At 44.1% G+C, this 72,089-nt stretch overlaps 2 non-coding genes and 1 pseudogene across 2 annotated transcripts; all 3 read right to left on the bottom strand.

Moving 5' to 3' along the window:
• Positions 1-37,906: 37,906 nt before the first annotated feature.
• LOC149191681 (25S ribosomal RNA) lies at positions 37,907-41,316 on the bottom strand. Its single transcript, XR_016255226.1, has one exon. It is a non-coding gene; the product is annotated as a 25S ribosomal RNA (ribosomal RNA).
• A 247-nt stretch (positions 41,317-41,563) lies between these two features.
• LOC149191680 (5.8S ribosomal RNA) lies at positions 41,564-41,717 on the bottom strand. The gene has a single exon (XR_016255333.1). It is a non-coding gene; the product is annotated as a 5.8S ribosomal RNA (ribosomal RNA).
• Positions 41,718-44,400: 2,683 nt separating this feature from the next.
• Positions 44,401-45,798, bottom strand: LOC149191679 (18S ribosomal RNA; annotated as a pseudogene).
• Positions 45,799-72,089: the final 26,291 nt, after the last annotated feature.

Raw genomic sequence — 72,089 nt, 5'->3', positions numbered from 1 at the left:
GAGACTAGGGGAAGAAAAATGGAAAGAGAAAAGAGCCCAGGATATTGTAGTAAGTCATGAAAAGGAAGATCCAAGTCTAGATCATGGATAGTGTGCTGGAAATGCAGGAAGAAATGACACCTGAAGAAAGATTGTAAGTCTCTGAAGGGAAAAGAAGGAGATGCGCAGCAAGAAACTAATCATGAAGCAAATGTAAAAGGTGATGTGTTGCAAGATGCTTTGATTCTTTCATTAGAAAATATTATTGATGCCTAGGTGGTAGATTCAGGGGTCTCATTCCATGCCACACCTGATAAGAAACATTTTCATGATTATGTTCAAGGAGATTTTGGACAAGTTCGATTGGGTGATGATAAACCCTGTAAAATCATTGGAATGGGTACAATTTTCATAAAACAGCAAAATGGAAATCAGTGGCTATTGAAGGAGGTAAGGCATGTTCTAGATCTGAAGAAAAATCCAATTTCAATAGGGTAGTTGGGAGGTGAAGGTGCGTAACTACTTTTACAGATAAAACCCAGAAGGTCACTAAAGGATCCCTGGTAATAGCGAAAGGATAAAAGGTTGGTACATTTTATTTATGTAATGATATTTCTAACTCTGTTAATGTTTTAACCTCTATAGGAGAACATACGGCATTGTGGCATCATAGGCTTGGGAACATGAGTGAGAAGGGGATGTAGATTCTTGAATCAAGAAATTTTTTGCCAGGTTTGAAGCAGGTTGATTTAAAATTCTGTGAGAATTGTGTTTATGGAAAACAGAAGAGATTCAGATTCCTTAGAGTTGGGAAAAAAAAGAAGAGCGAAAAATTAGAGCTTGTGCATACAGATGTATGGGGACCTGCTCAGGTATCATCTCTTGGTGGCTCTCATTATTATGTTACTTTTATTGATGATGCAACCAAAAAAACATGGATTTATTGTATTCAAAATAAATCTGATGTATTTGATACTTTCAAGAAATGGAAAGCTTTGGTTGAAAATGAGATAGGGAAAAGGTTGAAGTGTCTCAGATCAGATAATGGAGGTGAATATTGCAGCAAAGAGTTTGATAGGTATTGTTAAAAGAATGGAATTCGCAGAGAGAAGATAGTTCTAGGAACACCACAAGAAAATGGTGTGTCAGAAAGGATGAACATGACAATCATGGAGCGTGCAAGATGCATGAAATTGCATGAAGGATTACCTTTACAATTTTGGGCAGATGCTATAGATACTGCTATTTATCTAATAAATAGAGGGTCTTCAAGTTCCTTGGATGGTGGTATTCCAGAGGAGGCATGGATAGGTAAAAAGGTAAACTACTCTTTTTTAAAGAATTTTGGTTGTGAAGCCTTTTTCCACATTAACAAAGAAAATAAAACAAAGATTGATGCAAAATCAAAGAAATATACCTTTATTGGATATGGTGTTAATGATTTTGGTTATCGCTTATATGATTATGAAAATCACAAAATCATTAGGAGCAGAGACGTAATATTCAATGAAAAGGTCTTGTATAAGAATCAGTTGTAGGAAAAGAAATAAGAAAAAGAAAATAGATAATACACAATGCTTGACGATATTACAAGAAAAGTGATGGTGCCTAAAAATCATAATGATCAACAGCCAAAACAACAACCACAACAACAACAAGCACTTCAAACACCTGAAAGTGGTGTTAGAAGATCTACCAAGATAAATAGACCCCCTGAACGATACTCTCCTTCATTATATTATGTATTGTTTACTGATTCTGGTGAACTGGAATGTTATGAAGAAGCAGTGCAGGTAGAAACTAGGAAGAAGTGGGAGCAAGCCATGAAAGAAGAGATGGAATCCTTATTACATAACCAGACTTGGGACATAGTTAGGTTGCCTACAGATAAAACAACATTGTAGGATAAATGGGTTTATAGGCTGAAGGAAGAATATGGAGGAAAAAAGAGGTACAAAGCTAGACTTGTGGTGAAGGGGTTTGCACAGAAGAAAGGTATTGATTTTGATGAAATATTTTCTACTGTTCTTAAAATGACTTCAATTAGCACTATTTTAAGTCTAATAGCAGCTAAATATTTGCATCTTGAGTAGTTAGATGTAAAGACAACCTTTCTCCATGGGGATTTGGAGGAAGAGATATATATGTAGCAACCACAAGGATATGAGGTAAAAAGGAAGGAGAAACTAGTGTGTAGGTGGAAGAAAAGCTTGTATGGCTTAAAATAAGCTCCAAGGCAGTGGTATCAAAAATTTGACAGGTTTAGGTCTGAACAAAGTTATAGTAGATGTCACTCTGATCATTGTGTTTATCTCAAAAGGAAAAATGATGGTAGCTATATTATATTGTTATTGTATGTAGATGACATGCTTGTTGCAGGTTCTAACATGCAAGAAATAAATATGCTTAAAAGAAAATTGGCAAACTCATTTGCAATGAAGGATTTGGGTGCTGCAAAATAAATCCTTGGTATGAGAATAACTAGAGACATGAAGAATTGCAAATTAACATTGTCTCCAAGTGAGTATATAGAAAAGGTGTTGAAAATGTTTAATATGCAGAATGCAAAACCAGTTAGTACACCTTTGGCTAGCCATTTCAAATTAAGTAAGGAGGCCTGTCCAAAGACTCAGGAAGAAATGGCTCATATGTCTAAAGTTCCATATGCATCAGTAGTTGGAAGCTTAATGTATGCAATGGTCTGCACAAGGCCTGATATTGCACATGTAGTGGGAGTTGTGAGCAGGTACATGAAAAATCTAGGAAAAGAACAATGGATGGCAATGAAGTGGATTCTCAGGTATTTGAGAGGTACCACAAATCAAGAATTGTGCTTTGGTGGTTCAAACATTGCTCTACAAGGATATGTTGATGCAGATATGGCAGGTGATAGAGATAACAAGAGGAGCACAACAAGGTATGTGTTTACTGTAGGTGGAACAACTGTTAGTTGGGTTTCAAAAATCCAAAGTGTTGTTGCACTTTCAACAACAGAAGTAGAGTATGTTGCTGCTACAAAGGCTAGTAAAGAAATAAAGAAATGATTTGGTTACAAAGGTTTTTGGATGAATTGGGGAAGAAGCAGGAGTTGGTCAGGTTATACAGTGATAGCTAGAGTGCCATACATCTTGCAAAGAACTCTACATTTCATTCCAAGATTAAACATATACAGCTCAAGTACCATTTCATATGGTCAGCATTGGAAGATGGACAGTTGAAGTTGGAAAAGATATACACTAGCCAGAATCTTGTAGATATGTTAAAAAAGTTGTAACCAGGGAGAAACTGAGAATCTTCTCAGTTTCAATTGGTCTTCAAGTATGATGAAGAAGATGAGAAACAGCCAGGTCCAAAGTGGAGTTAGTGTCTAGCAAATGAAGTAGCGGTGGAGTTACTATAATCAGTCTCTAAGTGGGAGATTGTTGGGTGTGGAGATGATTATCTTCTGTATTCAAAGGTTTCAGACGAATGTATACCCCAGGAAGACTGTACACCCCTCCACGCAGGGGGTGCGGGGGGCACTCGTTTGCCCCGCGGGGGTCCGGAGGGGTAAATGCCCCCCGGCTGGGGGGTCTGGGGTCTAGCAGTCCCTCGACGGGGGTTTAGGGGCAGCACCCCAAAAGCCAAAAATAGATTTAAAATTGCCTTGTAAAAGTCTAGTAATTTCTAGTCAATCTGTGCCGTTCATTAAGAAAATGATTTGACGGTAGAAGTTATGTTTAATTTAGGGTTTTTTGCTCTAGAAGGCAACCCCTCACTATATATGAGGGAATTGTATTGCGTCTATGTATATCTGTATTCTGAGTGAGGAAGAGAGAGGAAATTGAGAGCAAAGAGGGTGTTATAGCGGATCTGTTGTACATTGCATCTCTTCAGTTTGCTGGATAATATAAAAGGAAGGACTGGTTGTTTCTCTGTCGATGTAGCCCAAACTGAGTGAACCACTTATATATGTGTCTCTCTTGCTTTATGCATTTTTTGTGTTTATATTTCTGCAATATTTTATGTGTTCGATTGCTCTGTAATATATAATTTTCTAACACCTGGGACGAGCATGGCCAACATTTCCACTCATGTGCTACTGAGTGGGGATGGAGAGAAGATGAAAATCGTCCACCCTACAAATGACCCAACGCCATTGTTCAGGCAAGCCCAAACCCACCTTTCACATGGAAAGCAAACTTCTCACTTGTATCATTTGGATGGGCATGAGGGACCAGGACGAGCTCGGGAGCCACACCACAACAACCCATACAACTCTAAGAACTTGGAGAGTAGAAGGGGAATTACTCACATATGCCTCCCGAGATGAGCATGGCTAACATTACCACTCATGTGATACCGAGTGGGGATGGAGAGAATATGAAAATAGGCCACCCTACAAATGACCCAAGGCCATTCTTCAGGCAAACTTGAAAAAAAAACTCAATTACCAACCCACCTTTCACACGAAAAGCCGACAGAGGGACCAAGATGAGCATGGCCAACATTACCACTCATGTGCTACCAAGTGGGGATTGAGATTAGATGAGAATCAACCACCCTACAAATGATCCAAGGCCATCCTTCAAGAAAAAATGAACAAACATCTCAATTGCTAGCCTGCTTTTCACACGAAAAGTAAGACCTCGCCCGAATGAGTTTACATGGGTTCCATCACACAACCTGACCCGACCAAACCAAATGATTTTTCATGGGTGCCCTCACATGACACGACATGACCCAACCCGACCGAGTTTACATGGGTGCCCACACACGACCGAAATGAAGGCAAACGGGAGAGCTGGGCAAATGAGCTACATGAATGTGCACAAAGCCCACCCTGGGTCACAACATAGCAATTTTGATATGGGCTCGTGTGCCTGGGCACGCCCTCACACTGAACTACCTGACCAAACGAGTTTACATGGGTGCCTTCAAATGACCTGCATGAATGAGTTTACACGAACGTCGTCAAACAACCCGCCTAAACGAGTTTACACAGGCGTGCTCAAACAACCCGCTCGAATGTGTTAATAGGGGAACCGTTAAACGACCCGCCTGAATGAGTTTACACAACCACCAACAAACGACCCACCCGAATGTGTTTACAAAAACACCCTCAAACGACCCACCTGAATGAGTTTACACGGGCACCCTCAAACAACGGCCCAAACGAGTTTACATGGATGCCCACCAATGTTGCACGAAGTGGAAGCGTTTTTTGGAAGCGGGGACGCCAAAGCGTCATTTTCCAAAAATCTAGGAAGCGAAGCGTCCGCAGAAGCATCTGCTATATATATATGTATATTTTTTATATTTTTTTGCATTTATACTCAAAACAAACATCCCAAATACCAAATTAATTGTAGAAGACATGAAAACATGCATATTTTTGCATAAATCAAGATAGATATGGCATCCATTGTACATTAATGATTAATTATTCGAGCATCAACCATTTAGAATCTAGATTCTTCTCCTCTTGTCTAGCCTTTTCCTCTACCTCGATTGTCTAGGGATATTAGTCAACATTGCCCAATTTTGATCAAACTACCTAACTCAAGACTTAAAATATGGTAGAAAAAGCTTAAGATGCTTGATCGATGATTTTGACTTGATTGAAAGGTAATTTTTTGCTAAGGGCATGCCACGTGACAAAGGAGTTCAACAATTAACACCACCAACACTAGGTACATATAGGGCTTGGTGCTCTTGATTAAATGCTAATCGCATACCTTCATACTTGATATAATCTAATGAAATGCCACAATCCCATTGATCCCGAATTCCTGAAAACTATTAAGTCTGCTGAATTTTGAATAGGATATGAAATTCTATTTTCTCCATATGAAGTCCAATGAGGTTGGAACCACTCTCAAACATCTTGAGTCATTTCATGGTAATGTTAAAAATTTAAGTAAAAGGATGAAAATGAAAAATAAAGGAGAATGTCACTTTTACTTTAAGAATTTAACATTACCATGAGGGAGCATCTGCTATATTTATATTTTTTTTGCCTTCATTCGTCACCCTAACCCAAGGTGGACCCACCCCAGCAAGAAAACTCACCAAAAATAAAAATAAAAATTGAAAAAAAAAACGATTTTCTAAACGCTTTTCCGGAAGCTTTTCCAGAAGCGTACGGAAGCGTACGCTTCCCCCTCCGAAGCGCCACGCTTTCGACGCCCGAAGCACTGTACGAAGCGCGCTTCGGCGCTTCGGAAGCACCACACTTCCGAAAAGTCCAGGAAGCGGCAAAAAATGCCGAAGCAGCGCTTCCGAATTCGGAAGCGCCGCTTCTGACCAAGCTTCCTAGGTGCTTCCGTACGGGACGCGCTTCGGGGCTTGGAACTGTGGGGGGGGGCGCTTCGTGCAACATTGATGCCCACACACAACCAAAACAAAGGCACAAGGTAGAGTTGAGCAAACGAGCTGCAAGAACATGCAAAAAGCTCACCTCGGGTCACAACTTAGCATTTCTAATACAGGCTCGTGTGCTCAGGTGTGCCCTCACACTGAACAACCCACCCAAACGAGTTTACACGGATGCCCTCACCTAACCCACCTGAACAAGTTTACATGGATGCCCTCAAACAACCCACCAGAATGAGTTTACACAAATGCACTAAAACGACTTGCCCGAATGAGTTGACACGGATGCCCTCAAACAACCTGCCAGAACGAGTTTACACGGATGCACTAAAACGACCCCCCTGAATGAGTTGACATGGATGCCCTCAAATGACCCTACTGAACGAGTTTAGATGGATGCCCACATGACTGAAATGAAGGCACAAGGGGAGACGTGCAAACAAGTTGCACGAGCATGCATAAAGCCCACCCCGAGTCACAACTTAGCATTTTTGATATGGGCTCATGGATCTGGGTGCACCCATACACTGAACGACCCGACCGAATGAGTTTACATGGACACCCTTGGCCGACCCACCTGAATGAGTTCACATAGATTCCCTCACCTAACCCACCTGAATGAATTTACATGAACACCCTCAAACGACCCGCTCAAATGAGTTGACACAGACAACCTCAAACGACCAACCCGAATGAGTTTACATGGGCACCCACACGACCAAAATGAAGGCACAAGGGGGAGCTAGGAAAAGGGGCTGCACAAACATGCATAAATCTAACCCCAGGTCACAACTTAGCATTTTTTTATAGGCTCGTGTTCTCGAGCACACACTCACACTGAACGAACCGATCGAACGAGTTTACATGGACACCCTTGCCCGACCTGCCCGAATTAGTTTACAAAGATGCCCTCACCTGACCTGCCTGAACGAATTTACACGAACATCCTCAAATGACCCGCCCAAATGACCCACATGAATGATTTTACATGGAATTCCTTAAATGACTTTCCCGAACGAGTTGACATGGACGACCTCAAATGACCTACCTGAATGAGTTTACATGGGCGCCCACACGACCAAAACGAAGGCACAAGGGAGAGCTAGGAAAAGGAGCTGCATGAACGTGCACAAAGCCCATCCCAGGTCACAACTTCGCATTTTTGATATAGGCTTGTGTGCTTGGGTGCACACTCACACTGAACGACTCGAGCGAACGAGTTTACACGGACACCCTTGCCTGACCCACTCGAATGAGTTTACACGGACGCCCTCACCTGAACCGCCTGAACGAGTTTACACGGACGCCCTCAAATGACCTGCCTGAATGAGTTAACATGGATGCCATAAAATGACCCGCCCGAACGAGTTTACATGGGCTTGCCCACACGACCGAAAGGAAGGGACAAGGGAGAACCGGGAAAACGAGCTACACAAATGTGCATAAAGCCCTCCCCGTGTCAAAAATTAGCATTTTGATACGGTCTCATGTGTCTGGGCACTCCCTCACACTAAATAACTTGACCAAATGAGTTTACATGGATGCCCTTGCCTGACCCACCTGAACGAGTTTACACGGACGCCCTCACCCAACCCGCTTGAACAAGTTTACATAGATGCCCTCACCCAACCTGCCTGAATGAGTTCACATGGACGCCCTCAAACGACCCGCCCAAACAAGTTTACATGGACGCCCTCAAACGACCCGCCCGAACGAGTTTACACTGATGCCCTCAAATGACCCACAAATGTGCCCAGTATGGTCGCCATTTTGTCACATGGAATAAGTCGATCTTGCGGACAAGATAGACCTTCCTAGAATCTAAAGAAGACCTAATGACAAGAAAACCAATCACACACTATCTTTCTCTAAATATGATTTTATAAACAAAGGCAAACAAGTGCTTTAGGCCTACCTTAGGTCCAACGCAAGTTTGTGGAAGCCTTCACTCCTTCGATCAAAATGAGCTCCTTTGTCGCGAATCTGCAAACACAAACAAGCAAACAAATTAAATAGCACCTGAAAAGCCAATATCATAAAACTTATTTAACATGAAAGTCAAGGAGTTCATGAAACAAATGACATGAGACAATTTGTTGAGAAAAATGAGTTTGATTGTATTAATTCAAATCAAGAAGAACTTTACAACCTGTGCCTTGACGCTGTACAAGCTCCTCCCAGGGTCCAGCAAGAAGTCTCCTTTACTTTGACAAGTTTCACTCTCTTCCCAATGAAGCCAAAAAGGTATGTGATCTCTCCTCTTAAGCTCAACTAGGAAGTCTAAATTTCACCAGTATTTACCCTAAAAAATGTTCAGCTTCTAACCTCCCTAGAAACCAGCCCAATGCCTGAATTTATAGTGCAATGGAGGGAAGTTACTATGTCCTCCTTCAAAGGGATAAAGCCCTCCTTCAAAGGGATAGCTCCTCTCATCAAGGGATTAGCTCCTTCTCTTTTGGGATGCATGAACCACCTAAGAGCGGCCAATCCACGTCAAAATTCCTTCTAGAATCATCTAGAATTTACCCAAAGTGATTTTTTTAGAATAAACTTGCACCTTTTTGACTTTCACAGGGGTCCGCACCCACACCTTTAGGGACAAAGTGGGCAGGTCCGCAGTTTTTGTAAACAGAAGGTGCAGGACTGCAGGTAATAGTGAGATAAAGTGCAGAACCAGAGTTTTATTGATTTTCAATGTCTTTCTCTCAATTTCAAAGCTTGACTTGAAGAGCTGAGGTCTGAGACTTGCTTAGGAGGACAGTACAAGTGATGATAGACCCATACTGACTACAAATAATCATGGCGATGATATTTTTGTGTAACACGCCCACACAATCGAAACGAAGGGACAAGGGAGAGCCGAGAAAATGAGCTGCATGAACATGCACAAAGCCCACCCCAGGTCACAACTTAGCATTTTTGATACAAGCTCATGTGCTTAGGCATGCCATCACACTAAACGACCCGACTGAACGAGTTTACATGGATGCCCTCGCCCAACCCACCTGAATGAGTTTACATGGACGCCCTCACCCGACCCGCCCAAACGAGTTTACACGGATGCCCTCAAATGACCGCCTAAACAATTTTACATGGATGCCCTCAAATGACCTGCCCGAATGAGTTGAAATGGACGCCCTCAAACGACCCACCCGAATGAGTTTACATGGGCGCCCACACGACCGAAATGAAGGGACAAGGGAGAGTCTGGCAAATGAGTTGCACAGATGTGCACAAAGCCCACCTCAGGTCATAGCTTAGCATTTTTGATACGGGCTTGTGTGCCTGGGTGCAGACTCACAGTGAATGACCCAACCAAACGAGTTTAGATGGACGCCTCACTCGACCTGCCCGAACGAGTTTACATGGATGCCCTTGCCCGACCCGCCCGAATGAGTTTATACAGACACCCTCAAACAACCCACCCGAACAAGTTTACACTGACACCCTCAAATGACCGGCCTGATCGACCCGCCCGAACGAGTTTACACGAATGGCCTCAAACGACCTGCCCAAATGAGTTTACACGAATGCCCTCAAACGACCCGTCCGAACGAGTTTACATGGATGCCCTCAAATGACCCGCCTGAATGAGTTGACACGGACGCCCTCAAACGACCCACCCGAATAAGTTTACATGGGCGCCCACATGAAAGAAATGAAGGGACATGGGAGAGCGAGGCAAACGAGATGCACGAACATGCACAATGCCCACCCTGGGTCACAACTTAGCATTTTTTTATACGAGCTCATGTGCCTAGGTGTGCCCTCACACTGAACAACCCAATTGAATGAGTTTACACGGACACTTTCGCCCGACCCACCCAAACGAGTTTACATGGACGCCCTCACCTGACTCGCTCAAACGAGTTTACACAGATGCCTCAAACGACCCACCTGAATGACTCGCCTTAACGAATTTACATGGACACCCTCAAACAACCCACTCAAATGACCCGCCCGAATGAGTTGACGCGAAAGCCCTCAAACAACCCACTCAAATGAGTTTACATGGGCTTCCACACAACCTAAATGAAGGGACAAGGGAGAGTCGGGAAAATGAGCTGCACGAACATGCAAAAAGCCCACCCTGGGTCACAACTTCACATTTCTGATACAGGCTCATGTGCTCGGGCATGCCCTCACACTGAACAACCTGACTGAACAAGTTTACATGGACGCCCTCACCCGACTCGCCCAAACGAGTTTACCCAACCCACCCAAACGAGTTTACACGGACGCCCTCAAACAAACCACTTGAATGACCCGCCCGAACGAGTTTATGTGGAAGCCCTCAAACGACCCACCCAAATGACCTGCCTGAATGAGTTGACACGGACGCCCTCAAATGACCTACCCAAATGAGTTTACATGGGCACCCACGCAATCGAAACGAAGGCACAAGGGAGAGCCAGGAAAACGAGTTGCACCAACGTGCACAAAGCCCACCCCGGGTCACAACTTAACGACCTAGGCCAAATAAGTTTACATGAATGCCCTCGCCTAACCAGCCCAAATGAGTTTACATGGATGCCCTTGCCCAACCCGCCCAAACGACCCACCCGAACAAGTTTACACGGATGCCCTCAAATGACCCGCTGGAACAAGTTTACACAAATGCCCTCAAACAACCTCCCCGAATGACCTGCCCGAATGAGTTTACACGGACGCCCTCAAATGACCCGCCCGAACGAGTTTACATCAGCGCCCACACGACTGAAATGAAGGCACAAGGGAGAGCCATGCAAATGAGCTACACGAACATGCACAAAGCCCACCACAGGTCACAACTTAGCATTTTCTATATGGGCTCATGTGCCTGGGCACACCCTCACATTGAACGACCCAACCGAACGAGTTTACATGAATGCACTCAAATGACCCACCTAAACGAGTTTACACGAGCGCCCTCGAATGACCCACCTGAAGAATTTTACATGAACGCCCTAAAACAACCCACTCGAACAAGTTTACATGGACACCCTCAAACGATCCACTCAAACGACCCACCCGAATGAGTTTACACAGATGCCCTCAAACGACCTGCCCGAACGAGTTTACACGGATGCCCTCGAATGACCCACCCGAATGAGTTTACACGAACACCCTCAAATGACCCACCCGAATGAGTTTACATGGATGCCCTCAAACAACCCACCTAAACGAGTATACATGGGTGCCCACTTTACCGAAACAAAGGCACAAGGGAGAACCAGGCAAACGAGCTACAAAAATGTGCACAAAGCCCACCCTGGCTCACAAATTAGTATTTTTGATATGGGCTCATGTGCCAGGGTGCACCCTCACACTGAACGACACGACTGAACAATTTTACGTAGGCACCATCAAATGACTCTCCCAAATGATTTTACATGGAAAACAACCTTCCTGAACAATTTTACATGGCAAACGACTCGCTCGAACAAGTTTACATGGGCACCCTCAAATGACCCGCCTGAACGAGTTTACACGGTCGCCCTCAAACGACCCACCCAAACGAATTTACATGGATGCCCTCAAACGACCCGCCCAAATGAGTTTACACATTCGCCCTCAAATGATCCACCTAAACGAGTTTACGTGGAAAACAACCTTCCCGAACGCGTTTACACAAGCGCCCTCAAACGACCTGCCCAAATGAGATTACATGGTAAACGACCCGCCGGAATGAGTTTACATGGCAAACGACCCTCAAACGACCCACCCGAATGATTTTACATGGAAAACGACCCTTCCGAATGAGTTTAGATGGGTTCCCTCAAACAACCCGCCCGAACGATTTTACATGGCAAAAGACTCGCCCGAATGAGTTTACATGGGCACCCTCAAACAACCCACCTGAACGAGTTTACACGACAAACGACCCACTCGAATGAGTTTACACGGGCAAATGGCCTGCTTGAATGATTTTACACAGGCAAACGACATGCTCGAATGAGTTTACATGGCAAACGACCCACCCGAATGAGTTTACATGGGCTTCGACACACGACTGAAATGAAGGCACAAGGGAGAGTCAGGAAAACAGGCTGCACGAACATGCACAAAGCCCACCCCCAGTCACAACTTAGCATTTTTGATACGGCCATGTGTGCCTTGGGTGCCCTCACATGACACGACATGACACAACCCAACCCGACCTGACCCCCCCCAACACATTTGTACGGGAACCCACACATGACATGTCCCAACCCACCCGAACTAAATTTATGGTTTCCATGGGTGCACGACCCGAACCAAATTTGGGGTTTCCATGGGTGCACGACCTGAATGAAGGAACGAGGGAGCATCGGGAAAACGGGCCCACACGAACATGCAGAAGACACATGGGCAGTCACAACTTAACATTTTTGGCACAACCACATGTGCCCAGGCACACACACATGGCACAACATGACTCGACCAGCCCTAGGCGAGTTGACCTGACCCGCCTGAATGTGTTTGTACAGGCACCCACACATGACACGAGCTGACCCAACTCAAACAAAATTCGGGGTTTCCATGGGTGCACGACCTGAACGAAAGCATAAGGGAGTGTCGGTCAAGTAGGCCACACGAATGCATAGAAGGCACATGGGGGGTCAGGACTTAGCATTTTTGGCATTGCTATATGTGTCTGAGTACCCATGCACGGCACAACCTGACCCGCTTGAATGAAATTTGGGGTTTCCCTGGGTGCATGACCCGAATGAAGGCATGAGGGAGCATCGGGCAAATGGGTCGCATGAACATGTAGAAGGCACACAGGTGGTCACGTCTTAGCATATTTTGGATGACCACATGTTCTCGAGCACCCACACATGGCACAGTACGACCCGACCCGACTTGCTTGAACGTGTTTGCACGGGCAACCACATAGGACACGACTCAACCCGCCTGAACGAAATTTGTGGTTTCCATGTGTGTACGACCCAAACGAAATTTGAGGTTTCCGTTGGTGCATGACCCGAACGAAGGCATGAGGGAGCGTCGAGCAAACGGGCCGCACAAATGTGTAGAAGACATAAGGGCAGTGACGACTTAGAATTTTTGGCACAGCCACATGTGCCCGGGCACCCACACACGGCACGGCACGACCCAACCCACCCGAATGAAATTTTGGGTTTCCATGGGTGCACGACCCGAAAAAAGGCACGACGGAGTGTCGGGAAAACGGGCTGCACGAACGTGCAGAAGACACATGGGCGGTTATGACTTAGCATTTTTGGCACGACCACATGTGCCCGGGCACCCACACACGACACAGCATGGCATGACCCGACCCGTCCAAACGAAATTTGGGGTTTAAGTGGGTGCACGACCCGAATGAAGGCACGAGGGTAGGAATATCTTTGACTCTAATACATAAATATACCTGGTGTAACATTCCCTTAAGGTCTTCAACATTTTCTTTTGACTCTTTGACTCACCTATAACACTTTAACATGTGATAGGCCCATTTAAATGAGCAAGAAGCTCAATGATATATATATATATATATCTTTTCTTGAATAAATACAAATATCAAAAATACATTTATGAAGACCAAACTAGTTACACTTTCTTCAACACCCCCTCTTAACTATGGAGGTATTCATAAATCATTACAAGATGTTTGGCTATTTTTCAATATTGAATAATTCACATAAGAGAAACCGAATTGGCAACCCATCTGTTATAGCATCATATTAGCCAAAATTGTTCATAGTCAGGCCTTGACTAACAACTTTATCTCTCATAAGATCAGAGCACAATAGTGGCAAGGCCAATGGCTTATAAATACCTTGTTCATTATCTCTCAAGTTACATACCCACCCAGGTGTTCCCTGAGTATGACCTTCTAGGACAATTCTTGTCTTGGGTTCCCAGCCCTTAAAGAATATCGTTCCTCTTACCTATTCTTGTCTTGAATGCCCTACACATCCTCAAATAACATCAGATTCCAGATGATTACCCAATCCTCCCATTCTTTCTTACCAAGTGAAGACAAGAATGTTGTGTCTATCTCTTCCCCTTGATTGAGAAATACATGGCCAAGTTTCCTCTAACAATGAACTTACCCAATCTCCTCTGTAGTTAGGAACTTGTTAGAACTCCCTCTTAGCTAGGGACTTTTCCATTCATCAACAATGTCTTCTTCATGGGTCCTTCAGCTGCTTGATCTCCTTCTTTCCTTTGATGTCATGAAGTCTTTGTTTGAACTTCTTCTTGGCAGGGTACCAACCATGTTACACAGTAATTTTTCACCGCCTTCATCCTAGTCCCTCTACTGTGTCATGTGTAAAATAAACATGCCCATATTAAGCAAATGCTATCTAATGTTGCCAATTGACCCTCATTTCATATGTTTTCTACCTCGTCACAAGAATACACTTAATATACGTGATGGATCTCTGTCATAAACAGTCCCATCGCGACCCTATCGCGGGAGTACACCTGTTTCCCACAACGGTTAAATTTCAAGCCCCAGCATGAGGGTATTAACTATCTTTAGCAACGATCAGTCTGCATACATTTCTTCCTAGCAATGTCGGTGCTAAAGCTTAGTTCATGACTAGCGACGATCCAGATCAGGTGAATTTGTTCCAACATTCAGCCTTCTGGATGTCTCTAGACCTGGTTGTTGGGTCATTTTGGGTCACCCTTCCCCCCTAGGATGGTATTTTCGTCTTTTGTGTTTCCTTCCTTGAGGATAAGTGTTGAGATTGCAACAAGATGATGGAGCTTAGTGAAAAGAGTCGCCTTCACTAAGTGGGCCCGCAGGCAAATTATGGTGCAAGTTCTATTTTTGATCCCAGCAGGGATGATCACAGTATGGGTGACCACAGTGTGGGTGACCACAGTGTGGGTGACCACAATGTGGGTGACCACAGTGTGGGTGATCACAGTATGAGTGATCAAAGTCTATTTTTAGACTGGCTGTCAAAAATAGAAAAGTCAAATATTATTGTCTCATAATAATATTTGGACTATAAACTTGATCTTATTCTCTTGGAGCACTTCAGTTTGAGCTACAGATGTGGCCCATGCAGCTGTCAGAAGGAAGTACGCTTTTCTTATGAGTCAGTTGAGTTGTTGCATGCATGACTTCAGTTAGAACTCAATCAGTTGAGTTTGGTGGAGTTGATTGTGGAGTTGATGGAGTTGTGTTCAGTTTAGCTTTGTTAAACTGGTTGTATTTAGTCTAACTGTCAAATAGACTAGAGATGAGTTGGGTGAATTAGTTATTAATTATTTCACAAGTTATTAACTCATAATGCAACTATAGAATACATCAGTTAACTCAGTTGCATGTCAGTGCATTTTTAGTTCAGCAGGGACAGGTGTTAGAGAATCAGATTGCTCTTAGTTGTGACTATAGTTGTGCATCAGATCTTGCACAATCAAGGGATTGAGTATGCCAATGAGTTTGCTCATGTATTTTCCCAGTATTATAGCCTCTGCTCATGTCTTACACAGTGTGAGTGATTCTTTGGAGGTGAAATACGAGTTTGGTAAACCATTCTCATTCATTCTTGAGCAGGTATTGAGCAGTGGAGGCAGGCAAGCAGTGGAATAGATTTGGAGATCAGATCTTAGTTGTATTGTGTGTAATAGGTGGAGCTGGTACTGGATTGCTTGTGATAAGCATTTTACTTTGTAATCTTACATGGTCTCAATCATTAATATACATATAGTTGGGGTTTTTAGCGAGATGCTTTCCCCGTGTTACATACTGTGTTAATGTGTGAATGCTCTTGATGTTTTATTGTTATTGATGTTGCTATATTGATGATCAACGTAGAGGAGATTATGTATTGTGTATGTATTCCGCAATAGTAAATGATCAGGATAATCTCTGTTGAATATGTGTTAAATTATTCAAAATTTCTACATGGTATCGGAGTTGTTGATCATCAGATCTACTATTCAGAAAGTGTTTACATTCTATTTCTTCAGGCAGAGTCTGTAATCGGACTAGGTAGCCTCTAGATTCATCCTTCCTTTGGAAGGTGAGATATTCGGTGGATGCCCATACAGTCAATCTCTGTACGAGAAATATTGTGTTCTCACGAATCTTAGATCCGAGGCGGTTGAGTTGGTTGCTGGTGGAATTCGAATTTGCAGTAGTGTTTTCTTGGTGACAACGCAACAATGTCTTTCAACGAATTGCGATTGGAGTATGCTCTTGAGGGCAGCTCAAACTATATTGCATGGAAGGACAGGATGGAGGCAGTATTGGATGATAATGGGCTAAAGGAGTTCATAGATACGGATATCCCAAAGCCTACTGATGCTGCTGAGGCGGAAGTTTGGCAAAAGAAGATCGCAAAATGTCGAAGGATTCTGTTGGAGGGCGTGAAGGATCACATTATGTCTAGCCTCCATGGAAAGGCTACTCCATATTTGATGTGGAAATCATTAACATAATTATTCCAAAGCAAGAGTGATCAGAGGAAGCTAGCGCTCAAAGATAAACTCAGAAACATCAAATGCGAGAAGGGTGACAATATTCCCAAGTATCTCACGAAGTTCACTCAGTGTCGAGATGAGCTGGGAAGTGTGGGGGTTACTGTCGATGATGAGGACTTGGTGAGCTTGGCTCTCCTTGGTCTTCCGAAGAGTTGGCATTCCTATCAGGACTCTGTCAATGGTCGGGAGAAATTCCAGGATGAGAAAGACTATGGTCAGATCTTGTGCAAGAGGAGATCAGGCGGAGTACCAGGGACGGATATTCCTCAAAGGGAGCTGATGAAGAGAATTGTGCTTTGACTACCAAAGAAAAGAAAGGGAAGAGCAAGAAAGCTTCTCAGTCTGGTGCGAAAGGCAAGAAGCAGGATATGTCCAAGGTGAAGTGTTTTCACTGTCACAAGCATGGAAACTATGCCACTAATTTTCCACAGAAGAAGAAGAACAAGTAGGCTGCTGGATCATTAGCAGGAGAGGCTCTAGCCTCACAGTTTGAGCTTGATTTTTCATTGATCGCATGCTTGGTTTCAAGTGTGATGGGATCAGTGTGGTTCTGGGACAGTGGTGCATCTTTTCACATGACGGGAGATAGAGATTTGTTCTCTGATCTGGAGGACAAAGGTCTTGGAGTGCACATCGAGATGGGTGATGATGGTAGATACAGTGCGACCGGTATCGGTACCATTTCCTTTGAGAGGGAGTCTGGTAAACCCTTTGTATTGGAGGAAGTCATGCATGTTCTAGGATTGACAAAGAATCTCATCTCAGTGGCGATGTTAGAAGACAAGGGGTATGATGTTGTTTTCAGCGAGGCAAAGGATTTCCTGCGCAGCAAGACAACTGGTGAGACCCGGAAGGTAGGGGTTTGAGTGAGGAACATTTATCAGTTTCATGTAGATGGATGTGCATCAATGGCGGGCAAGGTAGAAGGATTGGTGAGCCGGGATGATGGCGAGTTGAGGCACAGGAGATTGGGTCACCTTCACCATGGAGCCTTGAAGATACTGCAACAGATCACTACAGGGCTTCCTAAAGGCACACTTGCGCAGTCAGATCAGTGCAAGGGGTGTACATTGGGGAAGTTTGTGAAAGCCACCTTTCACGAGAAGGATAGTCACACCAGGGCGATCCTTGAGAGAATTCACACAGACGTGTGTGGACCTTTCTCAGTTGCTTCGACAGCAAAACATAGGTATTATGTGATTTTTGTTGATGATTTCTCTCGTAAGTGTTGGATATTCTTCATGCAGAAGAAGAGTGAGACATATTCAAAGTTCTGTGAATTCAAAGCACTGGTCAAGAAGGAGTCGGGGAAGAAGGTGAAGGTTCTTAGGAGCGATAATGGTGGTGAATACATCTTGGACGAGTTCAAGGATTTCTGCAAGGCAGAAGGGATTTGTAGAGAGCTCATAGCTCCCCATAACCCACAACAGAACGGGGTAGCTGAGCGGAAGAACAGAACGATTGTGGGTGCTGCACGGGCAATGTTGCATGATCAGTGCCTACCCCTTCACTTGGGGGCGGAAGCATGCAATACATCAGTTTATGTGCAGAACAATTGTCCTCATAGGATACTTGGCATGAGTACACCCGAGGAGACTTATTCTGGTAAGAAGACTGATCTTTCTCATCTGAGGATTTTTGGTGCTAATGTTTACATGCATGTGACGAAGGATGCCAGGAAGAAGTTGGAACCGACCGCAGAGGTTGGGATATTTGTGGGGTACACTGATACGCCCCACAACTATCGTGTGTATTTTCCAGACAGTGGTAAACTATTGTGCGATGGGATATAAAATTTCAGGAGGAGAAAGCCATGAAGTGTTCACTTGAGAGGGAACTACACTTTCATGTAGATGAGGAGCTATTAGTTCCTAAGGATGAGCTTCAGGACATGGATCAGCCACAGGACGAGGTTCATGGAGTGGAAGAGACCACTCATGCAGTGCCAACCATCAGAGGGCGAAAGCGCTTGACAGAAGTTGAGCGACTGGCTCAAGATGCAGAGAAAGTTGTAGGACCACCTATAACCCAATGCAGGCAGAGACAGTCACCTGATCGGTACACTGGATACATGGCTCTTATGAGCAAGTGTGTTGTGACTGAGCCATCCTCTTTCGAGGAAGCTGTGGAGGATCCCGCATGGGTAGACGCCATGGTGGAAGAGTATGATTCTATTGTCAGAAACAGTGCATGGGAGATTGTTCCTAGACTGGAAGGGAAATCAGTGGTGGGTTCGAGATGGATCTACAAGGTCAAGCAGGCAACTAATGAGAGTGTGGAGAAGTACAAGGCAAGATTTGTTTCCCGAGGCTTTTCACAGATAGAGGGGATCGATTATGAGGAGACCTTTGCACCTATCGCAAGGTATTCTTCCATATGGACAATTCTTGCTCTCTCAGCATAGATGGGATGGCACATTCATCAGATGGATGTGAAGACTGCGTTCCTCAACGGAGTCATTGAGGAGGAGGTGTACATTGAGCAGCCCAAAGGCTTTGAGGTCTTCAGCAGTGAGTCACATGTGTGCAGGCTCAAGAGAGCACTGTATGGGTTGAAGCAAGCACCACGTGCTTGGTACACACGGATAGACAACTATTTCACAGGACTTGGATTCTCTAAGAGCGAGGTAGATCCTAAACTATACCAGATTGTGGTGGAGGGTAACTTGCTTATCATTGTACTGTATGTTGATGATTTGATTCTAACGGGTGATGAGCTGTTGATACTGTCATCAAGAAGGATCTTGCTATAGAGTTTGAGATGAAGGACTTGGGCCTCCTTCACTATTTCCTAGAATTGGAAATATGGCAGCGCAGTGGTGGACTGTTTGTTTCTCAGGGCAAGTATGCTTGGGAGATACTGGAGAAGTTCAACATGCATGGCTGCAAGCGTGTTGATACTCCTCTTCCCGGAGGTTGGAGGAAGGAGGATGCCACTTCGGGAGAAGAAGTGGATGCCACTGTTTATCGACAGTTGGTGGGGTCACTGATGTATTTGGTCAATACACGACCTGATATATGCTATGCAGTTAACCGGCTTTCAAAAGCTATGGTTAAGCCTACCAAGCTCTTCTGGAAGGCGGGCAAGCATGTATTGCGCTACTTGAGAGGCACATCAGGATATGGTTTATGGTACAGACAAGAGGATGAGGTGAAGCTATGTGGCTTCACGGATGCAGATTGGGTAGGGAGCCTAACGGACAGAAAGAGCACATCAGGAGGGGTCTTCAGTATTGGATCGACATCAGTTTCTTGGTATAGCAGGATGCAGAGATCCGTGGAACTCAGTTCAGTGGAGGCCGAGTATATGGTAGCAAGTTTGGCTGCATGCGAGGCTATATGGATGAGGAAGATCCTGGCTGGTTTGTTCGGTTCTCATTTGGATCCTACTATGATTTACTGTGATAACCAGAGTTGCATTAAAATCTCGACTAATCTTGTATTTCATGATAGATCTAAGCATATTGACATCAGGTACCATCATATCAGAGATTGTGTGAAGCGGAGGATCATGTTGCTTTCATACATTCCAACGGAGGATCAGGATGCTGATATTCTAACGAAGGCTCTCACCAGGAGCAGATTCGAGTACCACCGAGGCAGGATAGGGGTTGCTAATAATCCATATCTTGTCGAGAGGGAGTGTTGAGATTGCAACAAGATGATGGAGCTTAGTGAAAAGAGTCACCTTCACTAAGTGGGCCCGCAGGCAAATTATGGTGCAAGTTCTATTTTTGATCCCAGCAGGGATGATCACAGTATGGGTGACCACAGTGTGGGTGACCACAGTGTGGGTGACCACAGTGTGGGTGATCACAGTATGAGTGATCAAAGCTATTTTTAGACTGGCTGTCAAAAATAGAAAAGTCAAATATTATTGTCTCATAATAATATTTGGACTATAAACTTGATCTTATTCTCTTGGAGCACTTCAGTTTGAGCTACAGATGTGGCCCATACAGCTGTCAGAAGGAAGTACGCTTTTCTTATGAGTCAGTTGAGTTGTTGCAGGCATGACTTCAGTTAGAACTCAATCAGTTGAGTTTGGTGGAGTTGATTGTGGAGTTGATGGAGTTGTGTTCAGTTTAGCTTTGTTAAACTGGTTGTATTTAGTCTAACTGGCAAATAGACTAGAGATGAATTGGGTGAATTAGTTATTAATTAATTCACAAGTTATTAACTCATAATGCAACTATAGAATACATCAGTTAACTCAGTTGCATGTCAGTGCATGTTCAGTTCAGCAGGGACAGGTGTTAGAGAATCAGATTGCTATCAGTTGTGACTATAGTTGTGCATCAGATCTTGCACAATCAAGTGATTGAGTATGCCAATGAGTTTGCTCATGTATTTGCCCAGTATTATAGCCTCTGCTCACGTCTTACACAGTGTGAGTGATTCTTTGGGGGTGAAATATGAGTTTGGTAAACCATTCTCATTCATTCTTGAGCAGGTATTGAGCAGTGGAGGCAAGCAAGCAGTGGAATAGATTTGGAGATCAGATCTTAGCTGTATTGTGTGTAACAGGTGGAGCTGGTACTGGATTGCTTGTGATAAGAATTGTACTTTGTAATTTTACATGGTCTCAATCATTAATATACAGATAGTTGGGGTTTTTAGCGAGATGCTTTCCCCAGGTTACATACTGTGTTAATGTGTGAATGCTCTTAATGTTTTATTGTTATTGATGCTGCTATATTGATGATCAATGTAGATGAGCTTATGTATTGTGTATGTATTCCGCAATAGTACATGATCAGGATAATCTCTATTGAATGTGTGTTAAATTATTCAAAATTTCTACAATAAGCTCCCTCTCCCTCATTTCATGGTGATTCCTTCTCCTATAAAATCACTCACCATTGCTATGATCTACTAGTTCTTTTGGTTGTACAGTGTTGTTGTTGCTTTTGAGTTTGGTAGATAGCTTTGGTGTGAGTGTGACAAGTATGGGATTGCTAAATAGTTTGCAAGAGGTTGTGGAGTGCCTTTAATCTTGTATTAAAGCTTGTGAGTGAGAGAGAGATATTGTTGTGTGGGAGACCCATCTTTGAGAGTGAACACTTGAAGAAACAAGCTGGCTGGACCCTCCGAGAAGGCTTGCAACGTCAAGACTTGGTTGTAAACTTTTCTCTTGATTTATCATTAATACAATCAATGATGATTTCCTATGTCTTGTATGTAATTTACTTGATAGCTTATGACTTCTTGACTTTATGATTAAATAGATCATTGTTTTCCTCGGTTACGTGCTTTGTTGTTTTCTTGTGGTGTTTCAGGTTGATTGCTCATTAAGGAAAAGGAAACAGAAGCTGGAGCAGCACAACGGAACTTCATCAACTACTGGTTTGAGGTAGGCCTCCAACAATGACTATTTAAGGGAATTAATTGTTGTTTTGTCCTTGCTGTGACTAGACCCTAGGGCTAGAGGGGTTGCCTCTATCCGCAGAGGGAACAATTTCCGAACTCATTTTCAGTTGCCGATTCGATATGAAACATGCACATATCTCTTGACATCCTTAAAACAGAACACGACCATGCATATCTCCAATCATATCTATGAATGGAAGAGACGTCTCCATTTGATTAAGTTATGGATCCCCGATCAACTTCTGAATAATTGGTACACAACCTCATTTATCAGTCTGATAGCCTGGGACATTGCTATGGGGGCATGTGTAACTGAAGAGAAAGCTATCACGCGTGCTCAGTATCTTGACTTGGTTTACTCCCAGTCTGGTACGCTATATGATTATTTGCTTGATGCTCCATGACTCAAAATTTCTAAAGCCCCATCAACACCATCTGTTGACAGTGTCATCTGTTCTGTCAATGCTTCCTCTAAAAAATCTTTTGCGAACCCTAGGAAGCAAAAGTAGAATGATCCAAATGAAAATGCTTCTCGGGCCATATCCAATTTTGGTAACACTTCTAAGGTTAACGTCATTTAGTCCACCACGGTGGACAAAACTTCAAAAGGAAAGAAGAAGGGAAAAGGAAAGATTAAAGTCGATAAACCAAAGCAAGATTCCCCTAAACCTCCACCCTAGGAAGGTGCCAAGCGCAAGCCTAAGTATCCTTGCCTTATTTATAATGAGGATCACTATACTAAAGATTGCATAAGGCGGTCTAAAGTTAGTCATTTGTTAAAAGGTGCCCCTGGGACTCCTGTCGTGCTCAAAGAGCCTTTTCCCTCACAACAAACTCAAATGGTGGCTGATCCATCTCAATCCTCCTCTCCTTTTGGTTCTCAGGTATTTATGGCTGGGACAATTCCCATCCATATCAGTACTCGGTCAAAAGAGTATCCTTCGCCTGTTGGGAAGGAAACTGAGGTCCCCTCTAGTGCTCCTTCATCCAGCTCTGGTCTGCTCCATATCGAGCGACCTAGTACTGAGTCAGTCATTCGACCTCCTCCTAAAGGGGTGCTCTGGAAGTCTTCTTACAACCCTAATGCTTGTGCCGCACAACACTATAGCATTGTTGAGAACTTAGCCAAGGCTACGTCTTCTATGTCCGCATTAGAGGTGCTACAGAGCTACCCCTCTCAGAGGAAGTCGTTGCTATCAGCCATTAGTGGCACTGACCAGCCCGATTTGGATTTGATCACTTTTGACCTAGACAATCATGTACCAAGACTGCCTCACCAAATTTCCTTCCTTATTCAAGTCATCATCAATTCTAAAACTATTCACTACACGGTCATTGATGAAGGCGCTTCTACTTGCATTATGTCTATTGCTTGTTGGAAGGCTATCGGTTCTCTGACTCTGAGTCAGTCTCCCACTACCTTGGAAGCCTTCGATGGGAGAGAGTCTCGTCCTTATGGTATACTCTCACGTCTACCTATTACCTTGGAAGGGAAGATGGTCGAAGTGGAGGTCGAAGTTGTCGATGCCAATTTAACTTACAACCTCCTTTTAGGATGAAGCTGGACATATGCCATGCGAGCCGTGGCTTCATCTCTATTTCATGTCATTCGTTTTCCTCATCAAGGGAAGATTGTCACGGTAGACCAGTTGTCCTTCTTCACCTCTTCCTCCTCTGATGGAAATGTGCCTTTCGTGGAGCATACCTCCATTCCATATGAGAGTGTGGGTGTTGGACTCTTTAAAGATCCTGCCCTTATGGGTGTTTTTTCACTCCCACCTCCCAACATCACTCTCGTTAATATGATTTCTGTTCGTTCTGATCCTTGGGTTCTTCCTCCTATTGATTAGATAGAATCCTGGGGTGATGTGATGTTGTTGAGTCCTACCGAGCTCAACTACGTCGAAATTGTTTCTGTATCGGCTTCATCTCCTAAACTTTCCCCTTTGGGTAGGGCTCTCGACTCGTACGTTCAATCCCCTTGGCTCGAAGATGGCACTTATTCAAACCCTTTACATGAAATTTTTCCTTCTGATGAAGCAATCATTAAGAATATGTCTTTTGAGGAACCCCCTTGGTCTGATCATCACCATCGTTCCTTGTCTCTCCCTACCCACCAGGAAATGCTTACTTGTCTTGAGCAGTTTTCTCCCTGTATCCCCTCTCAACCCCTTTAGATACCCATCCAAATTCATCAAGTTTTTTCTGAAGGAAACATGGGGAACATTACGCAAACTCAGCCAATCGACATCTCTATTAAACTAGGGATTGTCGAGCACATTCATATCAGAGTAAACTGTACTCCGGAGGAGATTCAACTTTATACTAATCTTTTTTGTGAATTTCGTGATGTTTTCACTTGGTCTTACGAAGAGATGCCTAGCATCGATCCTAGCATTGTGGTTCATGAAATACCTACATATCTGGGTGCCAAACCTATTCAACAACGTCTATGCCTCGTGCACCCTCGAAAAGCTGCAGCTATTAAAGCAGAAGTCGAAAAGCTTCTTAAGGCTAGCTTTATTTACCCTATCCCATTCACAGTTTGGGTTTCTAATATTGTCCCTGTGACTAAGAAACAGGACACTATTAGGGTATGTGTTGATTATCATGACATTAATCGTGCTTGTCCCAAAGACAACTACCCTACACCTTTCATTGACCAGCTCATTGATGAGTGTGTTAGGAGTGAGATATATTCATTCATGGATGGTTTTTTTGGTTATAACCAAATTAATATCTCGCTTGCGGATCAACACAAGACCGCCTTTATCTGCCCGTGGGGTACTTTCGCTTATAAAAAGCTCCCTTTTGGTCTAAAAAATGCCAGTGGTACCTTCCAGCATGCAATGTATTACGCGTTTCATGATATTTGACACATTGTGCAGCCTTATCTGGATGACCTTCAGGCTCATTCAGTGAAATGCCAAGACTATCCAAAGCACCTTCACAAATTTTTTCTTTGCTGTCGACACTATCATATCTATCTTAATCCGCATAAGTGTGTCTTCTACGTATAATCCAGCTAACTACTTGGGTTCGTCGTCTCCCAAGATGGTATCCATCAAGATCCCCTTAAATTTGAAGCCATCCTGAATCTCCCCCCCTGCTTCTTTGCAGCAATTGCAGAGTCTGCAAGGCAAAGGGATTTTTTTACAACGTTTCATTCTAAATTATACAGAAGTGGCCAAAGGCTATAAGCAGTTATTAAAGTGGGATACCCCTTTTCTTTGGGATAACGTTGTGCAAGAGTCATTTGAGCAGCTCAGGGCTCTCCTTGTTTCTGCTCTGTTGTTACGTCTTCCTAATTATCACCATGACTACACTCTTTATTTAGCCACTGCCAATAGCACCATCGACATGGTTTCTGTCCAAGATGATGATGATGGTACTAAGCATGTTGTTTATTATCTCAATAATAATTTACTTGATATGGAAACTCAATATGCCTATGTCGAGAAGTTGGCATTGGCCGTCGTTTATGCCATCCAACGTTTTTGCCACTATATATTGTTGCACACCACGACGGTGATTTCTGACTGCAACCCAATGTCATACATCTTGTCACATCAGTTACTGGGGGGAAAGTACTCAAAATGGATTGTCATCCTTCAAGAGTTTGACTTGGAGTTTACCACAACCAAGTCTAAGAAGTCCCTCGTTTTTGCTGAGCTGCTTTGCTCCCTACCATCTGATACTGCACCCTCTCGGTTAGAGGACCATATCCCAGATGAATCTCTGTTCTTGATTAGCACCCTCGATCCTTGGTACAGGGATATTATTTTCTACCTTCAGATGTCCTCCTTTCGTCCAGATTTGTCCAATGATGCTCAATGACATATTCGCCATCATTCTCAACCTTATCGCATTATTGGGGACACCCTATACAGTCTTGGTGCTGACTCCGTTCTCTGCCATTGTTTGAAGTTCGAGGAAGCCGAATGAGTTCTAAATGACTGAAACTCTAGCGTCTGTGGTGGTCATATGTCTAGATATGCTACTGCTGAGAAGATCCTCCATGCTGGTTATTTTTGGCCGTCTATCTTTAAGTATTGCATTCTTGCCGTCCACTCTTTTCATGAGTGCCAAATCTACCAATGGAATATGTGCGTGCGTCCTACTCCTTTGCACCTTGTCATTACCGTCAACCTTTTTTCCAAATGGGGCATTTATTATATGACCTCTAACCCTCGCTTGGCTGGGGGGCATGGGTATATCATCGTTGCCATTGTTTATTTCATGAAATGGGCCAAGGCGATGCCTACGCTATCTAATGATAGTCAGATAGCGACGCAATTTTTATTAAATCATGTCATTTCATGATTCAGAGTCCCTCAAGCTATCGTCATTGATCAAGGAAAACATTTCCATAATCATATGATGACTGAGTTAACAACCCAGTTGGGCTTGCGGCATGATAGTTCAACACCATATTATCCTCAAGCCAATGGCCAAGTGGAAGCTGTCAACAAAGTTTTGGTCATGATGCTTCAACGCACCATTAGCATGCACAAGTCCAACTAGCATTTGATGTTATTTTCCACCTTATGGGCCTACCAAACTTCAGTGAAAGATTCCATGGGGTTCACACCATTCCAATTGGTTTATATTCTAGATGCTACCCTTCTGATTGAGTGTGACATCCCTTCTCTTAAATTAGCCATCGAATTGCTCCCAAACACTACTTTGGTAGAAGAACATCTTCTTTACCTAGAGTGGTTAGACAAGACCCGTTGACTAGCCTCTCTAGCCATTGAAGTGTAGAAGAAGAGAGTGAAAACTCACTTCGACCAAGCTATCAATCCTCAGTCTTTCGTTGAAGGAGACTTAATCCTACTCTATGATCAAGAAAATGATAAGCTGGGGGCAAGAAAATTTGAGCCTATGTGGCATGGGCCTTACATTGTGAAACGTGTTTTGCAAAAAGAGGCCTATGAGCTGATCGATTATGAAGGGAATCCTCTAGATAAGCTCCAAAATGGGCTTTATCTGAAAAAATATTATGCATGAATTTTGTGCATCTGATTTGTACATGTGTGTTTTCAGCAGGTTTGTTGTCAGTGTGTGTTTGTGTGTTTGGCTTGGTGTGTAGGCATGATTGCCACTTATTGTGTCTTTTTATTTCTTGTGTAGATATCTAGTACACCTTACGTTGGTTTCGTTGATGGTTCCTGTCGCAGTACCCAGAACCTTTCTTTTGCAGCGTGGGTGATCTATGATCCTCACAATGAGTTAGTAGACCTTCAAGGTGTTTGTCTGGGTTGCACCACAAATAGTGTCACTGAATATAGCGCTGTCATTGAATTACTGACCAAGGTTGTCAACCTTGATATTCATGCATTGGTTGTGAATCTGGATTCTCAACTTGTTGTCCGCCAGCTTAACAGGCATTATTCTGTCAGAGATCATCGGATTTTAAGGTTGTATTTACGTGCTAAATTATTGGAAAAGAATTTCATTTTATTACATATCAACACATTCCAAGAAGATTAAACACTTTAACTAATGCATTAGCAAATCATGTATTAGATAGACATTTACACAACATGTAATCAAAACATTGCATAGAAGCATTCAAAACACAATAATGAACCATAGAAATATATATATATATATATATATATATATATATATATATATATATATATATATATATATATATATATATATATATATATATATCATGTGGCACACCGAGGCACTCAAAAAATAAGTGTATATGTCAAAAATAGAGTTTGTGCTCTCCATACATCCGAGACACATGTCTCTCAAAAAATCAGCAGGAAGTAAAACCTAGGTATCTACTGTGGTGGGTTCTGCTCTCTATAGCAGACCACTGCTCGTGCAACTCGTCTCAAGAGCCTATGCACCCTAGGTGGCACCCCGACTGTATGTCTCTGGTACTCTATTGGACCTCCTCGACCCCCCTATAATCTGGGATCCCGTCCGTCAATCCCTCAAGGTTACGAGCTATCTCCTCCATTGCATTGCCGCCAGGGCAAACCAGGGCCAGTTCCATGTTGCCTTGTGGGCCCCTTCATGCCTCGGGAGCTAGTCCTACCAGCCTCTTCGGTCTCACATCCGTAAGTAACATAAGAGACATTATTAAGAAATATGCATGATAAAATACAAAAACATCATAAAAATCAAAACATAAATAGTGTGGTGTTTCGATCAAGTGTTTACCTCCCTCATCCCACTGCTCGCCCACAGGAAGCAGCATGTCAGAGTCTCCATGAAAATCTATGTCTGCATACGGCTAGTCCTCGATTATGACCTTTTGTCGGTCTAGCCACTCTAAGAACAACATCCCCCATAAGACCGTCGAGTGCCACCCCCTCGTGGCATAACATGTGCCCAGTGGGTGATGTGGGTCTCTCGTTGCTCGGACACATACAAGTCCATGTCTTGTAGCGGAAGAACTGGTACCCACTCCAACATGAGTGGGATTAGGATAGATCTGTAGCCGAACTGTTTCACCTCCTTGCGCCGGCACCTCATCAGATATCTCTTCATGTTAACAACCATTGCCTCGGCCCAGTTATACATGTTCAGGTTAAGGCACTCAAGAGCCAACTGGAGGTGTGTCTTTGTTGCCTCATGTTGGGCTTGGGAGCCCACCATCCTTATCACCATGAATAGCACCAAGCGAAGAGTTAAGTCCTCCACTGTCGGGATTTGCAGTTTCCCACTACTAGCTAATTTGTGTGCCCCTGGGCACACCCATGCTATCAGCATGTCTAAGGTCTCGCCGATGACTCGTTGGCCCTCTAAGATCAACCTCTCGCCACAGTGAGACAATCCAGTCAGAAAATATATGTCTGTGGCATCAAATTCAATATATTTCCCCCGGATGACTAACTTCCCATCCGTTGGGTTCTAGGAGTAGATTAACAGCTCTAGCAAGTCAAGTTGTGCTTGAAGATGTGGAGTGAGGAATAATTTTAGCAATATGCACTTGAGTAGGGCTCTTTAGCACCTAGGATTGTTAAAAGCTTGTTCATCATTGTCATCATGAGTTCTCTCTTGCCACACAAAAGCCATTTTGTCCTGCGTCAAAGGAAAAATTGATTAGGGAACTTTTCATAAGCTTAAACACATAAATTACAAAAAAATTTGACTTTACTGCACTGTCGCGACTATTTTTCAAACAGCAGCAACGGCTCGAGGTCAGCTGTTCATTTTTTCGGTGACCGTCGCAGGAGTACATCTATATCCTACAACGATCCCGATGGTAGTCCATGTTAATATGCTCGATTGTTGCTAACCCGAGCGGATCTTCCACAATGATTAAGAGGTGGATGTGGGTTTCAAAATCTGCCCAAAAACCACCTATCTACCACTAAATTGCATGAAAAAGCTTTGAAATGGAGCACAAGGAAGAGATTACTTACTTGGTAAAGACCTCGAGCGAAGTTGTTGACCATCGGTGCCAGAATCAAGCTTAGGACCTCACTCAGTTTTGCACACCAAAATGCCAAGGTAAAACTCACAATGGTAAATGGTAAAAATAAACTTACCATACCCCCTTTTATAGTGTTTTTTTCAAAAAATTAAAAATTTTCACTATATGGTTTGGGTTTTTTCCATTTATTTTAGGGTTTTGGTTAGGGCTTTGATTTTTTCCGTTGCATCCATGCATATACTGTTTTTATGTCGAATGGGTCTTATTTTGAGGTGTTTTGTGTAGAAATATAGGTGGCAAGTACATGTCGTGATCCGTATACACTTGGTCCATATTTTGTGAAAAGTCCTCTTTAAAGCTCTTTTCTGACTTAAAAGATGAAAAGATTGTTGAGTTTTCCATTTTGACTCGTTAAACAGAATAAAAGGTGGTCCACTTTGAGCTATTTTCTTACCATATAAATGTGAAAATATCACCAGACTTTTGTCCTTTCAGGTTCGATACTGGTTACGAAACGACATGCCTTCGATCACTTTTCTACTTTTTCAGATCGAGGCCACTAATTACGAAAATTACTCCTTGATCGTAATGGTCAAGCGGTTCTCTCGAGTATTATTTTATACTTTTCCACGCTTGAGGGATAAAAATTTACGAAAAAGGACCCCCCTGGAGTTTTCTTTTCCGTGTCTTTTTCAAGCTCTCTAAACATGAAAAAGACTCCAAGTTTTCCCTATGTTGGACTAATTAAACCCTGACGACATTGGACTCATCCCCATGACGATACTCGAGCTTCTCCTCCCTAGGGCTCATTAAACTATCACTAGGTTGGATTCATTCAGAGGATGAACTTATATTACAAGCATATGTTATTCCCTTCAAGCTTGTTTTCAAAAATAATTGGGGTACTCACCAACAATGGTGGGGGAAAATTTGGAAGTCATCATTGGTTATATGCAGCAGCTAGTCACTCTTGAACATCGACACTTTTGCTTCTTATCGGGTTGGGATATCCATGCATCATCATTTGGCCTTCTAGGGTTTTGGGTTGCCATTTCACCTCATTCCATCTGATCCATGTTGTCTCCATCAAGCCTCTGATCCCTTGGTCCCTGAATGCTGCCACCTCCCGGAGTCGTGTCACCGATATGTTCAAGAGTATAATCCTTCTGCAATTCAAACCCTCACCTCCTCCTATGATACTCTATTTCACCATCTGCCACTTGTTCCTTATCTCGTGTCATTAATGAGGGAAACATTATGGCCCTCTTGCGACGAATCGTCTCCTGTTGACGCCAGATCATTATCCAGGAGATTGATCTAGAGATCCATTTCGGTACCTTGGAGCTTACATGCCTCAATGGTAAGTTCTTCACACCTAATGATCGAATCTCATCATTGGTCTTCGATTGGGTGATTCCACGAGTGTTTGACTTCAGCTCATTTTTTTCACTTAGTGGATTGCACTAGATAGTACCTTGAAAGCCATTGGCATTATTAGTGGTTTCTCTCACGCTTGTTAACGGTTTTCATAATTGATCGGTAATCAAGTGACTTTCTATCATGCTCAACTTCAGCACATCTGTTCACATGCTAGAATTTGTAGTATGATCGGTTGGGTTTCATACCCTAAACTAAGATTACACATGTTCGAGTTGCGTGGATTGGTTCGTGATTACATATATGACTCTGTGATGGATGGATGTGACCATAACCTTATCATTATCATGGTCTTAATAGCTGGGTGGCTATGTCCATACCACAGACCAATTTTATATGTCTTTTGGATGGCTGCGCCCATGCCTAGACTACATGTATTTCACTATTAGAGATATCAATTGTACTTGCACTTGCAAGTTCTTCCAGGTGGTGTTTCGGTTCAGATAGTTTCGTAAAACAATTCACCCCTCCCACTCTCTTGGGCTTCATGCTTTATGGAGGCATCTATTACACAATATTTTGTCACTGCCTTCATCCCAGTGCCTCTACTGTGTCATGTGTCAAATAAACATGCTCATATTAAGAAAATGCTCTCTAATGTTGCCAATTGACCCTCATTTCCTAAGTTTTCTACCTCGTCAAGAGAATACACTTAATATACGTGATAGACCTCTTTTATAAATGGTCCCATTACGACCTCGTCACAGGAGTACACTTGTTTCCCGCAACGGTTGGATTTCAAGCCCCGGCGCGAGGCTATTAACTATCTCTAGTGATGGTCGGTCTGCATACATTGCTTCCTAGCGATGTCAACACTAAAGCTTAGTTCACGACTAGCGACAATCCAGATTGGGTGAATTTCTTCCAATAGTCAGCCTTTTGGATGTCTCTAGACCTGGTTGTTGGGTCAGTTTGGGTCACCCTTTCCCCCCTGGGATGGTAGTTTCATCTTTTGTGCTACCTTCCTTGAGGATAAGCTCCCTCTCCCTCATTTTATGGAGACTCCTTCTCCTATAAAATCACTCACCATTGCTATGATCTACTAGTTCTTTTGGTTTTATAGTGCTGCTGTTGCTTTTGAGTTTGGTAGATAGCTTTGGTGTGAGTGTGACAAGTGTGGGATTGCTAAATAGTTTGCAAGAGGTTTTGGAGGGCCCTTAATCTTGTATTAAAGCTTGTGAGTGAGAGAGATATTTTTGTGTGGGAGACCCATCTTTGAGAGTGAATTCTTGAAGAAACAAGCTGGCTAGACCCTTCGAGAAGGCTTGCGATGTCAAGACTAGGTTGTAATCTTTGCTCTTGATTTATCAAAATACAATCAATGATGATTTCCTATGTATTGTATGTGATTTACTTGATAGCTCATGACTTCTTGACTTTATGAGTAAATAGATCATTGTTGTCCTCAGTTACATGCTTTGTTGTTTTCTTGTGGTGTTTTAGGTTGATTTCTCATTAAGGAGAAGGAAATGAAAGCTGGAGCAGTGCAATGGAACTTCATCAATTGTTGGTTTGAGGTAGGCCTCCAATGATGACTATTTAAGGGAATTAATTGTTGTTTTGTCCTTTTTGTGACTAGACCCACTCTAGGGCTAGAGGGGTTTCCTCTGTCTAAAGAGGGAACACTTTCCTACTTCACAGGCCATCGATCACTTTCCCTCTTGGTTTGTCATGTCATTGTTCCCTTTGTGGAAAGCGGCCTTCTTGATATATATCAAGTCCTTATTGTCATATAGCTACTCCTTTGTCATCTTGTCTATCCTTCATAATACTTACCACATGGATGCTTAGTTGTACTTTCTTATTCCCATACTCTTATTTAGTGGCCCTTCATGACTTCTTCGTGATATTGCTTCAACATCAAATGGTGCTTTTGTTGGATGGCCTATTCATCATGACATATTTATAGAGTTGAATCGGTTATTTGCAACTTACTATCTCCAAGGCCTTCGTAGGTGTCAAGTCCTTTGATCTTTTTCTTCGTTTTCCAGAGTTGCCATGCCTTCTTTCGACAGATGTTGAGGAATCTTATCAAATAGTTATTCTTTGTGACCACGATGTTCTTCACATGCTTGTTCTCTTTCTTCATTTTCTTTTTCTTGGATTGATTAGTCAACTACCTTATACTTCTTATGAGAGCACTTCTTCATGTTGAACTTTACTCCATTATAGTACATGCCTCTGAGCATATTGTTGGCAAAAGAGATCCTTTTATTCTTGATCATGATTCTAGAACTTTTCCCATGACCCAATATATATGATGACATGAATTAAACTTTGATGCATACATACCTCATCTTGATTATGCTTTTATCATCCCGGCTTTATTTGATAGTTCTCCTCAATTGTTGTAGCCTTTCTTGCTTCATCTGCTCTCGCCTATATATCATCCTTTCTTGAATCCCATAAATGGGACTCCCAATGAGACATCTAGCCCCTTATGTAAGAACCTTATTTTGAAGATTCTATCAGAGGATCTTGAATACCCTTACCTTACAAATGTTTCTTCCTTTAATGATGGATGCCTTCTAAGAATTTTGTTCATGATCAATCATTTTTTCATTGTGGATGAGACACTATAATAGGTATGCTCCTTCTATGTGAATATCTTGAGCTATATCTACACCACGCTCCTATATTCTAGAAGATATCTTTAACCATGCAATCTGTTCTATTTCTATATGCTCCTATACTACTTAAAATGTTGAAAGAATACTTTAAGCAAAGAGGTTAACTTAATCATAGGAGGATCTTCCTTCTTTTGCTTATTGTCATCTTCTTTCACTTCTTGAGTTACATGAGCTTCTTCACTTTTTCTCTTGTCGTTGTTGTCCTTCTTAAGTTTAGGACAATCCCTTTTGTAGTGTCCATATTCTTGGCATCTAAATCATTGGACTTTGGACATGTAGTGGTCCCAACCAATTTGTTACTTTCCTTGCAAAAAGACATTGAGGTATACTCAGATGGGGGCATATACTTACTTGATAGAGTTTGAGATGTAGTGAACTTGCTTTCTTCTTGAAGACATGATGGCTTGGCTTCCTTAGATCTTGATGTTCTTCAAGTTTCTTTCTTCAAATGGACTTGCTCGATGACTTGAATCGTAGTGCCTTTCATTTTTCAAGATGGTGTAGCTTGATGTAGGTCCCTCTTTCATTTTTTTGATAACAATTTGTGAATATCTTTTAAAATTTATCTTGTTATCTTAATCTTATTCTCTCCTTATTAATGCATGTGTGTTTACTTCATCAAACTATTGCCAAAAACATAAGAATAAGAACACAAGATGTTGGCTCTTTGCCAGGGCAAAACTTCTCTCTCTCAGAGAGGAAAACCCTTTCCTAAATTTCTCTTATTGAAGCTTTTTATTGGTCATTGCGAAGCCCTATACCCTTGACAAGAATATCCTCCAAGCACAAGACAAGTCCTTCCTCCTCTCTGCACTTTGTTTCTTCAGCACTTCGTTCCCCAGCACTGTGTCCTTCTTTCAACTTTTGATAGTCCTTGGTGGACTAGCTCTAGAAGAGACTCCAACCATTGATCCTTAGCAAGATCCTTTACCACCAATGAAGAAAAATTCATTCTCTTGACCAACCGAGCTTTTTTCTTGATGTGAGGTTGCAGACTTGATGTACACCAAGTTTATTGCACGTAGGTGATTTCCATCGCGACGAGACATGGAAACCCCAAATTTCCCGCACTTGGGAGGCTTTCAACAAGGAGGGACAAGGAATCCCCGAGTTCCCCACAATTTGTTGACTTTTGTCGAGGAGGGACTGGGAGACCCCATGTCACACTCCTATCCTAGTGGTAGTATTTCAACCACACATAAGTGGGTGTGACACCGCTATACTTTTTCCTTTTACAAATACTTGAGTACACAGTCTGTGCCTGCTTCAACACTTAGTCAATTTTCCAATAAGTGTTATTAACAATGCAATGAAAATAACTTACCATAAATTTATCTTCTTTAATTATTCTTTCAACCCATCATGTTGTGTGGTCATGCTGCACTGCCCACGGCCTACATGACACAACTCCACACCTGAACTACGAACCTGTCCACCCAACTTTCCATTTCGCGGCACCCAAACTCTGTCCGTCGGTGCGGTCCATAGTGAGGGTGCATGGCCCACACATAGTGTGGCTTGCCTACTCGGTTGGTAACCCATCACACTCTGCCTATCCACACTACCAAGTCTGACCTTCCCGCTGTAATCTACCCGCCAATGCGACCCTCTTACCCGCGTCCTTCTCTTCCTTCTATTTTCACCCAACTCCTTCCTTCGCACTTTTTTTGCGATGTAGAAGTCTGAGTTCGATGTCCTTCGTCGAACGCCATCCTCCTTACTCATACGCATCCTTTCACCCAAGCATCGTGTCTCTTGGGGATAACAAGGGTTAGCTCTATCAACATGCGTGCCCGACTGACCTGCCACATAACCTCAACACACCACATTCCAATGAACTGACGCGTCCCTTCATGTGCATCGTCGCACCCATGGGTCGCCTCCAACACTTAGCTGATTACACCCATCGCCACACGTCTCACACCTGCCCACATCCTAACTCATCCACACATGGTCACCTCTTTCATTCGGGCACCCAATAAGGGTAGCCTGCATGCCTTCCACCAGTGACTTGCCCATCGGGCATGTATTAAGGGGCGTGCGCCCTACCCAACATGGTGCGCCCGCTATGAGTGTGCCCATCACCGTCACGCATAAGCAAATGCCGTGCCAAGTCTTTGCATATAACTGAACACTCACCCAAGTCACATATAACCAAACATAGGCTCCAGTACTATGGGTTTAGTCTTTCGACTCTCTCGGGCATTCCCAACTTGAATACCTAACACCCTAGGCCCCCCCCCAATACGTGGTAGAGATTTCTGGCATGATGAGACATGGAAACCTTAGATTTCGTGCACTTGGGCAGCTATCACCATGGTAGGGTAGGGAAACCCCACTTTCCCTACACTTTGATGGATCCTGTCGCAATGAGGCATGGAAACCCCAAGTTCTAGAGACATACCAGGCAAGCAATTTCCACCCTGCCGTGAAATGGAAACCCCGAGTTCGCAAGACTTGGGTGGTTCTTCATCATTCTGCAGCATGGAACCATAGTTCCATAAACTTGTGCAATTTCAGTCGTGTTGCGACATGGAAACCAAAGTTCCTCGCACTGGGGCTGCGGTTTTCACCTGGGCAGGAGATGGAGACCCCAGAGGTTCCCGGAATTAGGCAGTTTCCCTCATGCCATGAAACAGAAGCCCTCGAGTTCTGTGGACTTGGGTGGTTCTCTGTCGTTCCACAACATGGAAACCCGAGTTCCCTACATTGAGGTTGCGGTTTCTGTCGTGGTGGGACATGGAAGACCCCGAATTTCCCATAATTGGGTAGTTTCTATCATGCCACGGGATGGAAAGCCCTGTGTTCGGTAGACTTGGGTAGCTGTTCCATGTTGCGCGATGACATGGAAACCTGAAGCTCCCCAAACTTGGGTGGCCATTCCCTGTCGCTCGATGACATGGAAACCTGAAGCTCCCCAGACTTGGGCGACAATTTTAGCCACGACGCGAGTGACATGGGAACCCTGGATTTCCTAGACATGGGTAGCAATTTTTGTCATGACGCGAAATGGAAACTCCGTGTGTCCACTGACTTGGGTAGCAGTTTCCATCGCGCTGCGAAATGGACATCCCAAGTTCCCCAGAATTTGGTAGCTTTTCATCGCCTCACGACATGGAAATCTGAAGTTCCATAGACTCTCGAGCGATTCGGGGTGTGCCGCGACATGGAAACCCTAGGTTTCCCAGACTTGGGTGGTTTTCATCAGTGTTTCCAACCATGTCACGACATGGAAACTGTGAGTTCCCCAGACTTGGGCAGTGGTTTCAAAACACCCGAAGTTCCCCAGACTTGCGAGATGGTTTGCATCGTCATGGAAACCCCAAGTTCCCCGTGTTGGGGCATTGTTGAAAACCCCAAATTTCCATCATGCCATAAAATGTGGAAACCCATAGTTCCATAAAGGGCAAGAAATGGAAACCCCAAGTTTCCCCATACATGGGTGCCACTAGTTTTGGCTGTGGCGCGACATGGAAACCCCATGTTTCCTAGGCTCGGGCATTAAGGCGCGACATGGAAACCCCAAGTTTCCCCAGGCTTGGGCGCCACCGGTTTTGGTCATGGCGCAACACGTAAATCCCAAGTTTCCCAAGCGTGGGTGCCAGGGCGTGACATGGAAACCCCAAGTTTCTCCAGGCTTGGGTGCCGCCAGTTTCAGTCATGGTGTGAAATGGAAACCCCAAGTTTCCCCAGGTTTGGGCACCGCGATGTGACTTGGAAACCCCAAATTTTAGGCACGACATGGAAACCCCAATTTTTTTGCACCGAGCGGAAGCCCCAAATTTTAGGCACCAGGTGGAATCCCCAAATTTTGGGCGCGACATGGAAACCCCAAATTTTGGGTGCAACATGGAAACCCCGAATGTTTTTGGGCCGTGTGGAAGCCCCAATTTTTAGGCGCTGGGTGGAAACCCCAAATTTTGGGCGCGACATGGAAACCCCAATTTTTTTTGCACAGGGCCGAAGCCCCAAATTTTAGGCGCCGAGTGGAAGCCCCAAAGTTTGGGTGCTGGGGCGCGGCATGGAAACCCCAATTTTTTCCATGCCTGGGTGCCTTTTACGTCACAATGTGGAAACCCCAAATTTTGGGCGTCGCGGCGCGACATGGAAACCCCAAAATTTTGTGTGTTGAAGCGTAACATGGAAACCCCAATTTTCCCAGGCTTGGGCACCTTTTCTGCCATGGCGTGGAAACCCCAAATTTCCCGCCCCCAAGAAATAAAAAATTGTCATCTAGAGGAAGAGGCAAAGGCGCAAGAGTGGGAGGGTTGTCCGGATTTGTTTGTGTCAAGAGCGAAGCTCTAAATCGAGGCAACGAAGGGCTGAATCTCAATGGATCATGGCAGCAAGGCCACTCTACCACTTACAATACCCTATCGCATATTTAAGTCGTTTGCAAAGGATTCTTCTCAATGACCATTTGGAATTAAACTTCAAAGCTTCCCCAACCTAGATGCTTCACGGTCATGGTTTGCAAATAAAACGAGCCCCTAGGGGCGACAAAGCGATGCCCCTACTGCGGGTCGAGATACAGTTGAAGATTGACATGCACCGCTTCTAGCATGGATTCTAACTTAGAGGCATTTAGTCATAATCCGACACATGGTGGCTTCACGCCACTAGCTTTTCAATCAAGCACGATGACCAATTGTGTGAATCAATGGTTCCTCTCATACTAAGTTGAATTACTATTGCGGTGTGATTCATCAGTAGGGTAAAATTAACCTATCTCACGACAATCTAAAAGGAACTCACATTCCCTATTGGTGGGTGAACAATCCAAAACTTGGTGAATTATGCTTCACAATGATAGGAAGAGCCGACATTGAAGGATAAAAAAGCAATGTCGCTATGAACGCTTGGCTGCCAAAAGCTAGTTATCCCTGTGGTAACTTTTCTGACACCTCTAGCTTAAAATTCCAAAAATCTAAAGGATCGATAGGCCACACTTCCACGATTTGTATTCATACTGAAAATCAAAATCAAATGATCTTTTACCCTTTTGTTCCACATGAGATTTCTATTCTTGTTGAGCTCATCTTAGGACACCTACGTTATCTTTTAACAGATGTGTCACCCCAGCCAAACTCCCCACCTGACAATGTCTTTTGCCCGGATCGACCTACTGAAATGTGCCTTAAGGCCAAAAATAGGGGTAGTGCCCCATCTACACCCCAAAGAATAAGTAAAATAACATTTAAAGTAGTGGTATTTCACTTGTGCCAAAAACGGCTCCCACTTATTCTACACCTCTCAAGTCATTTCACAAAGTCGGACTAGAGTTAAGCTCAACAAGGTCTTCTTTCCCCACTGATTCTGCCAAGCCCATTCCCTTTGCTATGGTATCACTAGATTGTAGATAGGGACAATGGGAATCTTGTTAATCCATTCATGCATGTCACTAATTAGATGACGAGGCATTTGGCTACCTTAAGAGATTTATAGTTACTCACGCCATTTACCCGCGCTTGGTTGAATTTCTTCACTTTGACATTCAGAGCATTGGGCATAAATCACATTACGTCAACATCCGCAGGGACCATAGCAATGCTTTGTTTTAATTAAATAGTCAAATTCCCCTTGTCCATACCAGTTCTAAGTCCATTGTTCGACGCTTAGGGAAAAGCCCCCGGCAGGGGGCATTCTACGCCCGTAGCCCAATCGGCACGCGACTGCCTACCCTCACTATGAGAGCAGCTCGGGTAGACTACCGACAACCCACAAGTTGAGGGTGAAAACCCCTAGGCCTAGCCATCAGAGCCAATCCTTTTCCCAAAGTTACGGATTCGTTTTGCCGACTTCCCTTACCTACATTGTTCTATTAACCAGAGGTTGTTCACCTTGGAGACCTCATGCAGTTATGAGTACGACTTGGCATGAACAACACTTAGTCCTCTGGATTTCCAAGAGCTGCCAAGGGCACATCGAACACTGCAAGACGTGTGATACTCTTCCAGCTATTGGACCCTATCTCCGGGTGAACCTATTCTAGGGTGGGCAAGCTGTTCAAAAGAAAAGATAACTCTTCCCGGGGCCCTCGACAAAGTCTCTGGATTTCCTAATGTTGCCGCTCGCCACCATGTCCTAGTTTGGGAATATTAACCCGATTCCCTTTCGATGCTCGTGCAAAGTGGACCCTTGATACAAGGCTTCCCCATCTCTTAGGATCAACTAACCCATGCCCAAGTGCTATTCACATGGAATCTTCCCCACTTCAGTCTTCAAAATTCTCATTTGAATATTTGCTACTACCACCAAGATTTGCACTGGGGGTCGATCCACCCATGCTCACAACTGAGGTTTCTCAATGACTGCCGTGTCCTCCTACTCATTGGAGCTAGGAAATTTCTCTAACAGTCAAGTATAGGTTACACACTTCAGTGCCATCCATTTTCAGGGCTAGTTGATTCTGCAGGTCAGTTGTTACACACTCCTTAGCAGATTTCAACTTCCATGACCACCATCCTAGTGTCTTAATCAACCAACATCCTTTGTGGGATCTATGTTAGCATGCAATTTGACACTGTAACTCGACTTTTGGTTCATCCCGCATCGCTAGTTCTGCTTACCAAAAATGGCGCACTTGGAGCTCTCGATTCCACGGCGCGGCTCAGTGGAGCAGCCACACCCTCTTACCTATTTAAAGTTAGAGAATAGGTCGAGGGAGTTACGCCCTAGATGCCTCTAAATATTTTCTTTACTTGATAAAACTCGCACATGAGCTCCAGCTATCCTAAGGGAAATATCAGAGGAAACTAGCTACTAGATGGTTCAACTAGCCTTTTGCCCCTATACCCAAGTTAGATGAATGATTTTCACATCAGTATCACTACGAGCCTCCATTAGAGTTTCCTCTGGATTCACCTTTCTCAGGCATAGTTCACCATCTTTTGGGTCCCAACAGGTGCGCTCGCACTCGAACCCTTTGCATAAGCTTAAGGTCGGTCGATAATGCACCCCCCTAGAGAGGGGATCTTGCCCGTCAACTTCCTTACGCCTCACATATTTTCAAACCCGCTGACCTACACACATGTTAGACTCCTTGGTCTGTGTTTTAAGACAAGTCGATTGGAAAGCCCACCAACCAACACCACGAGCATGTAGGTGCACACGGCCCACCACAAGGGTGCATGCTTCATTCCTCAACAACTGTAACAACAAAATGACAGACAGTAAACCACCTGTGCTTGTGATGATGCAGTAGTTCATGTTGGTTTAAACCTCAGGTCAAGTGGCAGACCAACTTGAGTCATTCCACATCCGACCGAGATGCATCAACAACCTCCATCCTCTTCCCTCCCAGCAATTTCAAGCACTCGTTAACTCTCTTTTCAAATTCATTTTTATCTTTTCCTCGTAGTACTTGTTCGCTATCAGCCTCTCGCCTGTATTTAGCCTTGGACGAAATTTACCACCCAATTAGGTCTGCATTCCAAAACAACCTAACTCACTAACAACATCTCGTGATGCGGTAGGGTCCCAGCCCAACCGAGCTGTCACCCTCTCAGGCGCCCCCTTCCAAGGGACTTGGCCCAGGTCTGCCACTAAGGACACTTCTATAGACTACAATTTAGACAACGCTGCTGCCCAATTTTCATGCTAGGCTCTTCCCAGTTCGCTCGCTGCTACTAGGAGAATCCTTGTAAGCTTCTTTTCCTCCACTTAATTATATGCTTAAACTCAGTGGGTATTCTCACCTGATATGAGGTCGCAAAGTTGGAGGTAAATCCACCCTACCCGATGGGAGGACAAGAGAGAGCACAACAAGTTTGAGCGATGCCACACAAAGCCCACATCAGCTAACACTGACTGCCCCTCCAAGGGGACAAGATCACAGCTCGCCAACGCATGCCACGAAACATCGCTTGAGGTATTTCAATCAACCGCATCACATTGGGCATAGGCGACTAGCTTCGTTGCTCCCTAACATATTGCAAGGAGCGTGTTTTAATGGGATGCAATTCCCAGACAAACATGCCCTTGACCAAGGCCTTAGGTGCAAATTGCATTCCAAAACTCGATGATTCATGGGATTATGCAATCCACACTAAGTATCGCATTTTGCTACATTCTTCATCGTAACAAGAGTCGAGATATCCATTGTCGAGTGTCGTTTCCACATATTACCAAAAAATCCACCACAACACTGAATAGGGGCACCCCCCACAACAATTATAAGGCTAAAGGCCAAAAGGAGGAAAGGAAGAAAAACACATGAAAGAAAGAGAAATAAAGGTGTCTACCCCCCTCACAGGAGGATGTTCAAACAGAGAACAATTTCCTCGAGGCCCACGCCCTCGGAAAAAGGGTGGAAATGCATGGAATAGCAATCGAGAAGGACTAGGGTGGCCACCCCGGGAGCTCTCACTACTTTTAATCCTTACGGAACATTAGTCCACATTAATTCCCCATTTTCTCCGTAAAGCTAGGGACTGAAAGGAATAAGGGAAGAAAACAATGTGAAGGAAATAAAGATCAAACATGGCTACCAACTCACAAGGGGAGGCTCAAACAAAGCACAGGCCTCCCAAGCCCCGTGCCTTCACAAAAAGGGGGGAATTGAAGGGGACGAAGATTGAGAAGGACTAGGGTGGTCACCCTAGGAGCTCGCACTACATTTTGTCCTTCCCAAACACCAATCCACAAAAATCCCAATTTTTCTCCGTAAATCTACGGGCCAGAAGGAAGAAGGAATGAAAACAACATAAAAGAAAGGGATATCAATTGTGGCTACTGGTTCAAAAGGGGAGGCTTTAAACAGAAAATAAGCTTCCCCAACCTCATGCCTTGGAAAAAGGAGCGAACTGTAGGGACAGACGAATGAGAAGGACTAGGGTGTCCACCTTGGGAGCTCACATTGCGTTTCATCCTTCCCGAACACCAATCCACAAAAATCCCAACTTTTCTCCGTAAAGTTAGCGGCCAAAAGGAAGAAGGGAAGAAAACAACATGAAAGAAAGAGAGATATGAAACATGTCTATTAGCTCACAAGGGGAGGCTCAAATAGAGAACAAGCTTCCCCAACCTCGTGCCTTCACAAAATGGGGGGAACTGCAGGGGACAACGATCGAGAAGGACTAGGGTGGCCACCCCCAAAACTTGCACTGCTTTTTATCCTTCCTGAACAACAATCCACAACAATCCCACCTTTTCTCCATAAAGCTAGGGGCCAAAAGCAAGAAGGGAAGAAAACAACATGAAAGCAAGAGATATCAAACAAAGAATAAGCTTCCCAAAACCTGTGCCTTTGCAAAAAGTGGGGAACTGTAGGGAATGGTGATCGAGAAGGACTAGGGTGGACAGCCCGGGAACTCGCACTGCTTTTTGTCCTTCTTGAACACCAATCCACAGCAATCCCACTTCTTCTCCATAAAGCTAGGGGAAAAAGGAAAAAGGGAAGAAAGCGACACCAAAGAAACAAAGATCCCAAGAAAAGAGAGAAGCTTAACAACATGCCGAGTAGATGTTCGCTAATCAAAAAGAAATTAAATAAGGCACCTAATAAAAAAGCATCCCACCTCTTCACACCCTCCCACATACATTATAGCACAACACACTTTCTAGCTTACAACATAACAAACAACAATCAAACAACCAAGCAAATAAATCACAACCTAAACTTGACCACTAGAAAAGATAAGGGCCATAATGAGACCAGTGTCTGGAGCATGTTACTGAGAGGTAAACAACTCCCCAACCTGGGACAAGGCTTCAAATGAAAAATAGACTACTAATAACAAACCCACCTCGCTATTGCGCCCCTCTGTGTAAAAAACACCCAACAACCTTTCCAGCGAGAAAGTCAATAGGGGTCAAGAATCAAACTCCAAAGAGGAGTTGTCATGGGCTGACACTCAATGCTGGAGAAAGCCATGGGCCACAAATACATCAAGGGTGTAAGGCCACTAAAGAGAGGGATGTACACAAAGTGCACATGATGAAACACAGAAATGACCAAGTCCCACAAAAAACCCACAATCCAAATGTAGGAACAAAGACACAACCCGCTACTTATTTTTTCCTTAGAAGGGGAGTGCCTCACGAGAGGATGAGGAATTCACTAGATGGCAATGACATGAGATAATATTGCCACGCTCATGCCCACTGGTGTGGAAAATTGCAATCTCGATGGAACTCAGATTGAGGGAGGGGTTTTTCATTACCTAGACACCCAACCCTTCTGCGAGGGCATATTGAGGAACGTTTAGGAGGACTAGGGTGGCTAGCCCAATGGGTTGAACCAATCTTCATCCATCCCATACTGACCCAACCCCGACAATTTCCCCTCACAGAAGGTTTGAGATACTAGGTTCATGTGCAACCACTCCCTCGACCCAACCACCAGCAAAAAAGCTCACCGAAGCAGCACATCAACCACCGTCGCCTTTTTCAAGAGAACCAACTATGGAAGCCCACACCCTTGGCCGATGCCTTCCAACGAAAAAGAGACTGAGCACTTCCGCTATGAATGAGTCTAAATTTATCCATCTTATTTCCCAAGCACCTCAACTGCAGCAACCATGCCTAGGCAAACAAATCGTGGGAAGGGCTCCCAAGAAACAGGCTTCTGAACCCTCTACAGAAACACATTGGGGGAAAGAAAAACAAAGGTTGGGTGGGACAAGCACAAGCATGGCTTGCAAGCACACACACAAAAAAACAGTGTTACGTCAAGACAAGCAACCAACAATGTTCCCGTCAAACACCGAACCCACTCCCCTAGAGACACACCAAACAGTCCCACATTGCAATCGAAACCCAACCAAATCGAACTAAAAAAGAAAGCCCCTGCTATCAATGATCCTACTATAGATTCACCCATGGTAACCTTGTTCTGACTTCTCCTTCCTCTAAATGATAAGGTTCAATGAACTTCTCACTACGTTGATGGTGGTGAACCACCATCGTCAACGCAATCTGAACACTTCACCAGATCATTCAATCAGTAGGAAGCAATGGGCAATGTGTAAAAAGGGCAGGGACATAGTCAACATGAGTTGATGACACATGCTTACTAGGAATTCCTCATTGAAGACCAATAATTGCAATGGTATATCCCCATCACGATGTAATTTGAGAAGATTTCCTGATCCTCTTGAACTAGGAAGAAAAACTCATTGGCTGCATCAGTGTAGTGCACGTGCAGCCCAGAACATCTAAGGGCATCAAAGACCTGTTATTGCCTCAAACTTCCATGGCCTAAATGGCCATATTCCCTCTAAGAAGCTAGCCGCAAAGGGGAACCTTCGTGTAGATATTTAGCAGGCTGAGGTCTCGTTCGTTATCAGAATTAACCAGACAAATCGCTCCACCAACTAAGAACAACCATGTACCACCACCCGTAGAATCAAGAAAGAGCTTTCAATCTGTCAACCCTTACTATGTCTAGACTTGGTAAGTTTCCCCGTGTTTAGTAAAATTAAGCAGTGGGCTCCACTCATAATGGTGCCCTTCCCTCAATTCCTTTAAGTTTTAGCCTTGCAACCATACTCCCCCAAGAACCCAAACACTCTGATTTCTCAAAAGGTGTTGGCAAAATCCTTAGAGCAACATCAGCCAATCCCTGGTCGCCATCGTTTATGGTTGAGACTAGGATGCTATATGATCGTCTTTGAGCCTCCAAATTTCTTTCTTGATTAATGAAAACATCCTTGGAAAATGATTTCACAGTGGTATGTCTTTCATAAATCCAAGAATTTCACCTCTGACAATGAAATACGAATGCCCCCAATAGTCCCTATTAATCATTACTCTGTTCCAAAAGGCCAACACAATAGGACCAAACTCCTATCACGTTATTCCATGCTAATGTATTCAGAGAATTAGCTTGCTTTGAGCACTCTAATTTTTTCAAAGTAACAACGCTACAGCCAAGATCCAACTACGAGCTTTTTAACTGCAACAACTTAGATATACGCTATTGGAGCTAGAATTACCACAGCTGCTGGCACCAGACTTTCCCTCCAATGGATCCTCGTTAAGGGATTTAGATTGTACTCATTCCAATTACCAGACCTGATGATCCAAGTATTGTTATTTATTGTCAGTACCTCCTGTTTTCGCATAGATTGACATGACAACGCTCAGACCGGGGGCTGTCACTCTGATCCCCGATCTCTTCGTTTAAGCCTGTCTCCCGTGGCTAAAGGGGGTAGACCCTATGAGGTGATGAAGACCAACTGTCGACCAGTTGGGTTGGGAGACACGAAGAAATGAACACTAAATTGATTTTGTTAAATTAATAGACCAGTGCCTTGTGGAGTTAATGTTTAATCGTTTAATTATCAGACGCTGCAGAAATATAAACCATGTAGAGCAATCATTTATCATCAAAGCTTAACTTTAGCAATTAAAATTTTAAAAGGTAAATGCTTTAAACAACCACCAAAATGCTAACCAGAGATCACATTTATGCAGTTAATCTTCGAATGAACATTTAAGCACGATAAACATTAATTCCCACGTCAAAAAATTTTAGCCTTAGCATAAAAGATGATATCTAAGAAATTCTCTAGCCAAGACTGAAATTGGCAAAAAGCTTCCCAAAAATATTATATATATATATATATATATATATATATATATATATATATATATATATATTTAATGAAAATGAAACTTTAAATCTAAAAATGAATTAAACCAAAAAAAAGAAATCTTTTTTCAAATTTTCTATTTTATATTTTTTATGATTTTTAATTAATAAAATCTAACTATTTAGCCAAATTAATAAAATCAAACTAAACTAAATCAAAGATTAAATTTCTAAACCTAAACAAAACTTTCTGAAATCTTAATTTAAAGTCTATCCTAATATCTAAAGCTTACATATATTAAAACTAAAATCAAAATATACCTAACCTTCCATTTCTAAAACCCTAGACTAAACTTTAATCTAAAATTAAAATCTAAAATCTAAAATCTAACCATATATTAAAAGATCGAACTAAAACTCAAACTAAAGCTCTAAACTATAATGCAAATGAAATACAATCGAATAAAAAAAATGCTCAACTCTCACTCACGCTGAGGACCCAAAAACGATACGCAGACTTGCAAAGAAATTACCTGGCCCGAGAATGAAGACGGCAGACAGCTTACGCTTGCGGGTTATTACCTGGTTTTCACGTAAATTTTAACTGTGCTGAAAGGCTTCTGTCGATGTCTTTCTCACCTGAAGCCCCCACGCAACATGCCCAACGTACGTTCACTGGAAAATCTTTCACGCTGGACGCAGTGACAGGTAGGTAGAAATAAACGCGTTCTTCTTTGTCTGCGGAGCACTTCGACGGTGAACAGAGAGGAATGCAGATGGAGAGGGACGTAGTGTTAACGGCTCAACGAAAAATGCGATGAACAGTGAAAATGCTTCTTCGATGGTGGATGAATATCGCTTGTCAGCTTGCAGTCTCCAGCAAACATGAAAAACCACGCTGATCAGACCCACGATGTTTGATCGATTTGGCTGAAGGGTTTTATAATGTGTGAACGCAGGGATTGCTTGAAAAATGGAAGGCGACGTATTAACTTATGGAAAAAATATGTAGTTTTCAGGTAGCGATGGAGATCACGTGAGGGATAGAGGATTGTAGGCTGAGACACAGTCCGATTAAAAAAAATGAGGCTGTGGACATGCGATTTTCCAGGCTGTGTTTGCTGATGAGAAAGAAAGGGCTGATCTGAAGCAGCTTTGAAAAGATGGCAGCAGGATGATGAAGAAGGGACAACCTAGAAGCTATTTCCTAAAAAAAAAATGCACCTGTAACTTGGAAACAAAAAAAACCGGAATATAATATATGCATAAAACAAAATTTGAAACCCCAGATCGGCTAAACAAAATTACAACGTTTGACTCTTTTAATAGCCAGATTTAGCAATAACAAAAGAAATATTATCAAAATTTAATTTTAATATAAAACGCTTCAGAAAACCCTGCATGCATTCATAAAAAATATATTTTGAATGATAAGCTAGGGATCAGGAACTGGCTGGGCTCTTTCAGAAAACACAACCCGAGAGTTGGCTGGTTCAGCCGAGAACTTCCCCTAATGTCCGGTAATCTAAAAAAGATTTCCTGCACAGCTTAAAATCAACCTTCAACATAGAAGGAGAAAACAATAGTGAAACCCCGATCAAATGGAGATACCTGCCAATATATTTCAGAATCTAAACTATCATTCAAACCTCAAAGATCAGGCAAGATACCTGTGCCTAGATCAATCTTCATTAAGCTATCATTAATGGTTGAAAATAAAATTATGCAGAAAAATAGAACAATCTTACAGCATTTTCCGAAGAGTAACACCAACAAGATTTTTAACCCCAAAGTCTTCTTTATTACACAAAAAAATGAACTACAAGAGAGCTTCTTCAGCACAAAACTCACAGATCCTATATCCTCAAATGACCCCCTAGGACACTATTTAAAGGAAGATATCCCAACGGCTAGTTCGAGTGATCCATGTTGAAATGATCTCGACCGTCGATTAGAATCAAGATATCTCTTAATCTCATCCGTCGAATTAGTTAATTCATTAAAAAATGAAAATTTGCATTTATTTACTCAAAAATATTATTATTTTATTATTTTTAGGGTTTTTGCTTTATTTTATTATTTTTATTTTTATTTTTATTTAATTTTTTATTTATTTATTTTATTTTATTTTTTAAATTTTGTAAATTTTAAATTTATTTTTAAATGGATCCTCGAACTTAGCCTTTGGAAAAATCACCTAGGACCTAGGACTTAGGACTTAGGACTGAGGGGATTAAAACATTTTCTAACCCTCAAGACACTTTAGATCATGACTTTTACAAATTTACATCTCAAGGGGGGAAAACCCATTTGACATAGACCCTCATAAACTACCCAGTTCTGCGACACAACTATAATCTAGCAGATTAACACACTAGGATTCTCCTAAGATTCTAGTGACAAAATCCATCCCGGCTTTGGGGTTAGGCTGAAGGAAAACTCTGCTGATCATGGATCGGTGAGACGAAAAACCTTCCGGGACGTAGATTATCACTTAGAAAATTAGGTCCACCTAGGCAATTTATAGACATGACTCATATCTGCTAAGATTATTTACAAATTATACATGCAGACTGGGTTTACAACATAAATTGATCAATCTGTCGATGACTGCAGAATGGCACGGACATGTCGATCGAGCGCTACCCTTTTTGCAAAGAAAAGGGGGGATACTGCTGTGGGCAGTTGACCGGTAGTGGTCAACACCTCCCCATGTCAAGATTGGGTAATTTGTGTGCCTGCTGCCTTCCTTGGATGTGGTAGCTATTTCTCAGGTTCCCACTTTAGAATCAAACACTAATTCTATGTCCACCCGTCACCACCATGGTAGGCCTCTATCCTACCATCGAAATTTGATGGGGCAAAAATTTGAATGAAGCAGCACCAGCACAAGGGCTGTGTAATCTGTCAAGTTATCATGATTCACCAGAGAAGTGGGCAAGCGTGCACCAGCCTTTTATCTAAAAAATGCATCTCTTCTAAAGAGTCGGGATTTGGTGCACGTATTAGCTCTAGAATTACTATGGTTATCCAAGTAGTATGGTACCATAAAAAAACTATAACTGATTTAATGAGACATTCGTATTTTCACACTCTAAATTAGTTCATACTTAGACATGCATGGATTAATCTTTGAGACAAGAATATGACTACTGGCAGGATCAACTAGGTAGCACCCTTCAACTTCAAAGAGCATTCTAGGTGCTCTCTTACCAAGGACATGGTGAACAAATGGTTAGACCTTCCAAGCCACAACGCACCAAGGCCACTTCAGAGTTTTCAACCATGCCCCAACCAACAAGAAAACGAGTGATCACTCACCCACTCCCTTATAAATGCCTTCAAAAGCCTCCATGTCCTGCACCAAGGCCACCTAGGAGTCCACTCAAACAGTAACAATGGTGGACCTCGATTTGCCAATTTCCTACGGTAGCCTCGATGCAGAGGAAGAAAATGAAGAATGACCAACCACGCAACCTCTATATTATAAATGAACCCCAACCCTCCTCTTCCCACACCGAGGCCACCTAGGAATCCACCCGGACAACAGCAACGATGGACCTTGATCTCTCGATCGCCTTTAGTAGCCTCGATGTGAAGGAAAATCAAGGAAATAAAAGGAGGATGACTGACCATAAATCCTATCATAGAGAGGCCATACAAACCTCCTCGCCCCGCACCGATGCCACCTAGGAGTCCACCCGGACAACAGTAACAATGGACCTCGATCGAATGATCACCTGTGGTAGCCTCGACACAAAGGCAATGGAAACAAATATTACAAGACAAACCGAGCCCACAACCTCCCTTAGAAATGCTCCCAAACCCTCCCCTCCCCACACAAAGGCCACCTAGGAGTCCACTGGGACGACAACAATGATGGACCTCAATCACATGATCGCCTGCAGTAGCCTCAATGCAAAGGAAATGGAAGGAAATAAAACAAGACCAACTGAGCCCACAACCTCTCTTAGGAATGCCCCTCAACCCTCACAAGCCTCCTTCCCATTGGACCATGAGCGCATACATAATTGAAACAACAAATGCCCATAAAAATTGTGACTTAACATTTCAACCGCAAAATCCTACCACGCACGCGAGATGCAAGGAAAAAGCTGACCACTCGATCAAACATATGGGCCAACACATATATTAAAACCTCAAAGCCAATGAAACCATGGATTATGTGCACTTTGAAAGGAATTCCAACCCTTAACTTAACAATAAGGAGAACAACGCCTCACATCGCCCGACGGAAAAAGTAAGCAAGAGGGAAGGTAATTGGTTTACAACCAAAACCCTTCCACATTCCTCTTAAATGTATGCATCTCAACTGACAATGCCAACATAGAAAGAGTACAAGCACAAGAAACTGGCACCATAAACAACTGAACAATGAAGAGGCTAGCCATCAGAGGGAGCCACACCACAACAACCCATATAACTTTGATAAATTAGAGCAGAAGGGGAATTGTTCACATATGTCGCCCAGGGCAAGCATGGCCAAGATTACTGCTCATGTGCTACCGAGTGGGTATGGAGAGAAGATGAAAATCGGCCACCCTACAAATGACCCAAGGCCATTCTTGAGGCAAACCCGAAAAGCCAACTCAATTACCAACCCACCTTTCACACGAAAAGCAAAACCCTCCTCACCAAATAGGGAGGAGGTGAACAATATAACGAGCCAATTTCAATGGAGACACACATGGCTGCTGAGCCCAATCAAAATTTCCTATTCACAACAACCGAGGGGCATGATAGCGACATAGCCACGATGGAGTTTTGGGGTTTCCATCTAGGACCACAACAACGAAGGCTCAAAGGATTGCCGAGCAAACTTGAAAATTTTTATCGTTTGGAAGGGAAAGAGGGACAAGGATGAACATGGCCAACATTACTGCTCATGGGCTACTGAGTGGGGATGGAGAGAAGATGGAAATTGGCCACCCTACAAATGACCCAAGGCCATCGTTTAGGCAAACCCAACAAAACAACTCAATTACCAACCCAATCTTCACACACAAAGAAAACCTATCACTTGTATCATTTGGATGGGCATGAGGGACCAAGACGAGCCAGGTAGTGACACCACAACAACCCATACAACTCCAAGAACTTAGAGAACAGAAGGGGAATTTTTCACATATGCCTCCTGGGACGAGCATGGCCAACATTACCACTCATGTGCTATTGATTGGGGATGGAGAGAAGATGAAAATCGGCCACCCTACAAACGACTCAAGGCCATCGTTTAGGAAAACCCAAAATACAACTCAATTACCAACCAACCTTTCACAGGAAAAGAAAAACTATCTCTTGTATCATTTGGATGGGCACAAGGGGACCAGGATGAGCTAGGGAGCCACACCACAACAACCAATACAACTCCAAGAACTTAGAGAGCAGAAGGGGAATTGTTCAAATATGCCTCCTGGGACGAGCATGGCCAACATTACCGCTAGTGTGTTACCAAGTGGGGATGGAGAGAAGATGAAAATCGGCCACCCTACAAACAACCCAAGGTCGTTGTTCAGGAAAACCTGAAAAAACAACTCAATTACAACCCCCGTTTCACACAAAAAGAAAACCTATATCTTGTATCATTTGGATGGGCACAAGGGGACCAGGATGAGCCAGGGAGCCACACCACAAAAAACCATACAACTCCAAGAAATTAGAGAGTAGAAGGGGAATTTTTCACATATGCCTCCCAAGACGAGCATGAGAAACATTACTGCTCATGTGCTACTAAGTAGGGATGGAGAGAAGATGAAAATTGGCCACCCTACAAATGACCCAAGCCCATCATTCAGGCAAGCCCAAAAAAACAACTCAATTACCAAGCTACCTTTCACACAGAAAGAAAACTTGTCACTTGTATAATTTGGATGGGCACAATGGACTAAGACGAGCCCAAGAGCCACACCACAACAACCCAAACAACTCCAAGAACTTGGAGAGAAAAAGGGGAAATTTTCACATATGCCTCCCAGGATGAGCATGGCCAACATTACTACTAATGTGCTGCTGAGTGGGGATGGAGAGAAGATGAAAATCGGCCACCCTACAAATGACCCAAAGCCATTCTTCAGGGAAACTCAAAAAAACAACTCAATTACCAACCTACCTTTCACATGAAAAGAAAACCTATCACTTGTATCATTTGGATGGGCACGAGGGACTAGGACGAGCTCAGAAGCCACACCACAATAGCCCATACAACTCCAAGAACTTGGAGAGAAGAAGGGGAATTGTTCACATATGCCTCCCGGGATGAGCATGGCCAACATTACTACTCATGTGCTACTGAGTGGGGATGGAGAGAAGATGAAAATCGGCCACCCTACAAATGACCCAAGGCCATCCTTTAGGAAAACCCAAAAAAACAGCTCAATTGTCAACCCACCTTTCACACGAAAAGAAAACCTATTACTTATATCATTTGGATGGGCACGAGGGACTAGGACGAACTCAAGATCCACACCACAACAACCCATACAACTCCAAGAACTTGGACAACAGAAGGGGAATTGTTCACATATGCCTCCTGGGATGAGCATGGCCAACATTGATGGAGAGAAGATGAAAATCAGCCACCCTACAAATGACCCAAGGCCATTCTTCAGGAAAACCTAAAAAAACAACTCAATTACCAACCCACCTTTCACATGAAAAGAAAACCTGTCACTTGTATCATTTGGATGGGCACGAGGGGACCAGGACGAGCTAGGGAGCCACACCACAACAACCCATACAACTCCAATAACTTAGAGAGTAGAAGGGGAATTGTTCACATATGCCTCCCGGGACAAGCATGGCCAACATTACCACTCATGTGCTACCGAGTGGGGATGGAGAGAAGATGAAAATCAACCACCCTACAAATGACCCAAGGCCATCGTTCAAGCAAGCCTGAAAAAACAACTCAATTACCAACCCACCTTTCACATGGAAAGAAAACTTGTCACTTGTATCATTTGGATGGGCACGAGGGACCAAGACAAGCCCGGGAGCCACACCACAATAGCCCATAAAACTCCAAGAACTTAGAGAGCATAAGGGGAATTGTTCACATATGCCTCCTAGAACGAGCATGGCCAACATTACCACTCATGTGTTACTGAGTGGGGATGGAGATAAGATGAAAATTGGTCACCCTATAAATGACCTGAGGCCATTCTTCAGGAAAACTTGAAAAAACAACTCAATTACCAACCCACCTTTCACACGAAAAGAAAACCTATCACTTTGTATCATTTGGATGGGCACGAGGGACCAGGACGAGCCCGGGAGCCACACCCCAACAACCCATAGAACTCCAAGAACTTGGAGAGCGGAAGGGGAATTGTTCATATATGCCTCCCAAGACGAGGATGGCCAACATCACTGCTCATGTGCTACTGAGTGGGGATGGAGAGAAGATGAAAATCGGCCACCCTACATGTTACACAGCAATTTGTCACTGTTTGTCACCGTACCTTTTACCCCTCACCCGTACACTAGAGGACTCATTCCGGGACCTGTGAGAAGTGACATGACCTGAAACCACTTGCATCATATTCCTCTAAGTATGAGCTTCATTTGCCCTGAAGACATCTCCTGCAAAATCTCCATGAAAACAACTCTTTTTGCATTAGCGCGGGTCCACAGTTCACTGCCCGCGCCAATGAGGGAAATCCTCTAAAAAGGGCGCGCTATTGGCGCTCTGTCTCAGAGTCGCACTCGCGCCAACCGAATTGAGTAAAGTTTCTAACCAACAAACTCCCGAAGGTTTTCTTCAACCCATTCACCAACTGAATCTATGTTGAGCTAGGATGGTTTGGCTTCGAATCTCCACAGAAGGGAAAGTGGTTTGCCACCTTTCATGGAAGTTTCCTAGTGATAAATCCAATCCCATGAATAATGTGGTTGATCCTATCTCTTTCTTCTCTATCTATAAAAGCTTACCTCTATGCCTTGAGCAAGCTAGTCATAGTCATAGTTACAATAGCTCCAGTTCTAGCATAGTGATAGAGAGTTTGAAGCTGCAAGAGCCTTCTTTGCACCCATAAGGCCAAATCTAAGTAAGGAGATTCTTGTCACCCAAAGAGAGAGAGGCTTGTTCCTCATCCCAACAAGCTTTGCAAGACTTGTGTAGCTGACTACCCAGCCAAAGGAGGATTTGACGTCAGAACAATAGTTGTATTCTCCTTTGTTACTTATTAATAATAGATGACTATCATTATGGTTCCACTGTCATTGTCTTATGTTTGATGTTGAGTTATATCTTTTCTGACTGATATATAATTGCATCTACTAGATTTTATGCTTGTTTTCGTGTTGTTCTTTGCATGTGCAGGTGTCCAATCACGGAGATCGTGGGGATCGTGACTGGCCAAAGCAAAGGAACGAGGGCGACATCTCTTCTACGAACACTAGCGTTGGAATCCAAGTAGGTTCTCACCATCTACTTTGTATTTGAAATTAGGAACTTGCGTGATAGCATTGTGTGATTGTTGCTAGACCCGGTCTGGGCTAGTAGGGATCGTCTCTGTCCACAGAGAGGATTTACCTCCACAACAATTTGGCGACTCCACTGGGGAGATCTTGTTGTTTGATTTGTAAACTTTAGACGGAGCCTGAAGTACGGCCAGGTAGCCTTCGAAACGCTATTGCTTTGCATTAGCGAAGTAGATCAATGCCACTTCAGTCAATCTCCGGTTTGGTTTACGGACTAAAAAACTTGGAGTTTGTCTTGTCTCTTTGGTTTTTCTTGCTTTGATTGCTTAGATAGCTTTCTGGGTTGGATTTCTTGCTGTTTCTTGCTTCCTGGTTTGCCTAGATACTGTCTTCAAGCCCTGAGTTGCTTGCTTTTGTTTTTGACTTAGCAAACTTGATTAGCGCGATTTTTAGCCTTACAATCACGCCAATTGGCACAAGTTGCTCAAAAACAACCCGCGCAAATCCCATAAAAGAGCGAGTTGCAGCCTGACAGTCGCGCCAGGCTTGTCAACTTTTCCAGTTCACTTGTCTTCAAGCCCTCTGAGCTTGGATTTGTATTTTGCCGCGTCTTTTTCAATTACTGGAGTGTGTTTAATCCTATTTTTAACTGGTTTTGGACCTTCGTCCTTAGGGTGTTTGCCTTTTTCTATCGATTACACTTTTTAGCCCTAGGGCATCTAGTGGCTTTGTGCATCGAGCCTTCCGTAGGAGTCTTGGGTTCTTTGATCGTCCAGTCGACTTTGTGATTACTTTTTGCATTTGCTTGGTAGTTGTCAAAGCCTTTTTTTCAAGTGATTTGTTTATTTTCGCTTGGGTTTCGCTTGGCTTCGTTTGGGCTTAGATCACATAGCTCATAGAGGTCTTTGTGCTTTCTTCTTGGTTTGAAGGACTGTTTTTGTGTTTTGGGGATTCGATTGTGTTCTCATTGAGTGAAATTGATCTTTTGCTCGGTGTTACTATCTCTCAAAATTTGTTTAGTGCACTTTGCCATTGAAAAGAAAAACGAATAATCTCTTTTGCGTTGCATTAGTTAATTGAAATTAGAAGCTTTTCATTCATTTTGTGATTTAAAAAAAAGAAAAGTTTCGTTTATTTGTCATTAGATGCATTAGAGTGCTTCTTGATTGTGGTCATTTTGTTTGAAAAATTCTCAACGCTCTCGTAGTTAGTATTCATCGAACGAAATGATATTTTTTGGCATATAGCTTGCATTTAGGGAGTTGTGAGAGATTACATACGGTAGGACCTGGAAATTGAAACTTAACTAAAGATCAACCATAAAATGAACTGAATGAACTTAAAAACACATTGGAACATAATGCTCACTAATTAGAGGTCTAGGCTAGAGACGTGCTCCGGCGTCGTTAAACCTAGTCACTGTTGTTTCACATTACGGTTGGGTGATTCCTCCTTTTGTGACTCGATAGTGGTCTAGCACGGACTTGAGCTCCCACGTACCGTCGCGTATATAGGGGAGACCCCGCTAGGTTATCATCCTTTATCCACAGGAAGCCGTGTCTGCCGCCTTACAAGCCGTAACGCACCGAACACAACATTCGGGAAGATTGACTGTCGTACGGGAAGTCCTTGGTTTTCATATTATTGCCAAGGTGTATATGCAGTTTTACGGATTTGTTTGGTAAACCCTTTGCCTAGTCTCTCCAGAGTAGTCACTTTTGATCCTTTTCAGACTCCTTAAAAGAAAAGGCTCACTTGAGCAGTTTGTCACTTTGGGCTCACAAAACATTTGAAGGCGACTAGAGTCACCTTTTTGTCCTTTTCTCGACTCTTAAAACATGAAAAGGTCAAGTTGTGTCCTTGCGTCTTAAAATTTATTTGGCCATGATAAACATTACCTGGTTAGATCTTGTGTGCGTTATTTTGAGTAGGGTCCTTTATCGTTAGACTCCCTTAGGTCTTGTTTGAAGTTTGTCATCCTGGCTGAACCGTCGACTCCTGTTCCAAGTGATCAAGGGTCTTCGTCTTCCATTGCTCCTAAGGTACCAGTTGTAAGTGATACTCTTCCTATTATCCCGAGTATCCAACCGATCAAATCTCGTGCTCCTGACGACGAAGGTTACGAAATTCATTGGAACCCCATCTGGGAGCCTGAAGAGGACGATATTCCTTTTACCCCCCCTGGTGTTTCGTCTCCAATGTCTACCTCTCACATGGATGAGACATCTCCTAGAGTGAGTGAGACACCTGTTTTGTCGAATATCGACACTCCCATTCTGCTCCCCCCACGCTACCAGTCGTTGAGGGATAGAGTAAGTGCCAGGATCCCTGCTTCGACTATGTGGGATACCCATATCACTCCCACCACGGGATCTTTTGTTTCACAAGTCCACACTACACCTGTCACTTCAGTTCCGACAAATCCAACTGTTTGTGTAGCGCATTCAACTCCAGTTGTTAGTGCTGTAACAGCGTCTTCAGCCTTGAACACTGGTGCTGGTCCCCCTCACGGTCAAGTGAGTAATGGCCAGCCGGCACTCTCACCTAAAGTTGTTCACCCTGCACAAAGTGCTCCACCCTCTTCTGGTCCCGTTCCAGGAGGGGAGCCATATGATGCCTATGGACAAGCTATTCAGGATCCGAACACACATGGTCCACTCTTTTATTACGATTCTACTGGTTAATACCTTCAACTTTCTCAACCCTTGCCTACTCAACCTTTTGTTGAGGTTTCGGTACCATTATCCATTGCTTGGAACCCTGGTACCAACTCTTTCCATGGAGGCCAAGCAATGCCTGCACAGCTTCAAGGACCGCCTAACCAAGGCCAGCCATCTTATGTGCAAACCCCCCAAGGGCAGTAATATTATGGCCAATCTTACCCAAGACAATCTGGGGGCCCACAAGGAAAACCCTATCAGGGACAACCTTCGGCCGCTGGTGGTCCATATTTTACCTATCTGAATCAACCTTCTGGTTATTCGGGGCAACCTGGTACCCAGCAAGGTTACCCGTCTGGACAACCAGGACAACCTTACATCCAACAAGGCCAACCTGGTATCCAACAGGGTTATCCCTCTGGACAAGCTGGAAAAACTTATATTCCACAAGGTCAACCGACAGTCCAACAGGGGTACACTTCTGGGCAAGGGGGGCAGCCTTACACACAGCAAGGCCAACCCACTGCCCAGCTTAGTCATCCTTCTGGACAGGCTGGCCAACCTCAAGGTCAACCGGTCGTCTAGCCCGCTCAACCATCTGTTCCACAAGGACAACCCTTGGTTGCACAAGGACAACCTGGTACCCAGCAAACACATCCTTCTGGGCAAACAGGTCCATCCCAAGCCCAACCCGGCCAACCTTCTGGCCAGATGGTCCAAGCTCAACCTGTTCAAGGACATCCTTCTGGGCCCCAGACTCAAATTGGTTATCAAATGCAAGGTGGGCCACGACCCCAACATTCTTACCAAGCGCAACCTTCTTATCAGGCTCAGTATGGAGCTCAGCAAGCGTATGGCTACCAGCAACCCCAGGGGAAAACTCAATTTACCCCTTATCAAAATTATCAACAAATGCAGGTCACTCCTTACCAGAATTATCAGCAACAGTACGTTGCACCTGCAGGACAAGTTGCTAATCTATGGGGTGCTGGGGGGCAGACCCAGGGTCAACTGTCTGCTTATGGACGAAATCCTTATGGACAGAACCCCTATGGGCAAAATCCCTATGCGAAAAACCCTTATGGGCCAGGCCCGTCCGGACAAAGTCCATGGGGGCAACCACCACCTGGTTGGAACCCTGGTACTACCTCTCTTCCACAACCACAAATTTCCTTTAATCCTCAGTTGCCTTTCTTAGCGACGTTGGAACTTCCAGATGTGTCCAAGTTGACGAATGATCCCATTCTTCATAATCCATATTGGCCACCAGTTCCAACTAAGATACCTGGTGATTGCCCGAAATTCGATGGCAAAGCTGGTGAGGACCCTCAAGCCCATGTCATGACCTATCACCTTTGGTGCTCATCCAACTCATGGCTTGATGACTCCATCCGGCTCTGCCTCTTCCAAAGGACTCTCACCGGCTCGGCCGCTAAGTGGTATATTGAGTTGAATCACGGAACATTTCAAGATTTCAACTCGCTGGCTATGGCATTCCTAACTCATTTTCAGTTACCCATTCGGTATGAGACAGGGACACATCTCCTTACGTCTCTCAAACAGGACACGACCATGCATATATCCAATCATATACATGAATGGAGACGACGTCGTCGCTTGATCAAATTTTGGATTCCTGATCAGCTCCTGACAGATTGGTTCACGACTTCCTTTGTCCTTGCAATTGCACGAGACATCGCCATGGGAGCTTGTGTAACTGAAGAGTAAGCTATCGCGCGTGCTCAGTACCTTGACTTGGTATATTCTCAGTCAGGCACTTTATATGATTATTTTCCAGACGCCCCGAGACCCAGAACATCCAAATTTCCGCCAAAACCATCTATTGACGGTGTTATTGGCTCTGTAAACGCGTCTTCAAAGAAATCATCCGCGAACCCTGGGAAGCAAAAAAAAAATGCTTCTAATGGAAACAATTCTCAGGGTCAATCTAATTCTGGAAGTACCTCCAAGGCAAACGCCGTTCAGTCCACCACGGCGGATAAATCCTCGAAAGGGAAAAATAAAGGGAAAGCCAAGAATAAATCCGAACAACCCAAACAGGACTCCCCTAAAACTCCACCCGAGGAAGGACCCAAACGGAAACCTAAGTATCCTTGTCTTATCTGTGATGAGGATCAATACACTAAAGACTGCCCTAGGTGGTCCGAGGTTAGTCGATTATTAAAGGGTGCTCCTGGGACTCCTACTGTGCTTAAAGAACCTTTCCCTTCACAGCAAACTCAAATGGTGGCAGATCCATCGCAACCCTCTTCTTCATTCGGCTCTCAAGTCTTCATGGCTGGGATGAATCCCATCCATGTCACTACTCAAGCGAAAGAATATCCATCTCATGTCGGGAAAGAGCCGGAGGTCCCCTCCAGCGCTCCTCCGTCCAGTTCTGGTCCACTCCACATCGAACGACCTAGCACTGAGACGACGATCCGACCCCCTCCAAAAGGTGTACTCTGGAAGTCTTCTTACAACCCGAATGCTCGTGCTGCTCAGCACTACAGCATTGTTGAGGACTTAGCCCAGGCTCCGTCTGCTATGTCCGCTCTAGAAGTCCTCCAGAGCTGCCCCTCCCAGAGGAAGTCCTTGATATCGGCCATCGGTGGCATAGACCCGACTGACTTGGATCTGATTTCTTTTGATCTCAAGGGCTATACGCCGAGACTGCCTCACCAAATCGCTTTCCTTATACAGGTCATCATCAACGGTAAAACGATTCATCGTACAGTCATTGATGAAGGTGCCTCAACTTGCATCATGTCTGTTGCTTGCTGGAAAGCTATTGGTTCTCCAACATTGAGCCAGTCTCCTACGACGTTAGAAGCCTTTGATGGAAGAGAGTCCCGCCCTTATGGTATCCTCCAACGCTTGCCCATCTCCTTAGAAGGGAAGACGGTAGAAGTGGAGGTCGAAGTTGTCGACGCTAATCTTACCTAAAACCTCCTCCTCGGACGTAGCTGGACATACGCCATGCAAGCCGTGGCTTCCTCCCTTTTCCGTGTCATTCGTTTCCCTCATCAAGGGAAGATTGTCACGGTGGACCAGCTCTCCTTCTTCGCCTCTTCTTTTGAAGGTAATGTGCCATTCGTGGAGCATACCTCTAAATCATTCGAGAGTGTGGGAGCCGGAGTCTTTAAGGATCCCGCTCTTATGGGTGTCTTTCCCCTTCCACCTCCAAATCTTGCCCCTATTAACATGATTTCCGTGCGTTCTGATCCGTGGGTCCTTCCTCCTGCCAATTAGATAGAATCCTGGGGTGATATGATGTCGTTGAGTCCTACCGAGCTCAACTACGTCGAAATCGTTGCTGCATCGGCTCCCCCTCCCGAACCTTCTCTTCTGAGCGGTGTTCCCGATTCGTATGTTCATTTCCCTTGGCTTGGAGATGATGCTACTTCGGATCCATTAAAGGAAATATTTCCTTCCGATGAAGCCATCATAGAGACCATGTCTCTAGAGGAGCTCCCCTGGTTAGATCATCACCATCGTTCCTCGTTTCTCCCTGCCCATCAGGAAATGATCACATGTCTCGAACGGTTTGCTTCGTGTATCCCATCCTCGCCCCTTCAAACACGTATCCAAATCTACCAAGTGTCTTCTGAGGGAAATATGGGAAACATTACACAAACCCAACCCATCGACATCTCTGTCAAATCAGGGATTGTCGAGCACATTTACATTGGAGTCACTTGCACTCCAGAGGAAGTTCAACTTTACACTGACCTATTTCGCGAATTTCGTGATGTCTTTCCTTGGTCCTACGAGGAGATGCCCGGCATTGACCCTAGTATAGTGGTGCATGAGATACCTACGTATCCAGGTGCTAAGCCTGTTCGTCAGCGCCTACACCCTGTGCACCCCCGAAAGGCGCAGCCATCAAAGCAGAAGTCGAAAAGCTTCTCAAGGCTGGTTTCATTTACCCCATTCCACTGACGGATTGGGTTTCTAATATAGTCCCTATGAACAAAAAACAGGGCACTATTCGAGTCTGTGTTGATTACCGTGATATCAATCGCGCCTGTCCTAAGGATAACTTCCCTACACCCTTCATCGATCAGCTCATTGATGAGTGTGCAGGAAGCGAAATTTACTCATTTATGGACGGATTTTCTGGATATAACCAGATCAACATTGCGCCCGCTGATCAACATAAGACGGCTTTTATCTGTCCTTGGGGCACTTTTGCCTATAAGAAGCTCCCTTTCGGTTTAAAGAACGCCAGCGCTACCTTTCAACGTGCAATGTCCTATGCCTTTCATGACATTCGTCACATTGTACAGCCGTACCTGGATGATCTTCCAGCTCATTCAGTCAAGTGTCAGGACCATCCTTCCCATCTTTGCGAAATCTTTCTCCGCTGTCGACACTACCGTATTCGGCTCAATCCTCATAAATGTGTCTTCTGCGTTGAATCAGGCCAACTACTCGGGTTTATCGTCTCCCGAGAAGGAATCCGTCTGGATCCCCTCAAAGTCGAGGCCATTCTGAATCTTCCTCCACCTGCTTCTTTGCAGTAGTTGCAGAGTTTGCAGGGCAAAGCAAATTTCCTTAGACGATTCATTCTGAATTATGCCGAGGTGGCTAAGGGTTTCACATGGTTGTTGAAGCGAGACACACCCTTTCATTGGGATGCTAACGCCCAGGAGTCTTTCGAGCGTCTCAAGGGTCTCCTTGTTTCCGCTCCACTATTAAGACTTCCGAACTACCATCGTGATTATACTCTCTATCTGGCCGCTGTCGATACCATTATCGGCATGGTTCTAGTGTAGGATGATGATGATGGCAATGAGCACGTTATCTATTACCTCAACCGCAACCTCCTGGATATGGAAACTCGCTATGCTTACGTTAAGAAGTTGGCATTGGCCGCTGTGTGCGCCATCCAACGTTTTCGGCATTATATCCTGTTGCGCACCATGACCGTGATTTCTGACCGCAACCCGATGACGTACATTTTGTCATGTTAGTTGCTGGGGGGAAAATACTCGAAATGGATCGTAATCCTCCAAGAGTTTGACTTGGTGTTTACTGCTGCCAAGTCTAAGAAGTCTCTGGTCTTTGCTGAATTACTCTGTTCTTTTCCATCTGCTTCTGCACCCTCTCTTTCGGAGGATCATATCCCGGACGAAACTCTTTTTCTGATCAACACCCTCGATCCCTGGTACGAGGATATTATCGTTTATTTACAAACGTCCTCTTTCCGCCCCACTGTATCCAAAGATGCTCGGCAGTGGATCCGCCATCAATCTCAACCCTATCGAATCATAGGGGACACCCTGTACCGTCTCGGCGTTGACTCTGTTCTTCGCCAATGTCTTACCCTCGAGGAGGCTGAGAAAGTCCTGAATGACTGCCACTCTGGCGCCTGTGGTGGCCATATGTCCGGATATGCCACAACTCAAAAAATCCTTCGCGCTGGCTATTTCTGGCCCTCCATTTTTAAGGATTGCATTCTTGCTGTCCGCTCATGTCATGCATGCCAGATATACCAGTGGAAGATGCGCGCGCCACCGGCCCCGCTGCACCCTATAGTGACCCTAGGCCCTTTTTCAAAATGGGGCATTGATTATACAACATGTAAGCCTCGCTCGGCCGGGGGGCATGGGTTTATTATCGTTGTCGTCGATTACTTTACAAAATGGGCCGAGGCGATGCCCACATTAACTGAAGACGGTCATACAACGGCGCAGTTTTTGTTCAATCATGTTATTACGCAGTTTGGAGTTCCACAGGACATCGTCAAAGATCATGGAAAGCATTTCCATAATCACATGATGACTGAACTGACAACCCAACTAGGCTTACGGCATGATAGTTCGACCCCGTACTATCCTCAGTCTAACGGCCAGGTTGAAGCCGTGAACAAGATTTTGGTTACGATGCTTCAACGTACTGTTGACATGCATAAGTCTAATTGACATCTGATGTTGTTTCCTGCCTTGTGAGCCTACCAAACCTCTGTGAAGGACGCCACCGGTTTCACTCCATTTCAACTAGTTTACGGACTAGAGGCTACCCTTTCTATAGAATGTGAAATTCCTTCGTTGAAAATAGCCTTCGAGTTGCTTCCCAACACTACTCCGGTAGAGGAACAACTTCTTTATCTAGAACGGTTAGACGAGACCTGTCGTTTAGCCTCCCTAGCCATCGAAGCTCAAAAGAAAAGAGTCAAAACTCATTTTGACCATACCATTCATCCTCGTTCCTTTGTTGAGGGAGACCTTGTCCTGCTATACGACCAAGCAAATGACAAGCTGGGGGCAAGCAAACTCGAACCCATGTGGCTAGGCCCTTACATTGTAAAGAGAGTATTGCAAAAAGGGGCGTACGAGCTAGTTGACTACGAAGGCAATCCTCTTGATAAGCCCCGCAATGGGCTGTACTTGAAAAAGTACTATGCATGATTCATGCGCTTCGACTTGTACATACGTGTGTGTGTGTGTGTTTTCATGTTTTCGGTTTGGTGTGAAAGCGTGATTTCCCCTTATTGTGTCTTTTTGCCTCTTGTGCAGATGTCAGGTGCACCTTACATTGGTTTCGCTGACGGTGCCTGCCGCAGCACTCGTAATTTGTCCTCTACGGCGTGGGTGATCTACGATCCTCACAGTGAGTTGATAGATCTTCAAGGTGTCTATTTAGGCTGTACTACAAACAATGTTGCTGAATATAGTGCTGTTATTGAATTATTAGCTGAGGCAATTAATCTCGGTATTCGTACATTGCTTGTTAACCTAGACTCTCAACTTGTCGTCCATCAACTCAATGGGCGATATTCCGTCAGAGACCGTCACATTTTAAGGTTGTACTTACGTGTTAAATTGTTAGAAAGGAATTTTGACTTTATTACATATCAGCATATTCCACGATGATTAAACACATTATCTGATACATTGGCCAATCATGTATTAGATAGACAGTTGTGTAATTTATAATCAAAACATTATACAAGCAAGCACATAAAAGCACAATAATAAACCATAGGCATATGTATATATATATATATATATATATGTGTGTGTCATAATGTTTGCACCGTGTGTGTTACAAAACCCAAAAAATAATACATGTTCATCCTGGTACATCCTCGGACAACATGTCCCTCAAAAAATATGCATGAAAGAAGCCTAGGAGTCTATTCGTGGTGGTGCTCATGACAGCACGTCACCGCGCACACCAAGCGTCTCAACAGACGATGGATGCGGGTCGGCACCCCCACTGTGTGCCTCTGGTATGCAAAGGGCACATCCGCCAATCTAGCATAACCTGGAATCCCTTGGGTAAGTCCCTCGAGATTCTGCACCAGCTCTTCCCCCACGGCTCCCCTTGCCTAAGGGTTAGCTGCAGGTTGGTCCCTCCACGCTATAGGAGACAAGCCGGCTGGTCGCTCCGAGCCCACATCTGCATATACATACAATTGTCATCAGAACATGCATGTATTGACAAAAAAAAAAATTAAATACATAAAACACCAAAAAGAGAAGATCATACCTAACTCCTCTTCCCACTCCTCCCCCTCTAGCAGTGGGAGGTATGGGGCCCCCATGAAGTTGGTTCTCGCGTATGGCCAATCCTCTACCACGATCAGCTGACGGCGAAGCCATATGAAGAACTCGGGCCTCCATGACATCTGTTGGCCCCCTTCTCCCCTGGGCATCAATGCTGCCCAGCGAGCCATCCTAGGCTCTCGTGGCAATGGGTCCGCCACTACAGCTCCCTGGTACTGGAAGAGCGGAAATCGTTCCAAGAAGAACGACACCACAATCGAGCCATACCCGAACTGTTTCACTCCCCCGCGCTTACACTTTATAAGCTGCCTTTTGATATTTGTAGTCACCGCTGTAGCCCAGTCAAAAATGGTGGGGCTAAGCCATTCTGTCGCTAGTAACATATGATTCTTGCTTGCCTCATGGGGCACCTATACCCCAGCTGCACGCGTGATAGTGAATAGTATCACCTTAAGGGCCAAGTCATGGATGGTGGCGATATCCACCTTAGCACTGTTTTTCCCAAATTGTGCCTCTGGGCACACACGAGCCTTCACTTCACCTATCTTCTCCCCGGAAGGCCTGCTTCCGGTCAAAATGGGGCTCGCCCCTCTCTGTGACAGCCCAGTAATGAAGTACACATCAGATACATCCAGCTCTAAGGTCTGATCCCGTAAGCGGAATACTTGGTCATCAACATCCCAAGAATCCACTATGAACTGTAATAGCTCCGGTTGAGCTCGCAGATAAGAGGTGAGGAAGAACTTTTTGAGACCACAGTCTCTTAAAGCATTCATACATCCCTCATCCGCTATGGCCAAGGCATCTACGGCATCATGCTCCCTTTCTTTCCATTCCACCACCATTTTTGCTTGTTTCCTGCACCCACAAGGATGAATAAATCATTAATGAAACCCTCGTAGGCTTACAAACCGGACAAATTTAAAAAATGATGGGCAAATTTAAATAAAAAGTTAAGTCGCGCGGTTGGCGCGAATGTTTCTAAAATAGTCGCGCTAATAGCACGTCACCTTTGGGTAAATCACACCGTTGGCGCGGACCCGTGCCGGATACCCGCGCCAATGGGGCACAACCCTAAATTTTGAAATCCCCCTTGCGGAGGCTCAATCCGAGAACAAAATGCATAAAAAGAGTATGAAAATGGAGCTAAGGGAAGCACCTCTTACTTGGAACTGGCGGAATCTCAAATGGTTGCACGGATTGGCGGTAATTGCTGCTCGAAGTTTGCTCCCCAAATGGACCACCACCACTATGCAAGAGGTAAAAAGTAAAAGTAATTCTATTTTTTACATTTTCACCATATTTATAGACTTTTTGACTTGTAATTAGGGTTAAAGAGTTCTTTTTTGAATATTTTAATATATTTTTGGTCGAAAATGGATTTTACGCTTGCTTTTGGTGCTATGACAGGTCCTTTTTGCAACTTCAATGGTGAAACGAGCTGTATTTTATACTTTTTCGGACTCGGTAAATACACGAAAAAGTCACTATGGAGTCATCTTTCAGCTCTTTTCTGACTCGCTAAAAATGAAAAGATTGCCGGTTCCCCTCTTGACTCGTTAAACATAAATAAGAGGCGGTTGTCTTTAAACCCTTTTCCGACCGTGTAAAAATGAAAAGATCGTCGGACCCTTGTCATTTCCGGTTCGTTAATGGTTACGAAACGACGTGATATTGATCACCTTTCTACTTTTTTGGATCGATGTCGCTATAAATGAAAAGTACTCCTCGATCATAATGGTCGGGCGGTTCTTTCGAGCATTGTTTTATACTTTTTCGGGCTCGAGAGACATAACTTTATGAAAAAGGACCCCCCCCCGGAGTTTACTTTTTTGCTGTCTTTTCAGACTCTCTAAACAGGAAAAGACGCCGAGTTTTTTCTTTGTCAGACTCGTTAAAACTTAATGACATCGGATTCCATCGTAATGACGCCCACAAGCATATGCTATCCCCGTCAAGCTTGTTAAAAATAACTGGGGTACTCGCCAGAAATGGTGGGGAAAATGGATCCATAATCATTGTCGTGTCGGTAGTATGTCGCTCTTGAACATGGCACTAGTCTGCATTCGTGTCTGGGTGGGAACATCTCGTCTTGTTTCACATTAGCCTCCGTGGGTTTGGGTGATCCTATTTGACCTCTCACCTGCTCATTTCTTTGTCACCATGACCTTTGCTCATTTGATGTCAAATACTGCCAAGTCCACTATCGTGCCGCTGATATGTTCAAGAGAAGTTGACCTCTGCAGAATTACAACCTCCCTCTGATACCTCACATAATTCTGAATCACCACAACATCTTTCCTCTGTCTCATGTCAATGATGTGGGAAACACTATGGCCCACCTTTGATCAAGGTCACTTCCTGTCGACTTCAGCTCATTATCCAGGAAGCTGATCCAGAGACTCCCTTCGGTGCCTTGGAGCCTGCATGCCTCAATGGCAGGTTCTTCGTGTTCGACGAGAGGTTTTCATCATTGGCCTCCGATCGAATGATTCTACGGGTGTTCGACGCCAACTCATTAATTCACACGCCGTAGATTGTACCTATAGTACCTTGAGGACCATTTTCATTATTGGTGGCACCTCTCGCGTCTGTTAACAGTTTTCATCATTGACTGGTAATCAGACGATATTCATGCATGTTCGACTTCAACTCATGTATTTGCATGCTTGAACTTGTACTCTGTTCGGTTCGAGATGGAGTGCAAGACCCTGGATTTTGTCTATTGGAATCCAGGCTGCAATTTGTGGCTTATTATGATCATTACATGACTCATTCACTAGATGGCTGCGACCATGCCTGAGTCTATTTATTGATCCTCTCTGGATGGCTGCATCCATACCTTGGATCTAGATCGTTATGTACTCTATTATGGATGGCTGTGCCCATACCACCTACATCATGTACTTGAGATATCAGTTGTACTTCTTTATGCAAGTTCTCCGGCGGCTGTGCTTTCAGTCACGCATGTTCTTGTAAAGCATTTCACCCCTCTCTCTCTCGGGCCTCATGCTTTAGGGGGCATCTGTTACACAAGAATTTGTCACCGTTTGTCACCGTCCCTTTTACCCCTCACCCGTACATTGGAGGACTCATTCCGGGACCTGTGAGAAGTGACATGCCCTGAAACCACTTGCATCATATTCCTCTAAGTATGAGCTTCATTTTCCCTGAAGACATCTCCTGCAAAATCTCCATGAAAATAGCTCTTTTTGCATTAGCGCGGGTCCACAGTTCACTGCCCGCGCCAATGAGGGAAATCCTCTAAAAAGGGCGCGCTATTGGCGCTCTGTCTCAGAGTCACACTCGCACCAACCGAATTGAGTAAAGTTTCTAACCAACAAACTCCTGAAGGTTCTCTTCAACCCATTCACCAACTGAATCTATGTTGAGCTAGGATGGTTTGGCTTCGAATCTCCACCGAAGGGCAAGTGGTTTGCCACCTTTCATGGAAGTTTCCAAGTGATAAAGCCAATCCCATGAGTAATGTGGTTGATCCTATCTCTTTCTTCTCTATCTATAAAAGCTTGCCTCTATGCCTTGAGCAAGCTAGTCATAGTCATAGTTACAATAGCTCCAGTTCTAGCATAATGATAGAGAGTTTGAAGCTGCAAGAACCTTCTTTGCACCCATAAGGCCAAATCTAAGTAAGGAGATTCTTGTCACCCAAAGAGAGAGAGGCTTGTTCCTCATCCCAACAAGCTTTGCAAGACTTGTGTAGCTGACTACCCAGCCAAAGGAGGATTTGACATCAGAACAATGGTTGTATTCTTCTTTGTTACTTATTAATAGTAGATGACTATCATTATGGTTCCACTCTCATTGTCTTATGTTTTATGTTGAGTTATATATTTTCTGACTGATATATAATTGCATCTACTAGATTTTATACTTGTTTTCGTGTTGTTCTTTGCATGTGCAGGTGTCCAATCACGGAGATCGTGGGGATCGTGACCGGCCAAAGCAAAGGAGCGAGGGCGACATCTCTTCTATGAACACTAGCGTTGGAATCCAAGTAGGTTCTCACCATCTACTTTGTATTTGCAATTAGGAACTTGCGTGATAGCATTGTGTGATTGTTGCTAGACCCAGTCTGGGCTAGTAGGGATCGTCTCTGTCCGCAGAGAGGATTTACCTCCACAACACTACAAATGATCCAATGTCATCCTTTAGGCAAACCCAAAAAAACAACTCAATTACCAACCTACCTTTCACACAAAAAGCCGACCAAGGGACCAAGACGAGAATGGCCAACATTACCATTCATGTGCTATCAATTTGGGATGGAAAGCAGATAAGAATCAACCACCCTACAAATGACCCAAGGCCATCCTTCAGGAAAAACTAAAAGACTACACCCAAACAAGTTTACATGTGCACCCTCACACGACCCAACCCGAACCAACTAAGTGAGTTATCATGGGTGCCCTCACATGACACGAAACAGCCTGACCCAACTGAGTTTACATGGGTGCCCACACACGACCAAAATCAAGGCACAAGTGTTATAGACATTTTTGTGCCTTACAGCTATAAGCATGAAATGTCCATAATCTAAGGGGTCCAAAGTCCCTAAACATGTTGTTCCTACCCCTAGAGGAACAAGGCTAACAAACCACAGCAATTCACAGAAGTTCTCCACCAGAAACTGCTCAAAAACAAGTCAATTCAGGATCAATTCAGTGGCTCCACTAGCTGTCTGCGTTGAATGTCAAAGCCAACACTGGCTACCTACACTGCAACGCAGGTAGAAGCACTACCAGGGTGCGCTGAGCGAGAGTTTACAAATGGCAAGTTCATTCCAAGAGGTGTCAAGACCCAGGAAGCTTCCAGAATCTTCCTCAATGACACTTGCCCTAGTGAATTCGACTGGTGATGAGTAAGAGGTTCCTAATCTACAAGTGGAAGCAAGAACCTCCAAGTGGAATCAAGAAATGACAGAGGGAGAGGACACTAGTCAGATCTCAAGCTGACTCATCCTCTCTCCAAACATCTATATATGGATCTCTCCTCCATGAGATCTAGAGGATGGAATTTTGTTATTGAAAAGAATTGCTATTGGTTTGAGATTGGAATCATTGGGTGCTTAATGCTTTGAAGGGGGTGAAGATAGGAATTCCATTTGCTGGGAAGGAGATGCTGGATTGGAGCCCTCTGGGTTGTATCTCTTCCTGAACCTTGTTATTCATCAATAAATCTATCTTGGTTTCTCCTATATACTGATGTATGATTGCATTAGTATGTTTAGTTTATTTCTAATCCTGAACTAGTTATGAATATGAATCCATGTCTTGTGTAGTGTTCTCTTCTTGTGATCTTGCAAAAACCTCTTGAAGCTGGGCGAGCGAGAAGGCAAGTAGCTGGGAACTCTCAAAGAGAAGAGAAACCAGATCGAGGGACAAACGGAAGACACCGGTTAGTCCATCTATCTCTCTTCATTCTTAATTCATAAAGGAAGAATACTAGAATAGCTGTCTCTATTTGTTGCTAAGGCACTGTCACACCTTAGGTGGATAGGATCGTCCTGCATAGGCATTTTTCCCCACAACAACAAGGGAGAGCTGGACAAAAGATCTAAACGAACATGCACAAAGCCCACCTCGAGTCACAACTTAGTAATTTTGATATGGACTCGTGTGCCCAGGCATGCCCTCATAGTGAATGACCTGACCAAATGTGTTTACACAGGCTCCCTCAAACGACTCGCCCGAATGCGTTTACACGAACACCCTCAAATGATCCCCCCGAATGAGTTTACACAGGCACCCAAAAATGACCTCCCTGAACGAGTTTACATGGATGCCCACACATGACCATAACAAAGGCACAAGCTAGAGTCAGGCAAACGAGCTACAAAAACATGCACAAAGCTCACCCAAGGTCACAACTTAGCATTTCTAATATGGGCTCATGTGTCGGGGCATGCCCTCGCACTGAACAACCCGCTCGAATGACTTTACACGGACACCCTCGCCTGACTCGCATGTCTCGCCCAAATGAGTTTACATGGACGCCCTTGCCCGACTAGCCCGAATGAGTTTACAGAGACACCCTCAAACGACCTGCCTGAATGACCCACCCAAATGAGTTTACACGGATACACTCAAACAACCCACCCGAATGAGTTGACACAGATTCCCTCAAATGACCCAACTGAACGAGTTTACATGGGTGCCCCCACAACCAAAACAAAGGCACAAGGGAGAGCCAGGAAAACGAGCTGCACGATCATGAACAAAGCCCACCCTGGGTCATAACTTAGCATTTTTTATATAGGCTCGTGTGCCCGGGTGCACCAACACACTAAACGACCCACTCGAGCAAGTTTACACGGACACACTCCCCCGACCCACCCAAACAAGTTTACAAGGATGCCCTCGCCCGACCCAACCGAACGCGTTTACACGGATGCCCTCAAATGACCCACCTAAATGAGTTTACATGGACGTGCTCAAACGACCCACCTGAACAGGTTGACACGGATGCCCTCAAATGACCTGCCCAAATGAGTTTACATGGGTGCCCACATGATAGAGATGAAGGCAAAAGGGAGAGTCAGGCAAACGAGCTACACAAATGTGCACAAAGGCCAACCCAGATCACAACTTAGCATTTTTGATACATGCTCATGTGCCCAGGCATGACCTCACACTAAATGACCCAACCTAACAAGTTTACATGAACACCCTCACCTGACCCGTCTGAACGAGTTTACACAGATGCCCTTGCTTGACCCGCCTAAACGATCTGCCCAAACGGGTTTACACGGATGCCCTCAAATGACTCACCCAAATGACCCACCTAAATGTGTTGACATGGATGCCCTCAAATGACCTTCCCAAATGAGTTTACATGGACGCCCACACAATCGAAACGAAGGGACAAGGGAGAGCTAGGAAAACGAGCTACACGAACATGCACAAAGCCCACCCCAGGTCAGAACTCAACATTTTTGATACAGGCTCATGTGCCCGGGCGTGCCCTCACACTATACGACGTAATTGAATGAGTTTACATGGACGCCCTCGCCCGACCTACCCAAATGATTTTACATGGACGCCTTCGCCCAACCCGCCTGAATGAGTTTACACGGACGCCCTCAAATGGCCAGCCTGAATGAGTTTACACTGATACCCTCAAGCAACCCGCCCGAATGAGTTTACATGGGCACCCGCACTACCAAAACGAAGGCACAAGGGAAAGCTGAGCAAATGAGCTACACGAATGTGGACAAAGCCCACCCCAGGTCACAACTTAGCATTTTTGATACAGGCTCATGTGCACGGGCGCTCCCTCACACTAAACAACATGACCGAATGAGTTTACGCAGGCA

The sequence above is a fragment of the Pinus tabuliformis genome, chromosome 2_2, assembly GCF_031772625.1.
Source record: "Pinus tabuliformis cultivar Carrire ecotype Pingquan chromosome 2_2, CPIR1, whole genome shotgun sequence".
Taxonomy (NCBI): domain Eukaryota; kingdom Viridiplantae; phylum Streptophyta; class Pinopsida; order Pinales; family Pinaceae; genus Pinus; species Pinus tabuliformis.
Note: the sequence above shows the minus strand (reverse complement) of the source record. Positions and strands in the feature narration are given on the sequence as shown.